The sequence below is a fragment of the Tachyglossus aculeatus genome, chromosome 20 (assembly GCF_015852505.1).
Source record: "Tachyglossus aculeatus isolate mTacAcu1 chromosome 20, mTacAcu1.pri, whole genome shotgun sequence".
Lineage (NCBI taxonomy): Eukaryota > Metazoa > Chordata > Mammalia > Monotremata > Tachyglossidae > Tachyglossus > Tachyglossus aculeatus.
Window position 1 is genome coordinate 22938388 of NC_052085.1, and position 71436 is coordinate 23009823.

The window sequence follows — 71436 nt, forward strand, 5'->3', positions numbered from 1 at the left end:
GAAAGGAAGTCCTTCATAAAAATTGTTCATTTCCCAGAGGAGAATAATTACCCAATGACATGCTCCTGGTAGTCAATACTTTATTCCTTTATATGGTTTGTTTATTCTCAATCTTTTTTGTTCTTCCTCTTTTCCTCATTCTCTCTAGTCTCTACCTACACCCTGCCTCGTGGCTGTAACATTGGAAAGCCACCTTTGGAAAGCAAGATGCTACTATTTAATAAGTTACTGTTCTCACGTAGTAAATGGCAGCTTAGAAACAAATCTGGGAATGAATGTAAGGCTGCAGACAAAACAATTATATAAACAAGAGATTAAACAAGATTGTAAACTCCCAAAGGGCAGGAGCAGTGACTTCTCTCTCTACTGCACCTAGAACAAAGCACTTAGTACATGGGAGGTACAGACCAAAAAGGCTGATAATGATGGTGAAATACTCTTTATGGTACTTGCTGAACATTTACTTTGTGCCAACTCTGTACTAAGTGCTAGGGTAGATAGATACAAGATAATCAAGTTGGACACAGACTCTGTCCCATATGGGACTAATGGTCTAAGAAGAAGGGAGTAGGAGTTAATCCCCATTTTAGAGATGAGGAAACTGAGGCACAGAGAAGTGAAGTGAATTAGCCAAGGCCATATAGCAGACGAGTGGTGGAGCCAGGATTAGAACTCAGAGCCTCTGACGCCCAGCCCTGTGGTCTATCCATTAGACCATCCTGATTCTAAAGGGACTGCTGAGAATTCATTTGGGTTGCCATCATGGGGAAGGCGTGCTTCGATTGTATATCGATGGAGGGGAGAAATCTACAGGGTTGATTTGCTTCTCTTTCTGCTAGCTGAAATGTGTTGAATTATCCATTCCTATTGTGCTCATTGACATGACTGTTCTGGCCATTCTACCTGCATTGATTTTAGGACTTTTCATCATCTTTAGCAGCTGCAGCACTTCTGAGCACCTACTATGGTAAGTAGCTTTGTGCCTTGAGCACCGAGTTTCCCAAAACCCCACTTTTGCAGAAAAAAGATGCAAAAACAAGAAATGATTTCGCTAACTAACCTGCAAAATCTGTTTTTGAGACAGGAGCAAAGGTTTGGGTAAATAATTACTGAAGTGTTAAAGGGTTACTATGCGATGGTGGTGATGTGGAAAGAAGGGAAATCCAAAGAACTTTCTGTAATATTAGGCAATTAACTTAACTTAATTAATTAACTTAATTAGGCTCTGAACTTGGCGAATAAATTTTTTTCATTATTGCAGATTTAGCAATTCACTATTCTCAAGTATTCTGGCAAAAACGCCTAATCAACTTATCATGTACCTAGACACAGAAGATTTAGGAATAGTTAGAGGTTGAAAGTACCGCTAACTGTTGGATCTGATGGATCAGGGAAGCAGCATGGGCCAGTGGAAAGAGCATAGGCTTGGGAAACAGAGAACCTGGGTTTTACTCCTGGCTCTGCTATTTGTCTACTGTGTCATGGTTTCCTCAGTGCCTCGGTTTCCTCAACTGCAAAATGGGAATTCATTTTGTGTTCTCTCACTTATTGGACTTTAAGCCAGGACAGGGACAGGGACTCTATCCAGCCTGATTAACTTTTATCTACCCAGATCTTAAAACAGTACTTGACACACAGAAAGTGTTTAACAAATATCATAAAAAGGTATACCAAAAATTCATTCATTCCATCATACTTATTGAGCATTTACTGCATGCAGAGCACTGTACTAAGTGCTTGGGAGGTACAGAGCAATAGAGTTCATTCATTTATTCAATCATATTTACGGAACACTTACTGTGAGCAGAACATTGTACAAAGCGCTTGGGAAAGTACAACAATAAACAGACACATTCCCTGACCATGATGACCTTAGAGTTGGTAGACAGGAGATGTGATTCCAGAGAGGCTTTGAATAATAATAACATTATTATTAGACTGTGAGCCCATTGTTGGGTAGGGACTGTCTCTATATGTTGCCAATTTGTACTTCCCAAGCGCTTAGTACAGTGCTCTGCACATAGTAAGCGCTCAATAAATACGATTGATGATGATGATGATAATAACAATAATAACGATAACAATGGTATTCGTTAAGCACTTACTATGTGCCAGACACAGTTCTAAGCTCTGAGGTAGATACAAGATCATCAGGTTGGACACAGTCCCTGTCCCACACTAGGCTCACATTCTGATCCCCATTTCACAGATGAGGCAGCTGAGGCACAGAGAAGTGAAGTGACTTACCCAAAGTCACACAACAGACAAGTCGCAGAGCCCTGATTAGAACCCAGATCCTTCCGACTCCCAGGCCCGTGTTCTATTCACTAGACCACACTGCTTCTCAAGATGAGGAGAGCAGAAGTCTGCTGGATTTAAAGGCGGAGAGCATCCCAGACAAAAGGGAGGGTTAGACCAAGAGATTGGTGGTGAGGGAGGCAAGAACAAAGCACAGTGTGTAGTTTGGCTTGACGGTGTTGCTAAATGTGCAAGCTAGGTTATATTAGGGGAGGCCGGAGGATAAGTAGGAGGGAGAGAACTATTTGAGTATCTTAAAGACAAAGGTGAGAAGTTTCTGCTTAATGTGGAGAGGAATGAGCAGAGAATTTTGAAGTGTGGGGAGAAAGAGAGAAATAATAAAGACCTCCAAATAACCTAAGAAAGCATCGGCAACTGTAAAAGCTAGAAGGCCCATCCCAACCCAACACTCCCACTAGGCATAGCATTAATAGTGTCCGAAATATTGTGCAGTGGGCATCAGCCCTTCTGGTCACAGCAGGCCCACCAAAGGGGGTAGAAAGGAGATAAGAACAGGATAGAATGTCACCCAAAAGGGAATAAAAATAAATGAAAGTGTCTGCCTTTCTTTCACCACTAATGAATGCCAGCAACCCAAATGGGTAGGCGGGAGGAATTGCAGTTAGGCATTAAGGTGGCATTTTGACATCACAGCATTAATTTACCAGACTATTTCCTAATTTAATGACAATTTAAACTAAGAAAGAAAGGCGATGGTGAGGTAAAAGATCAAATGCAGGCCACAAATGACTGTTTATTTCAGAAGTAAGCAGAATTTTAAGGGATATTTAATCTTTAGCTGGACAAAAATTCTATACTTCATGCCTTTCTATTCTTTGACCTTGAGGATTATAAAACCACACACAGTTCTGGTGAACCTGAATCTCAGAACCTCATTGGCTCCTTCTTGAAAGTTAAGCACTTTGGAAGTGCCAAGGACTTTTCAGGCCATTTGAGAAGGGGCAGGGAATGTGTCTACCAACTCTGTTATACTGTATTCTCCCAAGCGCTTAGTACAGTGCTGTGCACCCAGTAAACACTCAATAAATATGATTGATTGATTAGGCCACTAGTAAAAACTCTCTTTTCCACATAATAAATATGATCTCTGCTTTCTTCTTCCTATTTTACATGGACGCCTAATTGCTGTGTACATTACTGAACAGTTAAATCCTGGTTAATCCATTTATGAATGGATTTTCAATTCCTCTTGGAAATGCATGACACTTTTAGAGAGCATAATAATAATAATGGCATTTGTTAAGTGCTTACTATGTGCAAAGCACTGTTCTAAGTGCTGGGGGTGATACAAGGTGATCAGGTTGTCCCACATGGGGCTCACAGTCGTAATCCCCATTTTACAGATGAGGTAACTGAGGCTCAGAGAAGTGACTCCCTCAAGGTCACACAGCAGACATGTGGCGGAACCGGGATTCAAACCCATGACCTCTGACTTCAAAGCCCATGCTCTTTCCACTGAGCCACACTACTTCTGTATCAACACCATATGTAATAATAATAATAACAATGGAATTTTTTTAACCGTTTACTATTTGCAAAGCACTGTTTTAAGCTCTTGGGAGGATAAAAGGTGATCAGGTTGTCCCACGTGGGGCTCACAGTCTTAATCCCCATTTTCCAGATGGGGTAACTGAGGCACAGAGAAGTTAAGTGACTTGCCCAAAGTCACACAGTTGACAATTGGTGGAGCCGGGATTTGAACCCATGACCTCTGACTCCCAAGCCCGTAGTCTTTCCACTGGGCCACGCTACTTACATAAAGCCTGTAATGGTACTGTTGGCTTAGATATCCTAGTTTTGTCAAATTCTAGATGTTATCTTTGTTAACAGTGTGACAGCCTTAAAGAAATAACCCTTACTCATTTTCCATTTGCAAAGCTAAATCTAAAGTCTTTCATCGTTTGATAGACTGCAAGCTCACTGTGAGTAGGGAACAAGTCTACCAACTCTATGCTCAGTATAGTGCTTCACACTGTGCTTTGCACACAGTGAGTGCTCAATAAATAATGATTGATGTGGCAGAGAAGGAAATGCATCAAATAAGCATCAGTGGTGCGCCATAATTCCCGGGGGTATCTTATTCCTCCTGCCTGAGAAGATCCAAGCCACCAAGACCTGCCCTCTCAGAACGGAAGATGGGCAGAAGTCAACAGCTTCTCCTCCAAAGGGCTCTGGGTTGGGGGCATGGGAGAAAGAGGTACCCCTGAAATAAGGATCTCCTCCATCCACCCACTCTACAACTGTAAAATGATAGTACATGAACTCAAAAGTCAGAGTTCTATGAATGTCATCAGACTGATATGCTCTCTTTCCATCTGGGAAGACTTAAATAGTACCTGAGAGCAATTAGTGAAAATCATCAGCTTCTTGAGATATTAGGCCAGGAATAAGTGCACTACCAAACCCCTAGTTATGACAGGGATTTTTAAGCACCAGTCCTATAGCCTAGGGAACACATTCCCATTGGAAACCTACAGCGGATGCGTGGATCATTTTTAGCTTCGTTCTCAAAGCCACTTGAATATTTTTGTCTATAAAACCAGGCAGAATGAAAGATGTGAAATAGCAATCTTTGTGTTGGATACTCCTTTTGACATAATCACTACCATGGCAGGATGTTTTTCATTACAAAAAAAATAAACAAATCATTTATTGTGATTATTTTTGAAAATTTAGCATGGCAGTATTTTAGAAACCTAAAGTAAACAAGTTATTATTGTTATTACTGTCATTGTTATATTACTGCCAGCAAATAGTACTATAATAGCTTAACTTGCATGGGTAGACAAAAGTGTGAAATGGCTTTAGAGGAGGGCAGCCGGGATGGCAGCCTGAAGTCATGATGTCTTTAACCAGGCGTTATTGATCTCTGTGACTCTGTGTGAACCAGTAAAATGGAATATCATATAATGTTCTCTTTTTGTTTCCAGCTCCTGAGAACCGGAATCTAAACCCAGGACTACAGAAATCCTATTCCCTCCTACTTAGATTGTGCACCCCATCTGAGGCAGGGACTGTGTCCAACCTGATTGTCTTGTATCTACTGCTTAGCAAAACGTAAGTGTTTAATAAGTACCATTAAAAAAACAAACTAAAATTAAATCACCTAAGAATCCAAGGTTCCTGAAAAAAGTTTTTTAAAAAGTTAAGGACTTCTTGCCATGACCGTCATAATTTTTTGAAAATGACTGGTTGTAGTGAGATTATTTCTATTTCTGGAGCCTTCAAAACTTGCAGTGTTTTAGATTATTTAATTTCAAACCTGTTTTCATAGACAATTGACCTGTGTTAGTGGTTTGAAAGCATGGATTTCACAGTGGGTTTCTAAAGCATTGAGCATTATCAACATTGTCAGCAATTAAACATTAACCAGTTGGCACAGCAATGATTATCTTTTCAGTGGCTGATATATGATGATTTATTAGCTAATCCAAATCATTAGAACCAGTGGGCTATTCATTTTACATTCTTTCAATGTGGACAGGGAATGTGTCTGTTTTTGTATTGTACTCTTCCAAGTGCTTAGTACAGTGCTTGCACACAGTAAGTGCTCGATAAATACGACTGAATGAATGAATCTGATCTGAACCAAAAGGACATGGATGTTTCAAGGAGGATTTTCATTACAGCAAAAGCAAAACAAACAAAAACCAAATGCATAATTTCTTTTTTCCCAGTGTAAATACAACCAGTAGACTTGGAAACCCAAAGTCACTTTCACCTTCTACCTTTCAAGGGCATAAGAGACCAGTCAACTGCTGTTAGGGGAATATATCACTATATAACATCCCTGGCACAGACCAACTAGATGAGACATCTTAGCTTATAATAATAAAGCTCGGAATTGAAGCAAAGCCAAAGTTGTTCTGAGAATCTGCCGGTTTGAAGAGTCAACATTTGGCTGAGGGGAAAGGTAGTTTGGGGCTGAGGGAGAGACTGAGCCCAGGTTGATGTCCCAAAGCGTGAAGAGCAAAGCCACAAATTCAGTGGCGGCTGAGGACCAGTGAATAAGGTTGTCAGAGAAAGTGACGCTCAGGGTGGGAGTGATGAGAGTGAATCAGGGGTGAGATTGATGGGAAGGAAGGGTGAAGGCTGGGAGGAAGTGAAAGAAGGATTGTTCATGGTCAGGGGTTCAGGGGAAGAGGAGTTTGAGGAAATATACAGGAAAAAGCATGTGAATAGGCACAAAGCAAGAATGTGGGAAGGGGACACAGGGTGGTGCCACTCAAGGAAAGATGGTTTCCACTGTGGTAATGACTGGGTGCTTTTTCATGGCATTTGTTAAGCACTTACTATAATAATAATAATGATGATGGTATTGTTAAGCACTTACTATGTGCCAAGCACTCTTCTAAGCACTGGGGTAAATACAAGGTGATCAGGCTGTCCCATGTGGGGCTCACAGTCTTAATCCCCATTTTACAGATGAAGTAACTGAGGCTCAGAGAAGTTAAGTGACTTGCTCAAAATCACCCAACTGATAAGTGGTGGAGCCAGGATTAGAACCCACGAGCTCTGGCTCCTAAGCCCTTGCTCTTTCCACTAGGCCACACTGCTTCTAATAATAATAATAATTTTGGTATTTGTTAAATGCTTACTATGTGCAGAGCACTGTTCTAAGCACTGGAGAGGATACAAGGTGATCAGGTTGTCCCATGAGGTACTCACAATCTTAACCCCCATTTTACAGATGAAGTAACTGAGGCACAGAGAAGTTAAGTGACTTACCCAAAATCACACAGCTGACAAGTGGCAGAGCGGGGATTAGAACCCATGACCAATGACTCCCAAGCCTGTGCTCTTTCTGCTAAGCCATGCTGCTTCTCATAGCACTTGGCATAGTGCTTCAACCGAACACTATGCTAAGCACTGGGAAAGGTACGAGTTAATTAGGTTGGAAACAGGTTAAGAAGTATTACTGCACTTCTATGCCAAATAACAATTTTGCTTTCATGTATTTTTTTTTATTCTTCATAAATGTTTGAGAGAAAGCTAGGGAATTTGGTGCATATTTTTTTCCCGTCATCCCAGGAAGTTTATAGTACACAATCAATCAGTCATTTATTCTACTGTATTTATTGAAAGCTTACTGTGTGCAGAGCACTGTACATGCTTTACAAGTACCATGATTATTATTTTTATTATTATTGTATTAAGCACTTGGGAGAATTCAATACAGCAGAGCTGGTGGTCACTTTCCCTGCCCACACAGAGCTGACAGTCTAGAGGGGCAAGTTCACAGTTGTTGTGGGCAGGGAATGTGTCTGTTTATTGTTGCATTGTACTTTCCCAAGCACTCAGTACAGTGCTCTGCACAGAGTAAGCACTCAATAAATACAATTTAATGAATGAACAGTCATTTCATTTCCCGCTGTTGCTGAAGCTGTTTTTGTTTTACCCTCTCGTGTTCATGATCTTCCTCGAAGCCTCTCCTCACGTCTGAGGCTGCTCATAGCATCTTTCTGTTGCTGCCTCCCAACTGTCTGTTGCCAAAATGTGGTCTAGCATTGGTCCATTGTGTTTTTACGGCATTTCTTTTGTCCTCCTGTGCATGGTGCTTGCCCTTAAGAAGCTGTTTGGATATCCTGTTGTCACCCATTCTCCCCATATGTTTCACCCACGGAAGATACGATGGGGCCACGTAGCTTCAACGGGAATGGTCCGACTGCATTCTGAGAACTCAATATTTGTGATCCTGTTCTGCCTCTTGAGATTCAGTGCTTAGTACAGGTCCTGGTACATAGTAAGTGCTTCACAAATACCATAAAATAAAAGCACGGTGCCTAGGTGCTGGCGGGGGAATTGCTTCAAAACTCAAATGTGCCATCTGTGGTATCTCCTAGTCTCACAGCTATCAAGAGGGCCTTGTCTTATGCTGTTGAGTCATCTCTGACCCATAGCGACTTCACGAACACATCTCTCCCTGTACACCCCAGCTCCACCTGCAATCATTCTGGTAATGTATCCGTAGAGTTTTCTTGGTAAATATACGGAAGTGGTTTCCCATTGCCTTCTTCCATGCAGTAAACTTGAGTCTCCACCCTCGACTCTCTCCCATACTGCTGCTGCCCAGCACAGGAGAGTTTTGACTTGTAGCAGAGTGTCTTCCATTTGCTTGCCACTGGCCAAGCTAGGAATGGAATGGGGTAAGCCTCTGCTTGACTCTCCCTCCCTCAGCTGAGACTGGTAGAGTACTGGAAACTCTCCAGATGTGATCCTGAGAGGGTATTAACAGGGTAGGATACTACAATTGCCTTGTGTCCCTTCATTCACCAGGTTGTTGCCCCCCTCTGATTCTGAGTCTCCCAGAAGAATTCTGCAATTCTTGAGTTGATTTTCCATCTCCTTGTCTGCCCTTTCATCACTAGACAATGTGCTAATCTGATAAAAATAAGCCAGGGACAGCATTCAATTCTGTCACTGATGGAAAGCCTTAGTTTTCCAGATGTGGGCTGATAGATAATCTTTGTTTTCTTTAGACCATTTATTGGTCCATAAAGTGATCTGGAGTATGTGCTTCCAAAACGCAGGTATTTATCAGCAACCCTATAACAGCCCTTGAGGAGCTAATGGCATAGCAGCAGAGACAAGGTGACACAAATTCGCAGAAAGTCAGTATTTGACCCAGAAAGATTCTGGCCAGAGTCTTGTCAGAAACAGAGAGCAGTGAAATCCATGAAAGTTTCCTAAGACAACTTTCATTCTAATTTTTTTTTTTAGTAGTTATCATGAGGACATCATGAGCGTACAATGCACTAGTGGACAGAGCAAGCCTGAGAGACATAAGGACCTAACTCCCAGCTCTGCCACTTGTCTGCTGTGTAACCTTGGGAAAGTCACTTGACTTCTTCACTTAACTTCTTTGTGCCTCAGTTTTCTCATCTGTAAAATGGAGAATAAGACTGTGAGCCCCACAAGGAACATGGACTGTGTCCAACCTGATTAGCTTGAATCTACTTCAGCGCTTAGTACAGTGTCTGGCACTTAACATATACCTTTTAAAAAAAAAAAACTTACATGTGTGGATAAAACTGGCCATCAAAATCTGCTTGTCCTGATAGACTCCCCTTCCTTCCTAACTCCACAGTATTACTTCCTCCTCAGCACTTGGGTCTTTTTCTGTTTGCTTATTTGTTCTTGAATTATTGGCATGTTAATCTATTGTCTTAGTTATGGTACATTAATCAATTTAGGCCTATATTCTACCCCCACTTAGGATGTTTTAGTTCTTTTGAATGTGCCCTAAGCACCTAATATAGTAGGCCTACAAATACTGCTGATGCTATCATTCATTCATTCAATCGTATACATTGAGCGATTACTGTGTGCAGAGCACTGTACTAAGTGCTTGGAAAGTACAAGTTGGCAACATATAGAGACGGTCCCTACCCGACAACAGGCTCACAGTCTAGAAGGGGGAGACAGACAACAAAACGAAATATGTGGACAGGTGTCAAGTCATCAGAACAAATAGAATTAAAGCTAAATGCACATCATTAACAAAATAAATAGAATAGTAAATATGTACAAGTAAAATAAATAGAGTAATAGGTCTGTACAAACATCTATACAGGTGCTGTGGGGAGGGGAAGGAGGTAGGACGGGGGGATGGGGAGGAGGAGAGGAAAAAGGGGGCTCAGTCTGGGAAGGCCTCCTGGAGCAGGTGAGCTCTCAGTAGGGCTTTGAAGGGAGAAAGAGAGCTGGCTTGGCGGATGTGTGGCGGGAAGGCATTCCAGGCCAGGGGGAGGACGTGGGCTGGGGGTCGATGGCAGGACAGATGAGAACGAGGTACAGTGAGGAGGTTAGCGGTGGCAGAGGAGCGGAGAGTGCAGGCTGGGCTTCAGAAGGAGAGAAGGGAGGTGAGGTAGGAGGGGGTGAGGTGATGGAGAGCCTTGAAGCCGAGAGTGAGGAGTTTTTGCTTGATGCTTAGGTTGACAGGCAGCCACTGGAGATTTTTGAGGAGGGGAGTAAAATGCCCAGAACGTTTCTGCACAAAGATGATCTGGGCTGCAGCATATCCTCCTCAAACATGGCAAATCTATATACACCTTTTATTTATGCTCATAAATGAGTATGTCACTGCAAAAAAAAAAATTTGCCCTGAAGGACAATGCACTGTTAAAAAACTAAAAGGCAGTCTTAAGGAGCCCCATTATATGCACAGATTGATTCCTTGCACAGAATACCTCAACCCCAGATTGGACTTCCTAGGGAAACCAGCATAAGGCTTCCCCATTTGCATTAAGGCAAAAAATAACAGAGATTAATTGTGCTGTTGAAATAGAAAAGCACAATGAAAAATTGAAAATGAGTCACCTATTGCCACATTCAGCTCTGAGAATCTATATAAGCATCCCAATCTGGAGGAGTAGACACCAGAGCCAACTCTATGTTGGCAAAAACTTCTCCTAAGGCAGCGTCATGCAGTTTGTTGTGCTGTTCACTGTGGGTTTTCTGACCTCCGGCTTTTCTCTCCCAATGCCCCGTGAAGCAGGAGAAATAAGTGAGAAACAATGGAAGGAGGCCCAGGTAGGTAACTGCTAAGTTTTATCGGGTGCCCTCTGCTTAATGATAACAATAATAATGGGATTTGTTAAGCCCTTATTATGTGTCTAGTACTGTTCTAACTGCTGGGGAAGATACAAGCTAATCAGGTCAGACACAGTCCCCGTGCCACACAGAGCTCGCGATCTAAATAGGAAGGAGAACAGGTGTTTAATCCCCATTTTGCAAATGAGGTAACTGAAGCACAAAGAAGGTAAGTGACTTGCCCAAAGTCACACAGCAGGCACATGGCAGAGTCGGGTTTAGAACCCAGGTCCTCCAACACCCAAGCTGGTGCTTTTTCCACTAGGCCATGCTGCTCTACACTGCTTGACTCGCCAAAAGGCTAGGTTATGCTGTGACCCACTGGCTTCACTATCTAGTCTCCCAGGAATACTTCCTTTCCAAAAATCATTCTTTTTATTCAGTGAAATTTGAGGGTGTTTTTATTAGTATAAAATTGATACGCTGAAAGCTTATGAACCAAAAATGGATTATTGTATCATTTTAAATTAGAATGAAGCTTCAAGTCTAAACCAATGGGGTCTTGGAAACCAGTATGTGTGAAAGAAACATATATATTCATTCATCAGAGAAGCAGCATGGTTTACTGAAAAGAGCACAGACCTGGCAGTCAGAGGACCTGAGTTCTAATTCTGACTCCACCACTTGTCTGCTGTGTAACCTTGGACAAGTCACTTACCTTCTCTGTGACTCGGTTTCCTCATCTGTAAAATAGGGATTAAGACTGTGAGACACTTTGTGGGACAGAAATTGTGTCGAACCTGATTAACTAGTATTTAATACCAGCTTAGCACAGTGCCTGGCACAAAGTAAGTGCTTAACAAATACAATTGAAAAAAAAACAGGATCATGGGAATGGAAAAGGAAGACAGAAGGATACTGTGAAAGTGCTTACACTAAATAACAATATGCTAGCAGTCCAATTTCTGTGAAACTCTCGTGTTGGAAAAGTGACTGATCTGAGTCAATGAATGTTTCAGATGCTGGACTGTGATCCTTCTGGTCCCATTCAGAGGGCGAGCATGATTGAAATCTGAGGGTTTCATAGTTTCAGGATTTTTCTCTGGGAGTAAACAAATCTGGGGTTTCAGAAGGGCTGTATCTTCATGAGGAAAATGAACTCGATGATACTGTATTCTTAATCTCAAAATTTCTTTTTTCATCTCAGAAGCATTGAAACGGGGTTGGGCTTGTGTCTCACTGATTCCCCTAGTCTTGGTGTTCCCAGTGGCCCAGGGCTTTCGGCCCTAGGCTTAGAGTGGCCGCGGGGCCGGTCTCCCACGACTGGTGAGTGAGGAAGAGACTCTGTGGGGCACCACCACATAAAACAAGAGTGTTTGAAAGTAAGAATAATAATAATAATGGTGGGATTTGTTCAGCATTTACTATCTGCAGAATACAGTACTTTGAACGGTGCTCAGCACTTAAAACAGTGCTTGGCACATAGTAAGCGCTTAGCAAATATCTCTATTATTTATTACGGCATGGCCCGGTGGATAAAGCATGGGCCTGGGAGTAAGAAGGATCTGAGTTCTCCTCTCAGCTCTGCGATTTGTCTGCTGTATGACTTTGGGCAATTCGTTTCATTTCTCTGTGCTTCAGTTACCTCATCTGTAAAATGGGGATTAAGACTGTGAGACCCATATGGGACAGGGACTGTGTCCAACTTGATTAGCTTGTGTCTACCACAGTGTTTAGAACGGTTCTTGGCACACAGTAAGTATTTAACAAATACCCCATTATTATGATCAGAAACCTGAAAGAGTGACCTGAATCTGTGGCCCGGGCCCAGATTACCGGGTCCTTGAGTGCTGGCACCCTTCAGGATAGACTAGGCCTCTGGAGGCTTCAGGATCCCCCAGAGTAACTCCTTGCCAGCCCTGCCCCTTCTGAACCTATGTTGTTTACCCAAAACCTGCCAGGCCTGAATCCCACAGGAGGGGAGAACAGTGAGAAACCTCTGCTTCTCCTGCCTCTCTACAACTGGAGCAGTTTCATTCCACCCAAACAGTGCTATTTCCCTGCTCCTCTCAGCCTTAGCGTCATCATTCTAATCTACAGGATTTGGAATAAACCAAAAGAATTTGGAAATCTGCTCTCTTCCAAATCAGCCAGATCACTTCTCTTCTTTCAGGAAGAGATGTGGATTCAGAAGGGCTTTGATGATGGTTTAAAAGCCCTTCTGGACCCACATCTCTTCCAGGAAGACTTCCCTGATTCCCCACTCATCTCTCCACCTCATATTCCTCCCTGCTTGACCGCCACTTCTGTACTTCCACACTGCCAAAGCACTTGGGTCGTTACAGCTCCCCTTTTAATAGTCAGTCAAGTGAGTCAATCATATTTATTGGGTGCACTGCGTGCACAGCACTGTACTAAGCTCTGGGGGACTACAATATAAAAGACATGTTCTCTGCCCACAGTGAGTTTGCAGTCTAGAGGGGGAGACTTACTTACACAAATCGTTACACTCTCTTGCCTCCTCTGACCAGTAATTAATAACAGTATCGGCATCTCCCACCAGATTGTAAATCCTTGAGACCTGGAATCATATCTACTAATTCTATTGTACTCTCCTGAGAGCTCAGAACAGCGTTCTGCATGCAGAAGATGCTCAGTAGATATGACTGATTAATTCCTCTTCTTTGCATTTTTTTACGTTATAGAACTACCTCAACAATTTCTATGCAAGTGACACTGAGAAAGAGTTGAGCAATTTTGAGGACAAAATTAAGAAAATGCAAAGATTCTTTGGCCTCAGTATAACAGGGGTCATGAATCCAAACATCATGGAAATAATGAAGCAGCCGAGATGCGGGCTGCCCGATATCGCCCCTTCAGGATTCACGCTGTTTCCAGGACCACGGAAATGGACCTCCAAAATAGTGACCTACAGGTCAGTCAGGGTTCATCTGCTCTCTTTCGGATCATGAAAAAGACTGTAAGCTCGTCGTGGGCAGGGAACATGTCTACCAACTCTGTGGTATCATCCTCCCCTAAGCATTTAGTCCAGTGCTCTGCATATGGCAAGCACTTAATAAGCACCAGTGATTGACTGACCTTGGACTAAAGAAATGAAGCCCTCCTTTCTAAGTGACAGAAATGTGCTTGTCTGCTTCCCAGGATTGCGATTTATACGAATCAATTGCGACATTCAAGGGTGGATTCCATCGTATACAGGGCTTTTAATATGTGGAGCAGAGAGACTACTTTGTACTTCAAGAGGGTTCCTAGGGGTCCAGCTGATATTATCATCAGGTTTGCAAGAAGAGGTAAGTCGGCTACTTTTGGAGAGTGTTTGTAGAGTCATGTCTCTAGATGTCATCCTATGTCCATAATGATCAATTACAATAACAAACCTGGTAGACGTGTTCCCTGTCGACGATGAGCTTGCAGTCTAGAGGAGTTTAAGGTTTTGAGAATATCTGCAGGAAACGTGAAAAAACAGTGTTGCCTCATGGGAAGAGCCTGGAACTGGGAGTCAAGAGAACCAGGTTCTAATTCCAGCTCCTCCACTTACTTGCCTGCTGTGTGACCTTGGGCAAGTCGCTTAATCATTCTGGGCTTCAGTTTCCTCATCTGTAAATTAGAGATATGATACCTTAGACTCTGAGCCTGTTTGGGCCTGACTATGTCTAATCTGTACCTTGTATCTATCCCAATCCTTGGCACATTGTAAGCACTCAATAAGTATTATTTTATTAGAAAATAATATTGATTTGTGAAGCATTCAAAACTGCCTTAGAAGTTAGAGGAATTCTCTTGCCGGCTAAATAAATCAAGCCATCTTCGTTAATCTACAATACGTATTTATCCATGAAGCCTACTTGGCTAATATCTTCTAAATTCAGATCCAGGGCATTGCATGAGCCTGCAGAGTTATCAACACAGAAATCTGCTGTATTTTAGCATGTGATACTTTCAGTTTTCTACCAAAAAAAAAAAAGGTCTGGAAATGGTGACTTCTGAATTGAAACCTAGTTGTGAGGGATAGAGAAATGATGTGTGAGATTTGTCGACCACTTGAGCTTGTTTCTCCTCCAAGTATGGTTGCTTGGGTCCAGTAATGATGGAACCATCCATCGAACGTGACCGGTGAGTCTCAGTCTTGAGACTTTCATTCATTCATTTAATTGTATTTATTGAGTCCTTACTATGAGCAGGGCACAGTACTAAGCCCTTGGGAGAGTACTATACAACAATAAACAGACACATTCCCTGCCCACAACAAGCTTACGATATAGAGGGGGAGATAGACGCTGATATAAACAAATAAATTATGGATATGCACATATATGTACATAAGTGCTGTGGGACTGGGAGGGGAGATGAAGGAGCAAATCAGGGTGACACAGAAGGGAGAGGGAGAAGAAGAAAGGAAAGTTTAGTCAGGGAGGGTCTCTTGAAGGAGACTGCCTTCAGGACTGAGAATCTGAACAAAGGAATTGATTTAGTGGTTTGTGCAGTGCTGCTTCAACACTCTCTTCCTACCAATCGTGTTACCACTGGGATAGAATGCAAAGAGTTATTATTATTATCATTATCATTATTATTACCATTATTAATAAAGAAGCAGCGTGGCTCAGTGGAAGGCGCACGGGCTTGGGAGTCAGAGGTCAGGGGTTTTAATCCCGGCTCCGCCAATTGTCAGCTGTGTGACTTTGGGCAAGTCACTTCACTTCTCTGTGCCTCAGTGACCTCATCTGTAAAATGGGGATTAAGACTGTGAGCCCCCCATGGGACAATCTGATCACCTTGTAACCTCCCCAGCACTTAGAACAGTGCTTTGCACATAGTAAGCGCTTAACAAATACCATCATTATTATTTGGAATGCCTTCATGTTTGAGGCTGTGATGTTGGAAACTATTCGCCCACATTTTTCATTCTAAGATTAGACCCTCCTTCTCTTACCAAGCAGGAACTGGTTTAATTACCAAAGAATCTACTTTAAAGTGCTCAGCGATTGAGATGCCGACTTGTCACTGGGGGACACTGTCTGTGTTTGTCTTTCAGCTCATGGGGACAACTATCCTTTCGATGGTCCCGGAGGCACCCTTGCTCATGCGTTTACCCCGGGGCCAGACATAGGAGGAGATGCTCACTTTGATGATGATGAAAAGTGGACCGAAGGCTATAAATCAGGTAAGGTCCATCTCATGAAAAGTGACCAATGGTTATGAATCAGGTACAGTCCATTCCACAGGCTCTCCCTGCCTCTCAGTATCACACCTGGAGAGTCTCCAATACTCTACCAGTCTCAGTTACAGGAGAGAGAACCAAGCAGAGGCCTACCCATTCCATTGCTAGATTGGCCAGTGGCTAAAGAGTGGAAGGCAATATGCTACAAGTCAAAACGCCCCTACGCTGGGCAGCAGCAGCATGGGAAAGAGCCAAGGGCCAAGGCTCAAGTTTACTATACGGAAGAAGTCCACTTCCGTATATTTACCAAGAAGACTCTACGTATACACTCCAGAATGATTACAGATGGAGTTGGAACATTCTGGGAGGGATGTGTCCATGGAGTCGCTATGGGTCGGAGTTGACCGGACAGCATAAGACAAGACAAGACAGGCTCTCCCTTGACCCAGAAACTACCTTTAGAAAACCAAAAGGCCCCTACTTCCCTTGAAGTTATTCACCGTGCTCAAAAAGGAAAATTGCCTTGTATTGTAGGTGGGAAGAATCATGTATTGTATGTTATCACTGTTATCCTCAATGAGAATAACAAAATTGCCCTGCTCTGGCACACATTTCTTTGGGGAGCACTTAAGTATCTAGAAAGTTCTGGACGTATTTCATCAACATCATCAAAGCCCTACTGAGAGCTCAACTCCTCCAGGAGGCCTTTACAGACTGACCCCCCTTTTTCCTCTCCTCCTCCCCATCCCCCCCCCCACCCTAACTCCTTCCCCTCCCCATAGAACTTATATTTGTACAAATTTATTACTCTATTTATTTTACTTGTACATATTTACTATTCTATTTATTTTGTTAATGATGTGCATATAGCTTTAATTCTGTTTGTTCTGACGATTTTGACACCTGTCTACACGTTTTGTTTTGTTTTGTTGTCTGTCTTCCCCCTTCTAGACTGTGAGCCCATTGCTGGGTAGGGACCATCTCTATATGTTGCCGACTTGTACTTCCTAAGCGCTTAGTACAGTGCTCCGCACACAGTAAGTGCTCAATAAATACAATTGAATGAATGAATCAATCAATCAAGCAATCAATCATCGATGGCATTTATTGATCACTTATCATGTGCAGAGCGCTATACTAAGTGCTTGGGAAAGTGCAATATAACAGAGTTGGTAGAAACGTTTCCTGCCTACAGTGAGCTTATTTCCTGCCTACAACGAGCTTACAGTATAGAGCGGGAGACAAATGTTAATAGAAATAAATACATTACAGATAAGTATGAAAGTGCTGTGGGGCTGAGTGTGAGGTGACTATCAAACGCCCAAAGAGTCCAGAGCCAAATGCATAGATGACGCAGAAGGGAGAGGGATGGAGGGGGAAAGAGGTCTTGGTCAAGGAAGACCTCATGGAGGAGATGTAGCTTTAAATGTGCTCCACCCCTTTGCGTTGCAGGAATTAACTTGCCCTTCGTGGTCACTCACGAACTCGGCCATTCTTTGGGGCTGAGTCATTCTTCGAATCCTAATGCTGTGATGTACCCGACCTATAATAAAAATGACCCATGGGATTTCCAGCTGTCCCAGGATGATATCAGAAGGATTCAACAACTATATGGTAATTATAATAATAATGACTGTGGCCACTGCTGAGCACTTATTATATGCCATGTGATACTAAGCGCTGGGGTGGAAAAAAGATAAGCAGAGCATAAGAGGGAGGGAGAACATGTATTAAATTCCCATTTTACAGAGGAGGAAACTGGGGCCCAGAGAAGTGAAGTCCCTTGGCCAAGGTCAGACAGCAGGCAAGCGGTGGAGTTGGGACATAGAACCCAGGTCTCCTGACTCCCTGCCCTCTGCTTTTTCCATTTACAAGACCAGAGCAGGAGGATTTTCCTGAGATTTCAGATCTGATCACCTGCAGACATACATCAGGAGAAGGGTTTGGGAAATGGACATTGAGCTGGAATAAAAGCAGGGAATCTGAAGTCTACTGTCTATTTATTACTGTACCACGGACAAGTCATTGTGGCTTCCCCGCATTGTCCATTGCTTCTGACACCTTTCTTTGTGTGAACAGTGGAAAGAAATCACTGCAGGAATTAGTCAACCTCTGCACTTTTATCTCTGGAAGAGGTTATCTTTTTTTATGGTATTTGCTAAGTGCTTACTATGTACCAAGCACTGTTCTAAGCACTGGGGTAGATACAAGGTAATCAGGTTGTCCCCCATAGGGCTCACAATCTTTAATCCCCATTTTACAGATGAGGGAACTGAGGCACAGAGAAGTTAAATGACTTGCCTAAGCTCAGACAGCTGACATCTGACAGAGCTGGGATTAGAACCCACATCCTCTGACTCCCAAGCCCATGCTCTTTCCTCTAAGCCATCTGTGGATGTCTCCTGCCCAAACTCCAAACTCAGAGGCAGGTTTGGGACCAGAGGTTTTTTTTAAAAAAAAGCACTCATTAAGCTCTTACTATGTGCCAAGGACTGTACTAAATGCTGGGGTAGCTACAGGATAATCAGGTTGGACTCAATCTCTGTCCCATGTGGGGCTTCCAATCTTTATCCTCCCATTTTACAGATGAGGAAACTGAGGCCCAGAGAGGTTAAGTAACTTGCCCAAGAGCACACAGTAGAGCAGGGGTAGAGCTGCAACTCAAACCCAGATCTTCTGACATGCACTTTCCACTTGGCCATACTGCCTTCTTTGACCCTGCCCTAAAAGTTACAGTTTGCCAGAGTAAAAGCCACTTCTTGTATTACATTTCATATAACCCAGAGTATTCAGTCAGCCCCAAAATCATTAACCAGCAGACTGTTTGGCATTTCAAACTGTACGGTAACACTTTCTTCTGCATCTCTCAACAGGAAAGAAAAGAAATGTTTGGGATATATACTACCGAGAAGAAAATACTCCTTCATAAGGCTATGTTGCTACTTTCCCGAAACATTTCCAAATTAAAATGGAAATGGGAAAACAACAACTTAAGATGAAAATATATGGCAAATAAAATCAGTCTATGTAATGCAATGCTTCATTTCCAGGGCTCTACAGCTAGCTACACTCTGCCTGGCTCACTAAGGCTGTTAAGCAATTGCTATATGCCAAGCACTGTGCTAAGCACTGGGGTAGAAACACGATAATCAGAGGAGAACATGGGACTCACAGTATAAGAGGGAGAACAGGTATTTTATCCCCATTTTACAGATGAGGAAACTGTGGCCCAGAGAGGTTTAGTGACTTGCCCGAGGACACACAGCAGGCAAGTGGTGGAGCCAGGATTAGGATTGACTCCCTAATCCTAAACACTTCCCACTCAGTCATGGCTCCTCATTCTCATCCCTTTCCATCGCCTTGGCAGGAGTCTGAAGTGAACAGCCAGAAACCCTGCAGCAATCTGCGGCCGTTTCCTCCACCAGAATCCAGGAAGGATCCGATCCTCCTCTATTTTGTTTTACGGTATTTGTTAAGCGCCTATTATGATCCAGAAGCAGTACTAAGTGCCCGGGTACCTACTAGGTTGGACGCAGTCCGTGTCTCACATGGAGCTCAAAGTTTTAAACCCTATTTCACAGATGAGGTAACTGAGGCAAAGAGAAACTAAGTGACTTAGGTCACACAGCAGATGAGTGAACCCAGCTCCTCTGACTCTCAGGACTGTGCTCTTTCCACTAAAGGTAAGGTCCGAAGCCACTCTGGCCTCTTGCTGCCCTTTTCTCTGCTGCCTCCTATATTCCGTCAGCTGCTGGTTGCCTTTTGGAGGGCTTGGTCCTCAAAATAATAATAATAATCGTGGTATTTGTTAAGCGCTTATTGTGTGCCAGGCACTGTACTAACCACTGGGGTGGTTATGAGCAAGTCAAGTTGGACATAGTCCCTATCCATTCTGCAGATGAGGTAACTGAGGCCCAGAGAACTGCAGTCACTCATCCAAGGTAGCAGAGCAGACAAGTGGCAGAGCCAGGATTAGAACCTTCTGACTCCCGGGCCCATGCTCTGTAATAATAATGATGGCATTTGTTAAGCGCTTACTATGTGCAAAGCACTGTTCTAAGTGCTGAGAGGGATACAAGGTGATTGGGTTGTCCCACGTGGGGCTCACAGTCTTCATCCCCATTTTACAGATGAGGTAACTGAGGCTCAGAGAAGTGAAGTGACTTGCCCAAGGTCACACAGCAGACTTCTGACTCCCAAGGCCTGGGTTCTATCCACTAGGCCATGCTTGACAGTCCTGAGGTCTATGCACACACAGTGTGTGAGGACAGGAAGAGTTGTACATGTCTACTAATTCTATCACATGCTCCTGAGCATTTACTAAAGTGTTCTGTAAAGAGTAAGGGATCAATAAATACTCCTGATTGACTGAATACACTCAAACAGAGGCAGTGAATGCTGAGTGCTCCTGAAGAATCACAGGGAAAATCTTTCCCAACTTCTCCTAGTCAGATAATCCTCTTTAAGTCATACTTTGAAGAAAACTATTCAATTATGCAAAGGCGAAAATTCTCATTTTGACTTATCAGAAAATAGTAGTCTAAATGAGCTTAAAACATCCTTTTAAATGAAATAATACACTTTTCTCCATTTTAAAACCTCATCCATTGAGCAAATCCAAAAAGCCAGACAACCGAAATCTATTCACAAGAGTTCCCACAGCCTGTTTATAAGCTTGGGTCCATAGTTATATGTACGTCACATTGACATTTTTCCAAGCTCATCCCCTGGAAAAAACAAAAAGAAGAAAGAATGTCTTGGAAGATGACACGATGTCCTTACTTGAGAAGAGGAAACAGTGAGATTTAATGAGTTGCTACAGTGCTTGATTAAAGAAAGCCAACTTCCGTGCAGAATTTTGAAATCCAATCATAGAGCGCACTGTCTTCCGACACAAATTAAGGCACGAGAATAAGGGAATAACTCTTTCTTTTTTACTTTAAAAAACCCTCACAAACAAGTCACAGATGTACCATACAAACAGAAGAAAACTGCAGAGAAAAACTCGAAGAGAGATGCCTTTAGATCCATTCAGGAGTGAGAGGCTATCTATAAACATCACAGTCCTGGTCAGCAAACACGAAAACCATCATCTGTTAGGGAACAATGTGACTTGTGTTGTGTGCTATAGATTTCCTGTAATTCAACTTTGCTTTGTCAATATTCCAAGTTGCGGAAAGACTAACTTTAGATAGCCCTATTTACACATAGAGTTCCTTTAATGCAAAAAAAAGTCTAGAACACTTATGATGGCGGACAAAAATATAAAGCAGGAATTGTTTCTATCTCTCAGGAAGAGAGAATAAATATATGGTTGCATAGGGTATGACTATAGCTCTCTGCAAACATGGTAACAATGTTTACCAGTTCACACTAGGTAATATACCTGGGAAAGAGATTTGCAGTATACAATACCAACATTTCACAATGCTGTTTTGTCTTTTTTTGACAGAATTTTCTAAACAATGATTAATCCACTCAGAGCTCCTTGTGAAGAAAATTCAGACTGAAATATTAAGCATCATAAAGATTAAATCACTTTGCCCAGATTAAAGCAAGTCACAGTCAGCCCTGAAAGAGGAATGTTAGGTTTGCTTCTGTTTCTGCATTCTGGAAAAAAGATCATAGAAGAAACCCCAGACATGTAATTACACCTCATTTACCTGCCTGCCTAAACATCCCTAGTGGCTGGCTGGAAGAAACAAAGCGCATGAGAATACAACTACTTTTTCAAATGAATTCTAGAGCTCTGAATATCCTATTTTTGTACGTTTCTACACAATTAGGTTTCCCCGGGTCATTGACAACGGTCTTCTTCACTTTTCCCTGTATAGCCCTAGCCTAATACTAGGAATGAAACAGGTAAGCGTCATTTCTGTAATGGGCGAATTATTATTTTACATGATTAGAATAATACAAAAATGTCACACTCGAATGTTATACCTACTGACTTGATAGGAATGTAAGGGAAGTCAGCAAGAATTGAAATCATGGTGAATGATGACCTTTGGGATGAAAGTAGAAAATTGCTACTTTTGGCATGAATCCCTCGATGCTTACAATTTTGCTCAACGCAGACATTAGCCATTCTCGGTTGGCAACCAAATATACATTATTCCAGACAGAAGGTAACAGTGTTACCATAAGCTCCTCATGGGCAAGAAACAGTTCCACCAACTCTATTGTACTGTACTCTCCCAAGCGCTGCTCTTGCACATAGTAAGCGCTCAATAAATATTTTTTTTTTTGAAGTGCACTCTATGGTCTCTCTTGAAGGAAACCATCTCCACAAGTGGGAGTCTAATAGACACCCTAACAACATGGTCTCTTTAGGATTATACTAGAGATTACACTAGGCTAATAGGAAGGTATCTTACTATAAAGTCAGTTACACTAACCCCATAAAGATGAGAGCAACAGGAAGTTTACTTTAGGTGATTATGCTGACTAATCTTCTTTAAAACCATTGAGCCCTAATAGCCTTCTCCTAAGATGAAATGGCCAAATGCTGAGAGTAGATAGGAGATTCATTTCCTGTGTCCACTTTCCTACATTCTCCTTTTCGCCCAAGTTTATACCCAAAAGAGGAAATGTCGCTCCCCAGAGTAAGCTAAAAGACACTTTGTGAGCCCAGAGAAATAATACTTATGGTATTTATTAAGGTTTTGCTATGTGCTAAACCCAAAGTTATGGGACTGGACACAGTCCCTGTTCCACACAGGGTGTATGATCTATTTTGTTTCCGTTTTACAGAAGAGGAAAATGAGGCCCGTAGAGTTGAATTGACTTGGTCGAGGTCGGTGGCAGAGCTGGGACTCAAATTCAGGTCTTCTGACTCACCTATCCTACAGGTGGCCAGAGAAAGTGCTTGCTTGCTACTACACATCTCAGCAAAATGTTTTATAGGGAAGGAGCTGGTTTGAAATTTGGATTCCCATTCTAAAAATTAAGGTGTTGGAGCCAGAAGTGCTTACGCTTTACCCATCAGGAATGCCTGGCACAGTTTTTGGCTTGCTTGACATCCACCAATGATGATTTTCATGAGATATTTGAATGTCAAAGTCAATTTATTTCCCAGTCAAAAGACAAGTTTTAACTACTTTGACCTCTGGACAGTCATTCCTTCTCCTCCAATCTAGGAAATCCAGAAAATCACCTACTCATCTTTTAAATTCCTCCTCAAGACTCTCATCTTCCATACAGCCTTCCTAGAATTCCTAACTCAGCTGATGGCAATGACTGGCAGTGTTAATGATAATTTATCCATTATCACCTAATTATCTGTTAAGTATTGCCCTACCTTTCCTATTCCTATTCATTCCAAATTCCACAGGGCCAGAATCACATCTAATTCTAAACCAGAAATCAATCAGTGGTATTTATTGAATGCTTATTGTGTGTCAAGAACTGTTCTAAGCGCTTGTTCCAGGGCCTTGGCTCAAAAAACTAATAAAAATGCCATCTCCATCTTACAGATGAGAATATTGAGACAAGAAAGCACAATCTCATATGTTCTCTCTAGACTGTAAGCACATTATGAGCAGGGAACTCTCCCAAATGCTTGGTACAGTGTTCTACACATAGTAAGTGCTCAGTAAATAACAATGATTGATGATTTCCTAAAGGGTGAAAGGAAAGTTGCTGTCTGACCCTTATTTTGAAGTTCAGAAATATTCACTGTCTCTCTCAGGTCCTAATCCCTGGACCTCTTCTAGGTTTTTAGAATTTCTGGATTTTCCTTCAAAAAAAATTAAAAAAAAATCCTTCTGCAAAACCCAAGAGATCCACAGGTTCATTAAGGCAAAGATGTCATAGCAAAGGATTTCCATTCCAGGCCCATGAAGCCTTTTTCTTTCCTTTCTCCTCTGTTCCCTTGTCCAATATTTCCTTTTCTGATTTGTTTGCAGGGGGTACCAACTGAAATACTTCTTTATGTGCTCAAAATACACTTTTGCATAACAATATTTCTTCCATGAAGCTTTCTGTAATGTTAACCCTGAATTGCTTTTCTCCTATTTATTTATTGCACACATCTCAAGGATCTTGCCTGTTTATCATTGAGTATTTTTTAGCCCTCAAATTGTGTCTTCTAAGCCGGTTATGGGCAGGGGATGTGACTGCTATTCTGTTCCGTTGCACTGTCGCCTCCCAAGTGCTTAATACAGTGTTCTCTGCACATAGTAAGAGCTCATTAAATGTCACTGATGGACTGAAGTTTTGGAGTGTTTCCGAGATGTCCTGTTATCTTTGTGTTTGCCTCTAAAATTTGAATGTATTCTGCTTCCACCTAGTGGTATAACACTACATGGAACTGAATTTCTATTGCCTTAGTGATGATGATGATGGCATTTACTAAGCGCTTACTATGTGCAAAGCACTGTTCTAAGTGCTGGGGAGGTTACAAGGTGATCAGGTTGTCCCATGGGGGGGCTCACAGTCAATCCCCATTTTACAGATGAGGTAAATGAGGCCCAGAGAAGTGAAGTGACTTGCCCCAAGTCACACAGCTGACATTTGGTGGAGCCGGGATTTGAACCCCTGACCGCTGACTCCAAAGCCCATGCTCTTTCCACTGAGCCACGCTGCTTCTCTTAACCATATATGTGTTGTATAGGTCACTAGGACCTCTTCCATCCTTCTCAAGGGGAGTGCTAACCTTCTCCCCTTTCATACAACACATGGATGATGAATGGATGAACTATTTTAAGTGCTTGAATGAATGAATGCATGCATGCTGTCTGTCTTCCGGAGTCTAAACAGCTAATCCCAAATAGCTCATGTTCCAGCACTTGAATTTTGGAAACAAATCACACCGAATTGGGCTGATTTTAAAATGCATGTCATTCATCCCCTTTGGGAGAGCTAGCTCTTTGTATGGGTGCCTTCTAGGTCGAAGGCCTCCTGAGAGCTCACCTCCTCCAGGAGGCCCTCCCAGACTGAGACCCCTTTTTCCTCTCCTCCTCCCCATCCCCCCAGCCCTACCTCCTTCCCCTCCCCGCAGTATCTGTATATGTGTTTGTACAGATTTATTACTCTATTTTACTTGTACATATTTACTATTCTATTTATTTTCTTAATGATGTGCCTCTAGCTTTATTTCTATTTATTCCAATGACTTGACACCTGTCCACATGTTTTGTTTTGTTGTCTGTCTCCCCCTTCTAGACTGTGAGCCTGTTGTTGGGTAGGGGCCATCTCTGTGTGTTGCCAACTTGTACTTCCCACGTGCTTAGTACAGTGCTCTGCACACAGTAAGTGCTCAATAAATACGATTGAATGAATGAACGAACAAACGGACCAACGGATGAACGAATGAATGAGTGAATGAATGCATGCATGCATTCCCTTCAAGGCCCTACTGAGAGCTCACCTCCTCCAGGAGGCCTTCCCAGACTGAGCCCCCTCCTTCCTCTCCCCCTTGTCCCCTTCTCCATCCCCCCGTCTTACCTCCTTCCCTTCCCCACAGCACCTGTATATATGTATATATGTTTGTACATATTTATTACTCTATTTATTTATTTATTTATTTATTTCACTTGTACATATCTATTCTATTTATTTTATTTTCCTAACATGTTTGGTTTTGTTCTCTGTCTCCCCCTTCTAAACTGTGAGCCCGTTGTTGGGTAGGGACCGTCTCTATATGCTGCCAACTTGTACTTCCCAAACACTTAGTACAGTGCTCTGCACACAGTAAGCACTCAATAAATACGATTGATTGGTTGATTGATTGAACGAACGAACGAACGGACGGACGAACGAACGAATGAATGAATGAATGGGTGAATGAACGAACGGGCGGACGAACGAATGAGTGAATGAATGAATGCATGCATGCATGCATGAACGAACGAACGAATGAATGAATGAACGAGTGCATGTATCACTGAACGAACGAACGAATGAGTGAATGAATGAATGCATGCATGAATGAATGAATGAACGAACGAACGAATGAATGAACGAATGCATGTGTGAATGAACGAAGGAACGAACGAATGAATGAATGAACGAATGAACGAACGAATGAATGAACGAATGCATGCATGAATGAATGAAGGAACGAACGAATGAACGAACGAAGGAACGAACGAATGAATGAATGAACGAACGAATGAATGAGTGAATGAATGAATGAATGCATGAATGAAAGAACGAATGAATGAATGAACGAGTGCGTGCATGAATGAACGAACGAACAAATGAGTGAATGAATGCATGCATGCAAGCGTGCATGCATGAACGAACGAATGAATGAACGAATGAATGAACAATGCATGCACGAATGAACGAACGAACGAAGGAACGAACGAATGAATGAATGAATGAACGAATGAACGAACGAACGAATGAATGAGTGAATGAATGCATGCATGCATGAACGAACGAACGAACGAATGAATGAATGAACGAGTGCATGCATGAACGAACGAACGAATGAATGGGTGAATGCATGCATGCATGAATGAACGAACGAACGAACGAATGAATGAACAATGCATGCATGAATGAACGAACGAATGAACGAACGAAAGAATGAATGAATGAACGAATGAACGAACGAACGAATGAATGAATGAACGAACGAAGGAAGGGACGAACGAATGAATGAACGAAGGAACGAACGAACGAATGAAGGAGTGAATGAATGAATGAATGCATGCATGAATGAACGAACGAACGAACGAATGAATGAACAATGCATGCATGAATGAACTCTATTTATTCATTTACTTATTTATTTTACTGGTACCTATCTATTCTATTTATTTTATTGTGTTAGTATGTTTGGTTTTGTTCTCTGTCTCCCCCTTTTAGACTGTGAGCCCACCGTTGGGTAGGGACTGTCTCTAGATGTTGCCACCTTGGACTTCCCAAGCGCTTAGTCCAGTGCTCTGCACACAGTAAGCGCTCAATAAGTACGATTGATGATGAACGAACGAACGAACGAACGAACGAACGAACGAACGAACGAACGAACGAACGAACGAACGAACGAACGAACGAACGAACGAACGAACGAACGAACGAACGAACGAACGAACGAACGAACGAACGAACGAACGAACGAACGAACGAACGAACGAAAGGGGGCGCGCGCGCTCCGCCACGAGGAGGTGGCAGTTGGCCCCGCCCCCTCGGCGGGAGAGGGTTGGCGCAGGCGCGCTCGGCCGCGAGGAGGTGGCAGTTGGCCCCGCCCCTTCGGCGGGAGAGGGTTGGCGCAGGCGCGTTCGGCCGCGAGGAGGCGGCAGTTGGCCCCGCCCCCCAGGGGGGGTCGAGGACGCGGATTGGCGCGGGCGCGCGCTCGGGCCCCGGTGGGCGGGGCGGGAGCGCGCGTGCGCGTTCTGGAGGCGGCGGCGTGCCTGCAGGCTAGGAGCGGCGGGCAGTCGGACCATGAGGTCGGCGGGGCCGGCGCTGCACGTGTTGCAGACGGTGCAGGCGCTGCACGTGTTGCAGGCGCTGCTGCTGCTGCTGCTGCTCCTGCTGCAGGCCGCGCGCGGACAAGCTCCGGCCGGTGAGTAGCGTAGCCGCCCCCCCCAGCCCGGCGCCGGGCCGAGCGAGCCACAGCGGGGCTTCCCGCCACCGGCCCCCCCCCAACGCTTAGTTCACTGCTCCGCACCCCCGTGAGCGCTCACTACACCCCAGCGCTTTGTCCGCTACTTAATTTTACACCCCGTGAGCGCTCACTACCTCCCATCTTTTAGACTGTGAGCCCACTGTTGGGTAGGGACCGTCTCCCTGTGTTGCCAACTTGGACTTCCCAAGCGCTTAGTGCAGTGCTCTGCACACAGTAAGCGCTCAGTAAATACGATTGATTGATTGATCGATGGCCCTATCCCTAGCGCGTAGTACGGTAATAATGATGGCATTTATTAAGCGCTTACTGTGTGCAAAGCACCGTTCTAAGCGCCGGGGAGGTTACAGGGTGATCAGGTTGTCCCACGGGGGGCTCGCAGTCTTCATCCCCATTGTACAGATGAGGTCACTGAGGCCCAGAGAAGTGACCTGCCCAAAGTCACACAGCTGACAGTTGGTGGAGCCGGGATTGGAACCCATGAACTGTGACTCCAAAGCCTGTGGTCTTTCCATTGAGCCACGCTGCTTCCCAGTACAGTACTTGCTTTACACCCCGTGGGCGCTCAATAAATGCCATCGATTGCACTCTCCCCAGCGCTTTGTCCAGTACTTGCTCAGCACTCCTAAGCGATCACTAAATGCCATCGATGTCACTCTCCCCAGCGCTTAGTACAGTACTTGGTCTGCACCCCGTGGGCGCTCAATAAATGCCATCGATGGCACTCTCCCCGGCGCTTAGTATAGTACTTGTTTTACACCCCGTGGGCGCTCAGTAAATGCCATCGATGCCACTCTCCCCAGCGCTTAGTACAGTGATTGGTCTGCACCCCTAAGCGCTCACTAAATGCCATCGATCTCAGCCTCCCCAGCGCTTAGTACAGTTTTTATTATGCACCCCCTAAGCACTCACTAAATGCCATGGATTGCACTCTCCCCAGGGCTTAGTACAGTACTTGCTTTGCACCCCGTGAGCGCTCAATTAACGCCATCGAAAGTGCTCTGCACCCCGTAATCACTCAACAGATGTCCTTGATTGTGCTTTCCCAAGCGCTTAGTACAGTACTTGGCATGCTTTAAGCGCCCAACAAATACCATCGATTGTACTCTCCCAAGCGCTTAGTACAGTGCTTCCTATGCCGTAAGCGCTCCAGTAATACCATCAGTAGTGGTCTGCACCCAGTAAGCGCTCAATAAATACCATCGATCGCCCTCTCCCAACTGTATAGTATAGTGCTCTGCACCCTGTAAGCGCCCAATAAATACCATTGATTGATTGAGCTATGGTGGCTCTGTCTTCTCCCTTTGCTCCCCCAGGCTCAAGTAATTTTCCTGCAAAGCTTCCACGGACACTGCAGGTTCCCAGCTGATTTTTTTTAGGGTGCTTAGTTAAGTGTTTACTATGTGTTAGACACTGTACTGAAAATGCTGGGGTAGATCCAGTATAATCAGGTTGGACACAGTCCCTGCCCCTCCATGGGGCTCCCAGTCTAAGGAGGAGAAAGTAGGATTTGACCCCCATGTTAGGGATGAGGAAACTGAGGCCCAGAGCAGTTGAGGGACTTGCCCATGGTCACATAGCAGACAAGTGGCAGGAAGAGAACCCAGGCTTCCTGACTCCCCCAGCCCTGGGCTTTTACCACTGGTTAACCACGGTGCTTTAGCCCACAGAGAAGGGAACTTTTGTAACTTTGGATTATGGTCGATAATAATGATGGTTTTTATTAAGCATTTACCATGTGTGAGGCACTATTCTAAGTGCCGGGGGGATACAAGGTGGTCAGGTTGTCCCACGTGGGGCTCACAGTCTTAGTCCCCATTTTACAGATGAGGTAACTGAGGCACAGAGAAGTTAAGTGGCTTGCCCAAGGTCACACAGCTGACAAGTGGCAGTCAGGATTCGAATCCATGACCTCTGGCTCCCAAGCCCGTGCTCATTCCACTGAGCCACCCCGATGCAAAGAAGGGGTTCGGTTTTCCTGAGAGAGAGACGGAATTGGTCAAATTGAAGAGGTTCCTGGCCTTGCCCTTGTGGGATGCGTGGAGGGCGAAGCCCTTGACATTTTTGTCTTTTCAGTGCCCACGGGCCGCACAGTCTTAAAGTTTCCCGTATTTACCAAGATGGTGAAGCACTTGGAGAAGGAGTTTGAAGTGAACTGCTGTTCTCTGAGCTATAGGCCAAGTTTCAGTTTCTTGTGCTCTCAAATGCACCGTCTTAGCCCTGACTCCCTTTCTTACAGTGAAGATCTTACCTCATCTTGGAAATGATGTCTGTTGTTCACTCTTCTGTCTCAAAGTCAAGACCCTGAGGCTTTAGACAGGCCCAAAGATGCTGAAGAATTGACTTCCAATTGTCGGGTTTTTTTTCGTTGTTTTGTCTTTTGTGTTTCTGACCTATTTTAAGCCATGGCACATTTTGGCATTATAGGCAAATTTTGTACACTTCTAGAACATTGCCCATTCCTGGAGGGGTTACAGTCACTAGGCAGTGGGGTCACAGTGGAAATTTTAGTGACTGGCCTGGGGAAACACAGAAAGCTAGTTGAGATTAGGGTGAGCACAACTGCTTCTCTGTTCTAAGTCTCACCCCCTCACACCTGCCTTTAATACTGTGAAGGATGTGTACGATTAGGCTAGGTCACTCTGACAGAGTCAGGAATAGACATAATTATCTGGATAATTCAGGCAGATCACCCGCTTTGGTTCCAGCCATTTCAGGTGACTCAGACAAAAGTGTGATTTAGCAATCGAAGCTCATGTCAGAAACACCAGAAGATCCAGCTGGTATCCGTCTGTAACATTTATTGAGCGCCTCTCATGTCTATGTGCAGAGCACTGTACTGAGCACTTGGGAGAGTACAGTACAACAGCATTAGCTGACACGTTCCGTGCCCGTAACAAGCTTACAGTCTTGAGAGGGAGAGGTAGACTTTACTACAATGGCAGGGATCGTGCCTACCCACCCTGTGGCATACTCCCAAGTGCTTAGCACAGTGCCCTGCACTCAGTGAGCACTCAGTAAGTACCAGTGATTGGTTGATCCTGACCTCGGGTTTATGCATTCTGGATGATTGAATTTTATCATAGTCAGTGATTGTACATTTTTTATACGTCAATCAAAGGTAGTATTGGGCCCATAATCTTTGCAGAGCACTATACTGAGCACTTGGGAGAGTCCAATAGAGTTAGGTGACACAATCCCTACCCTCAAAGAGCTTACCACCTGCCCACAGGACTATCTAGTTTGCAATCAGAACTTTGCACAAGCATGCCGTTAACCAGAATGAGTCTATCCTTTTTTTCTTTTTTTTTTTTGCCAACGTGGTATATCTTAAGATCATAACCTCTTTTCCCTCTACATCAGGCTAAATATTTCAGAAATTTCAACTATTTCAAAGCTTGGAAAGTCACCAAATGCTCTCTCAAGTGCTTAGTACAGTGCTCTGTACATAGTAAGCACTCAATAATTACCACTGTTTTGATTGATTGATGTAGTCACTGACACTTTGTATTAATTCTCCCTGCCAAACATTAGGGAATAGCCCTGAAGCTCCCAATGCCAGAGGAGTTAAGCCTTCACTGGCAATCATTCAGGAATTCTACAGAAATCATAATTTTAAGGGGAGAGGATGGGGTCTATATCCAGAAGATATGTCAGAGTTCTTTCTGCCTACCTGGAAACCAGTCTCTACACGTATGGAATTGACCAGAGGTTCTCAAATAAATATTTTGGTGTGGCCACAGTGGGGGTCATCCCAGCTAAAGTGATTATAGTAATATTAACAAATGGTTTTAGGTTAAAGGCAAGTAACTTAACAAAATGTACAAAAAAATGATACTTTCAATGAAAGCCTTTATTGAGAAGCAGTGTGACATTGTGGATAGAGCATGCACCTGGGAGCCAGAGAACCTGAGTTCTAATCCCAGCTCCAATTTGTCTGCTGTGAGATCTTGGGCAAGTAATTTAACTTCTCTGTGCTTGTTACTTCATCTGTAAAATGGAGATTAAGACAGCCCTAGGTGGGACAGGGATTGTGTCCAACCTGATTAGCTTCTATCTACTCCAGCACTTAGTACAGTGCCTGGCACATAGTAAATTATTATTGTTACTATTGTAACAATTATTATTATATAGTGGTGGAACTTGGACTAGAACCCAGGTCCTCTAACTCCCAGACCTGTGCTCTTTCCATAATACATAGATGATACTAAAAAGGTGGAATTGTGGTAAATATTCTTCTCCTGTTACCCTGCGGTGGACTGTAACCATTTTAACTTGCAGTCTTGCCAAATGTACAGAGATAATGTGCTTTGCTTACTTTACCACCCATTTGTAGAAAAGTAAATTGGGTAACTGTGTATGTTGGCATAACTGCAAGCAGCATAGCAACTCATGTTTAGGAAAACCTATTCGTGCCAGTACTAGATGAAATTAGGACAATCCAAGCAGTTGTGTGTTCATACAAAGAAATACTCATTTTAGGTGTAGAATTTTTTTTTTTTTTTTTTTGCTAGGGGCAATGCTAAAATAGGTTTGGGGAGTTGGTTTCCTCGCTTCTCTTTGTTGATAGCGCATATCACTTCCTGTACGTTATTAGTATTTCTCATTGAAAATAGACCTGACATTAAAATGTTTTCATATGATAATGATATATTTGCAAATTGATTACTTGGCCACAAAATTTTTTGAGTTTTTTATTATTATTTTTATTCCAGATCTCCTCACATATTCATCCTTTGGCTAGTTTAAAAAGCAGTAACTTTTTAAACCAACCCCTCAAGTATCCCCAGAAAAGAAACTCAGAAAAGGAACTATTTCTTGTTGCTACTTGAGAAACTTTAATATTCTCCAAATTGGACTTAATTGCAGTCTTTTGAGAGAACAGGAAGATTTGTCATTGTTGTGGGAATTTGTAAACTACATTTTTAAGGGGGAAACGTCAAAAGTCAAATACCTTTCTTGAAAATAAGTATCTAGTGTTCAGCAATAGATTAGGGAAAATATCAAACTCCAGTTAGTCATTTGATCTCAAGAAAAACGATGAACTGTATTTAAAAAAAAACAGTTGATTTGCTGCCTCCTAACTCTCTTGGGACGGATATCACATAACTGGAGGGTCAGCATGGATCTTTCGGGTCCCAAAATTGTTGTTTTCCAATTGTTTGGAGAGTCTGTCCACAACTTATTAACCAGTTGCACAAGTCCACACATCAGTGGGGCCTAGTAGACCCTGCCGGACTAAAGAACATTTTGGTCCTAGGGAATGGAGGACCTCAGTCCCAAAGCCACTGCAAGATAAAGACCCCCTAAAGAGCCCCAGAGATAGTATGGAAACACAGTACATTTCAGACTAAGCTCGGAAAGTGTTGTGTTGTACTGTCCCAAATGCTTAGTACAGTGCTCTGCACACAATGAGCACTCGATTGAGTGGTGCTGCCGCGAAGGGAAAAAAGAGAAATATTTTTAGCTAGCAACTTTTCAACCAAATCACTCTGCCGGTTTAGAATGGTGCCAGCAGGGTCATCGGCCAAGAAATGTTTCCTAAGAAGCCGGTGTTTGCATTCCACTGGGAGAGTAGAAGATTCCGTTGCTGGGCTAGGAGCCCCCTGCTCAGAGGAGCCGGCTGCCCATGTAGCCCAGGGCCAACTTGGCAGGCAAGAAGGATCAAGTAGCCATCAAAAATCTGACATTTATCTAGGTTTGATAAAAATGGCCTGCCTCCAGCTTGCCCTCCAAAGATGCACCCTGAGTCCGTGATTCTCAGTCGTAGGAGGGAGACTGAGTCACCGTTAGTATAAAAGTGGCCAGGGCAGAGCTTCCCATTCTTTTTCAGGTGGGGTGCCAGCTTGAATTGCAGCCTGAGTGGGTTCACTTCTGGGCCTAAGACTCAGGCATCTGAAATGAATTGCAAGGTGGCAGCCCCAGATCCATGGAGCTGAGCGTTGTCATCTTAGATTTCACGAAGATGTGATGAAATCAGTCAGCGGTATTATTGAACACCGGCTGTGGGCAGAGCACTGTTCTAAACGCTTGGGAAGGTACGGAACAGTAGGATCAGTAGACGCATTCCCTTCCCGCAGAGAGATGAAAATCAAGCTGGTGGTGTGGTGAAACTTCCCAGGTTCACTGGGGGTGTCACGGCACAGTAGTTTAGAAGCTTCGATCCAGTGTGTTGGCAAGCAGCAAGTCTTTATTGAAGATCAACTGCCTTCTTTCTTAAAATATTTTCAGCTCCTTTCTCATTCTGTTGCGAACTTACCTGGTTTAGAAAATAGTCAGTTTTGCCAGTTGTTCTAGGTTTTGGGGTGTTCTTTTAGCAATACCGAAGCCCCCAGCTTTCCAAACCCTGAACTTACCCAGCATTCCTTTAATGCAGTTTAATAGCTGGAGATGGTAACAGGAGTGGTATTTGACCTTTCTCTCAAGAAGTTGTATTTCCTTTTATATAAACAGGACATTGTTTAGAGTGGTACAGTAACCTGTCCGACACTGCAGACTTCTTGAATATCATTTAGGCTCTTCTACAATTCTCATTAACCTCTCGGCTCTCAGAATGGGACAGACATTATGTCCAACCTGATTAGCTTGTATCTACCCCAGTGCTTTGTACAGTGCCGGCACAGTGCCCAGCACTTAGTACAGTGCCTAGCACCTAGTAAGCACTTAACAAAATACATAGAGCTCACAGAGGCACAGAGAAGTTAAAAGACTTGCCCAAGGTCACACAGCAGACAGGTGGTGGAGTAGTGGGATCAGAACCCAGGTCCTTGTGGCTCCCAGGACGACGCTCTGTCGGGCCACTCTGCTTCACACTTAGGATCTGGAAGGCAGGAGTCAGAGGGCCTGAGTTCAAATTCTGGTCTTGCACTTGCCTCCTGTGAAACCGTGGACAAGTCACTGTACTCCTGTGCCTCAGGTACCTCAGCTGTAAAATGGGGCTAAAGTACCTGTTCTCCCTCCATCATAGACTGTTAGTCCCATGTGCCCAATCTGCTTTTATCATTTACCCCAGCACTTAGAACAGTGCCTGGCACAGAGTAAGCATTTGACATATTCCATTATCATTATTGTCATGATTATTAGCAGCTCATATTCCAGCCAGTGACAGTCCTAAACCTGGGATCAGCAAGTCTTTTCAGACTCTGCTTAGTGAAGGTCCCCAGCCTCTCACCAAAAACCAGCAGCCCCAAACCGTGCCTGCCATAAGTCAAGGCCCCTTCATTTGGGGGCCCTGTTTTCCTGGAAATTTATTGGGGTTTACCCAAGTGGATAAAAAAATGTCAATAGAAGAATTAGGAAATATATTTGGGGGTAAAATATTCACCTGATTGTATCTCAGTGTTTGGAAAAACAGGATGGAGGTGGGTATCTGCATCTTCTCTGTTTCTGGACCTTTCTGGGCTTCTTTCTAAGCCAGGCAGCATGCGAAATACTCAGATACCCTAACATTTTGGGCACCATCATCATCATCAATCGTATTTATTGAGCGCTTACTATGTGCAGAGCACTGTACTAAGCGCTTGGGAAGTACAAATTGGCAACATATAGAGACAGTCCCTACCCAACAGTGGGCTCACAGTCTAAAAGGGGGAGACAGAGAACAAAAACAAACATACTAACAAAATAAAATAAATAGAATAGATATGTACAAATAAAATAAATAAATAAATAGAGGAAAAAATATGTACAAACATATATACATATATACAGGTGCAGTGCGGAAGGAAAGGAGGTAAGATGGGGGGGATTTAGAGGGGGACGAGGGGGAGAGGAAGGAAGGGGCCAGAGAGTGTACTTGTGCTCACCTCAATGGGATAAAATTTCTAAGTAAAGTTGTTATGTAAATAAAGTTAGGAGAAGATAGAAATGAATGATCATTTTGCATAAAAATGTCTGAGCCCCTCAAAGGCCAAGAACTTTGTTTAAACCCTCACCTGTGTATTCTTTACGTGCACTTAGTACAGGGCTTTGCCACTTAGTAGGTGTTTAATAAATGATACCACCACCAGTATTATGTTGGGAAGAGACAAATGTGTGTCAGTTACACATCACCACTATTTTCTGGTTCATTACTCCTTCCCTCTCCCTCAGAATCAATAGAAGAGAATCAAGCTCACTGTAGAGTAGTAGTCAGTCATATTTATTGAGTGTTTACAGTGTGCAGAGCACTGTACTAAGCACTTAGAAGGATGTATTACAACCAGGTAGAAGGGTTGGCGATGGTAGAACTCCTGGATTTCTGAAGAAAAAATTACAGGTTGGAGGGGGAGGAACTGGAGGTGAAAACAAGATAACCAAATGGGTGGGGTGGGAGTGGGGGAGACAGCAAGGGAGAAAAAAGTCAGATAAGGTTTGGGGAGCCAGAGAAATTAGTAATATTTTTTTTTTAAGAGAAGCCTATAATCATAAAACAGGAAGGCACTTCTTGTTGTCATTGGTTTCCATCCCTTGCCTCCAGGCTGTTGTATAGCTAAAGCAAGCAGAACAGCCCACTCTCTATTCAGCAGGTAATAGTTCCTTGCAGTTTTAGCCAGAGCAGAGGAGGGAAAACAAAAACAGATTAAGCACTAGGAGAATGCTGATCCTGAGAGGGGATTAGGCACCACCAGGAAATGCTGCTAGAAATCAGGCTTTAGGGCTGGCCACAGCAAGATCTTCCCCTTCCTGCCCTGCCCCCTGCTAAGCAGTTTTAGTATAATTATAATTATGGTACCTGTGAAGTGCTTACTATGTGCCAAGCACTGTTCTAAGCACTGGAGTAAAGATAAAGAATCAGGTTGGACAAAGTCCCTGTCGCACATGAGGCTCATACTCTGAGTCCCATTTTACGTGAGGTAACTGAGGCCCGGTGAAGTGACTCACCCGAGGGCACCCCGCAGATAAGTGGAGGAGCCGGGATCAGAATAGTAATTCTGGTGGCATTTGTTAAGTGCTTACTATGTGCAAATCACTGTTCTAAGCACTGGGGTGGTTACGAGGTGAGCATGTTGTCCCACGGGGGGCTCACAGTCTTAATCCCCATTTTACAGATGAGGTAACTGAGGTCCAGAGAAGTGAAGTGACTTGCCCAAAGTCACACAGCTGACAACTGGCAGAGCAGGGGTTTGAACCCACGACTTCTGACTCCAAAGCCCATGCTCTGTCCATTGAGCCACACTGCTTCTCTACCCAGGTCCCTACCCAGGTTCTCTACCCAAGAACCCAGGTCCTTTTGATTCCCGGGCCAGTGCTTTGGCCACTGAAATCTGCTTCTCCTAACCTGGTCTAAAATGAACCCTGCACTGCCATTCCATGCTCAACAATAACAGTAACGATTGTGATATTTGTGTAGCGCTTCCCTTGAGGTTGCTGGTGATTGTGGCCAAAAGATGTGAAAATGTGGCAGATAATTGGAGAAGTTAATTCTGCAGTTAAATGGTCTAGTGGCCTGGAACAGTAGCTGACGCTCTTGTTCTATGTAGGTTGTTCCTCTTGGTATGGAATTGACTTTCATATTTTATGTTTCCTTTAAGTTGCTTAAGCAGTGTGTCCTAGGGGAGAGAGCACGGACTTGGAAGTCACAGGTTGTGGGTTCTAATATCAGCTCTGCCACTTGTCTACTGTGGGATTTTGGTCAAGTCACTTAACTTCTAGGCCTCAGTTTCCTCATCAGCAAAATGGACTTTTTATAGGTGGCATAGTGGACTTTTTACAGAAGCAGAATAGCATAGTGGAGAGAGCCCGGGCCTGGTCGTGGATACAATCCCGGCTCCACCACTTGTGTGCTGTGTGACCTTGGAGAAGTCTCTTCTCTGGGCCTCAGTTACCTTATCTGTAAAATGGGGTTTGAGACTTGTGAGCCCCATGTGGGACCAGGACTGCCTCCAACCTGATTTGCTTGTATCCACCCCAGTGCTTAATCCAGTGTCTCACACATAGTAAGCGCATAACAGATATCATCATTTATTATTTAAACCCTACTCTCTTCTACTTAGACTGTGAGCCCCCAAGTGGGACAAGGGAACGTGCCCAACTGAGTTCTCTTATATCCACCCCAGCTCTTAATACAGTGAATGCTTAGTAAATGATAAGCTATTAAGTACCATAATTATTAGTAGCAGACCAGGCGCTGGCTCTAGACCATGAACTTGTTGTGGGCAGGGAATGTGTCTATTTGGGGCACTTAGCTTTTAGGCTGCAGTCCAGGCATAGAAAACCTCTGTGGGTTTTTATGGTGGTGTTTTTGTTTGAGTTAGTGTAAAGTTATTTACTCTAGTCATGATGCCTGCTGAGATCTGTCAATATCAGTGCTGCATTTTGTTTTATGTTTGGGGTAGTGTAAAGCTGCTTATGTTAGTCATTATGCCTGCTGAGATCTGTCTATCAATGCTGCATTTTGTTGTTTTCTTTGGATTAGGGTAATGTTGTGTACACTAGTCATAATGACTGTTAATGTCTGTCTTATCAGTACTCCCTTAGCTGCCAGACTACCTGGCCCTTGGGGGAAAAATTATTTGAGTCAGGTTTACACTCCTTTCAACCCATATGCTGAGAGTTGTAGAACCTTACACTCCCCAGGACCATGAGTTGGCTGTGTCAGGTCACCAGCTTGGGCCGCACATTGAGTGACAGAACCAGCTGCAGAAAGCGGTGTCCCTCGTTTCACTGGAACTTGGGAAGAGGTTTTCTGGAGCCAGCTCAGCTCTCCCCCGATAGACTCAAAATGAAGGAAAATTGGTCCAATACAAGTAGAAAGGTTGCCTGGGGGCTGATTTGCCCTCATCTGCCAGGGATCTATTCCACCAAAGCGGCTGTGTGCTATTTCAGCATGTCATCAGGCTCCCACTGAAAGGTGGTGGAATTTGTGTAGCCAGGTTGGAAGGCTGATTCTGGCAATCAAATAAAGCTCCCATCATCAAAGGCTGCATCTTGATCCATAAAAGCAAGAAGTTGCTTTTTGCAGCAGGCGCCTGGAGTTTGATCAGGTCTGTGGCTCCATAATACTCCCTGCATAAAAATGAAGAGCTGAGGTCTGCTCTTGAGATTCCAATTTTCATTAGGTGGTTGACTTAGATGTTATTTTGAATATAAGGACTATAGAACTTGGGCTCATTCAAGACTTATATTGAACTACAGTGTTAGATGAAGACAAAATGGATTTGGCCAAGAAAAGAGGTCTTTGGTCAAGAGAAAATCGGCTGTGGCTCTGAGTAATGCTACAGTGTTATCCAGGTCATAATTCTTAAAGATTAGGTTCATATGCAAAGTTCTAACCTGTCAGGACTTTCTAACTTTCTAGCTGCTCTGTGTTGAGTTTAATTGTTAGTCAAATTGATCGTTGATATTTTAGTACGTACTGTTCTGGCAAGCCCAACCATGTGCCGAAACAATGATCCCTGCAGTGGATTTAGCTGGGCAGCAGATGTCAATCATGTAGGTGTAGCATTCATTCATTCAATCAGCAGGAGCAAGAACAGGGCAATCGCACAGCCAGTTTACAGATTAGAAGGTCCATGGGTCATTCATTCATTCAATCGTATTTATTGAGTGCTTACTGTGTGCAGAGCACTGTACTAAGGGTTATAATGCACCAGAAGCGGCGTGGTCTAGTGGAAAGAGGCCAGGTTTAGGAGTCAGAGGATGTGGGTTCTAATCCCGGCTCAGCCATGTGTCTGCTGTGTGACCTTGGGCAAGTCACTTTCCCTTCTGTTCTTCAGTGACCTCTTTTGTAAAATGGGGATTGAGACTGTGAGCCCAATGTGGGACAGGGATTGTGTCCAATCTTGTATCAACCCCAGCGTTTAGAACAGTGCTTGGTACATAGGAAGTGCTTAACAAGTACCATTATTATAATTATTATTATTATCTGCTCATGAACTGGGACTAGTGAAAAAGCTGCTCTCAAAAATAACAGTATCTGTTTGGTCTCGATGCTTGACACTTCCAGCGTAAACTTCCTTTTCCTTTCCAAAGTCTCAAGTCCACTGGGATTCTGTTTTTTTGGCACAAAGTCAACAGTCCTAATCATATTGCCTCAGTTGCCAGCGCTAACAGCTCATATTCGATAGGGGGGCTAAGAAGAGGTAACTTACACTTCTTAAATCTGTTCTATGGCCTAGATCAAACAATGGTATTTATCGATGATGTACTTGGTGAAGAGCAATGTACTTCCCATTCTAGAAGCACTGAACTGCTCACATTTGGAGCACTGTATTTCCCAGTCTGGGAAAGCCCATGCTCCAATGGAAGAATAGGACTATCCCATCTCCACAACCTCAAACTAATATTACCCAAGTAAATCTTGCAAAATTCTGAAGAAATATATTGTTTTCCAAGATGTCTTTATCTTGACAAAAGGGCAATCAGTTAACCTCTTGCAGATACTTTTTTTTTAAATGGTATTTAAGAGTTTTCTACATGCCAGGCACTGTGTTAAGCGCTGGGGTAGATACAAGCTAATGAGGTTGGACACAGTCCCTGTCCCTTATGGGGCTCACAATCTTAATCCTCATTTTACAGATCAGGTAATTGAGGCACAGAGAAGTAAAGTGACTTACCCAAGGTCACACAGGAAACAAGTGGCAGAACCAGGATTAGAACCCAGGTTCTCTGACTCCCAGACTCTGCCCTTACCACTGGGCCACACCACTTTTCCGGGTAAGAAGAGTCTTAGATTTTTTTCACGAGGCATCGGCCAGCCCAGCCCTGGAGGTTTGCCAACAAGGCACAGAAGTGAGCATTTTAAATGAAGTCGACTTTTAATGCAAATGGCTTTCTGGTATAAGTTGAGTGAGATTTCCCCGGGTGGAAAGCTCCAATGAGAGAAACTGCAGAGATGATGTGGGGGATAAGGAGAAACAAGAAGCAGCAAGAAAAGGCGCACAGCCTCTTAATGGAAGAAAAAACATCTTCAGCTAAAAGTGGGCCACCTTGTTTCTCCTTTCTGGATTAAAAGTAGGTGTCATCAACGGGAGAGGGAGGAGTAGGAGTCATGGAAGACCAACCACATACACTTCTTCAGCTCTGCTCCTTGTCTCCAGGCCTGTGACTCTGTAGTCTAAACCACCTTGATAACAGATGAGGTGGCCAGATAAAGCAGCCCTTTAGCGGTCAGCTTGTCAGCTGACAAAATGGCACCAATTCATCATGGAATCATCGGTGGGCCTTAGGGTCAGACTGCCCCAATAGGAGCCCGAGAAAAACCTCGGGAATCTGGCAGCCCACCCACAGTATGATCGCTTGCCAAGGGACTTAACTTCCCGTTCCCCCGACACCACTTTGGCCCTGTCCTCCTCCTTGGAGTCATCTTTCTCTGGAGAGATTTTTACTTATTTACTTTTATGTAGGAAGATTTGCCTTTCATTTTTAAGATGAAGGTGTAATCGTTTATTTCCATCTGTGCATTGTTCTCCCCCCTGAAATACTGCCCAGACGTGCAGAACATTTTCCAACCGTCCAACTTAAGCAAGCAGGAAGTGTACATTGAGATACTGCTTATTTAAAATTCGTTTCCCTGTATATGTTCTGCAAGAATGTTGGTGGATAGCCAAAATGTGGCTGTGTGCAGAGCCAATTTCACATGAGAATCACCAAAGGCTTATTCTATGCAAATGTATTTTATTCATTGTTTCATTGCACAAAATGTAAAAATAATTTCAGCAGTACGATATTCAGTGTTGTAATGGAAAGATAATAAAGTTCCACTGCCTAAGAGGAAGAGAAACAAACTTAGTTTCTGTGGCAATTCTTGCGTAAGGCAGAGCAGCAAGAGGCAATCTTTATAAGCACAATATGTGGATTGGACTTTTGGTTCTCTGAAGATCTTTTCTGTGGTTTTGGCTTATTCCATGGATAAGGAGCCCTCCATTAGTAACCCCATCAATCTATCAGTCCAGTCAGTGGTATTTATTGAGTGCTTACTGTTTGCAGAGCACTATACTGAGGTTACTGAAATAAACTCTAACATTTAGGTTTTATTTTTGTCCTGTGGCATGGTAGTAGCAGAACCTTGGGTTATAAAACTTATCCATAGAGGAATACTTTGGATGGCAAGAAATAATAAGAGGAAAAAAAAACAGTACTGGAATTTTTTGGAGGGGGCGGGGAGGTCCTAATTAATATAGCCAGGAATCTTGGAACATCTAACTGCCGCTATTGGGAAACTTTTTGGAATGACGAACCTCTAGAAAACTGTAACTAGCTGTACAAAGTCAAAAGCGGATAGGTAGGATGCAACCCAGTTGTGGCCTTGGTGGTTATGGTGAATTTTCTGCAAGAAGAAAGTTGCTGTTTCACAACCCCTTTCTCCCATTTTCTGGGCATTGGGCAGGACCCAGCTGCTTTTGCTGATACTGGGAGCAGCCGAATAAGCAGGTGGTAGAAAATGGAATTGTTTGATGGGAAATTAAGACTGAATCATGTGCACAAACCCTCAGCTAATACCATTGATGATGATGATGATAATGATCCGCACATGCCTTAGTGTGGAAATTTGGCAGTTTTCTCATTAATTTGCTGAATATAGTCAACCTTTATTGCATCAACTGGATAAATGACAAATCTCTTTTCAGTGTTCCCAGGTCCAGTGCCATAAGGCGGTAAATGATCAGTCAAATCAACTGCATTTATTGAGCGCTTAGTTTGTGCAGAGCCCTGTACTGTTTGGGAAAGTACAATATAACTGAGTTGGTAGTCACGTTTCCTGCCCACTAGAGAACAGCCTTTCTAAGGAGAAAGTTGAGAGAAATGCGAGTGCTTTCAATCATTACTGGGGTTCAGCAGGGGAGTTCAAAGTCAGCGAGCCCTCTCGGGGGGTGTTGCCGAGCGGGTCAGTGGGCTGAGGGAGTCCTATCCGCTTGCAAAGATTTGGGGACTGAGTACGTGTGGCATGGAACTGAAGAAAGTGCTTGTGGTGTGCGTGGGGTCTCCCGGTCGCTTGACCAACCAGTCACGTGTCTGCAAATGGGAGGGCAAACCAGACCCAATCGTTGGCCAGACGAAGCCCATATGTGGCCCAGATGCCCACAGCAGAGTGCCAATGCCAAACCACACCACTCTCCCCCCCTGTTTTCATGATGCTCGACGAGCCTGTCACCCTGCAAGATACCCTGCCATTCATTCATTCATTCAGTTGTATTTATTGAGCACTTGGCGCAAAGCAGTGTACTAGGCGCTTGGGAAAGTACAGTACAACAGTAAAGAGTGACAGTTCCTGCTCACAACGAGCTCACAGTCTAGAGGAGAACCTTCCAGGCAGTTCTTGGATCAGAAATCTTCACCAAGATGGCCTCACCCCAGCAGGCATTCCCCAGGATTCTTATTTTGGTCTTTATCAGAGAAAGAATCCTGGGCTGGGTGGGCCATGGGTGAAATAAGAATTGTGGTATTTGTTTAGCATTTACATGTGCCAGGCACTGTACTAAACGCTGGGGTGGATACAGACAGGTTTAGATACAAGATCATGGGACTCACAGTGTCAGTAGGAGGGAGAACAGATATTGAATCCCCAGTTGCAGATAAGGGAACTGAGGCCTAGAGATGTTAAGTGACTTGCCTGTGGTCACAGAGAAGAGCCGGGATTAGAATTTAAGTCCTCTGATTCCCAGGCCCCTTCTCTTTCCACTAGACCGGACTGCTTCTCCATGAGAACTAGTATTTTCTCCTGAATTCCCATCTCCAGCATCAGTCTGCCGTTCAGTCTACTTTTCCAATCACGAGCTCTGTTTTCACCTTGATTTTTGGTTAAAATGTATGGTTGTGTTGTCTTCATTTAAATCTGACCTACAGAAAAGGTTTTATTCGATGTCTTAAAGAGCAGATAAGTGAATTTTCCCAAGCTACCCATTTCTTCCATTTTTTACTGAGTTGCCAGACTGTCCTGGTTTGGTGAAGCAGTCCAAAAGGCAAAAGAAAGTACGTTAGAAGAAATCAATCTCTATTTCACCCAATGCATGCCTTAAATCAGTTCAGTTTTTATTTATTGAGCGCTTACTATGTGCAGAGCATTGTATTAAGTGCTTGGAAGAGTACAATGTAGCAATTACAGGCACATTCCTTGCCCACAACTAGCCTATTTGACTTTGAGCTGCATTTATACAGCTGAAAGAAGGCTGTTTTGCCTCTCTCATCTGTTTGCAAAATCAATTAGCCGTTTTAGACTGTGAGCCCACTGTTGGGTAGGGACTGTGTTGCCAACTTGTACTTCCCAAGCGCTTAGTACAGTGCTCTGCACACAGTGAGCGCTCAATAAATAAATACAATTGATGATGGTTTGAATAGTCTTTTTGCTCTTGAATACCTACTGCTGTGCGTTTTGCTTATTGTATTGCACTCTAGTTTCATCCCTGTTGCTCAGAGTAGTGTATCAGAAGGAACTTTTTGGCTCCTGGAGGTGGAGTGGACAGAAGAGTTCTGAGTGCTGAAAAGCCCCGTTATGCTCTTTGTTTTAATCTTCCTAGGTTGCTGATGTGGCAGAAACAACTGTTTCCACATCACCCTAGAATTGATTCAGTAGAGAAAATATGTCCAAAATTCTTGAGCTCCTCACTTGTTTATTGTTTCGGGAATGAACACAATGTTATTGCTGTGCCAAGCTCTTTAAAGTTGCCCTAGGCTCTCCTCAATAGGAACATTTCAAAATGTTTAAGTACAGTGTTTTAAAGGACAGTAGATGGATGGGGGAAAAAATAACAGTACTGCCCAGCAGTGGAAACTGCAGTAGGGATTTAAATAGAGGGTGAAATCAACCAATGGTATGTATTAAGTGCTCTACTTTGTGCAGAGCAACTTGCTGAGCGCTTGGAAAAGTTGGAGAACAGTTGGTTGACCTGATCCCTGCCCTCATGCCTACCAGCCAGTGTTTTTCAGATTAAAAATGAAGGCATAGACGGTGGATCCATTTTCTAGCCTGGACTAGTTCCTTTGTTTCAGACATCTTAGTCCAGAGGTTTGGAGTTGATTTCACAGGAACTCTTCTCCCAAGTATTCAGTTGCCATGAATTCAAGCTAAGTACTGAGGAAAACACACTGCCTCTTCAGCCTTGGGTTGCATCTCACCCGTTGAAGGGGAATAGAGGCCCTGCTTGGCCCAGAGGAGCTGGCCTTTCCTGGCCCTTTGTGGTCCTTCCTAACCCATGGCTCTCTTGGTGCTTCTGGGTGGCAGCAGTGGACAGGACTGCGTGGCAGAGGAACCCAGTGAATGCTACCTCTTTGGCCCTCTTCCTTTTTCTCCTGCTTGCCCATCCCTCTCCTTTCTCTTCTTCCCTCTTTGTCCTTCCTCCACTCTCTTGTCTCTCTCCTCCCTTTTGTCCTTTCCTGTAGTCGCCCCTCCCCCCCCCAATCCTCTTTGTCTCCCACTCTTTCCCCTTTTCCAAATCTCTTTGTCCCTCCCTCTCTCTGGAGCATCAGTCAGTCAATCGGTGGTATTTGTTGAGTGTTTTCTGGATGCAGAGCACTGTACTAAACCCTGGGGAGAGTACAGTTCAATCAGTAGACACAATCCCTGCCATCAAGGAGCTCACAGTTACCTGCTTTAGGTTTTTCTGGTCATCTTAAATCCGCAGTTCAAAACAGAAGTGACTTACAGAAATAGTTTTCATGTGATTTTCAGGCAGTCATTGAGAAGGAGAATTTTCTAATAAGAATGATGTTGGAGCTGGTTTGGGTGAGGTCAAATGCCAGCAATTCTGTTTAGTGTAAATGGTAACAGGAACACTGATTTTGAGTGTTCAGTTTTGGGATGTATATGGAGCCTTTTTTTTTCATGATTCGTTGACCATCTACTATGTGCCAAGCATGGGGTTAGATACCAGTTAATCAGATTGGACACCACCCCTATCTCACATTGGGCTTCCAGTCTAAATAAGAGGGAATAGGATTTAATCCCCACTGTACAGATGAGGAAACTGAGGCCCAGAGAAGGGAAGTCTAAGAGAAGCAGAATAAAAGAAGCAGCATGGCTTAGTGGAAAGAGCACGGGCTTGGGAGTCAGAGGATGTGAGTTCTAATCACGGCTCTGCCACTTGTCTGCTGTGTGACCTTGGGCAAGCCACTTCACTTCACTGGGCCTCAGTTCCCTCATCTGTAAAATGGGGATGAAGACTGTGAGCCCCACATGGGACAATCTGATTACCTTGACTGTACCCCAGGGCACAGCTGTTCCATAGAAAGAGGGTTCACATGAATGAGGCCTCTTCTCCCTCAGACTTTCAGGCTCATTCCAGTGTCATTTCTGGGTCTTCTGGGGGGAGAGGAGGGGGAGATTGAGATTTCAGGGGAAAAGAAAAATACATTTAATAACCATTGTGATAACAGAAAATTCTTTACTTTCACTCAAACGGGAATGAAAACCTTCAGTTGTGTAAATAGTAAGAATAGTTGAAAGATGTGTGATTTGAAAGATTTTGAGTATTAGCCCGGAAATGTTTGCTTTTCTTGTATCTTCCTTATTCAGAAAGGGGATTTTTTTTCTCCACAAAGAGGCAAATGAATAAGACATAGTGATGTTCATTCAATCATATTTATTGAATTCTTACTGTGTGTAGAGCACTGTACTAAGCACTTGAGATGTGACCAAAGAAGAAAGTTGCTTCAAATGTTTACCCAGTCTTTAACACAATGCACGTCAGCCTCTCAACCATTGAGCAGTGATATTTATTAAGTGCTTACTCTGTTCAGAGCACTGTACTAAGGTCTTGGGAGAGTACAGCACAACAGAATTAGCAGAAATGTTCCCTGTCAATCAATCAATCAATCAGTTGTATTTATTGAGTGCTTACTGTGTGCAGAGCACTGTACTAAGTGCTTGGGAAGTACAAGTTGGCAACATATAGAGACAGTCCCTACCCAACAGTGGGCTCACAGTCTAAAAGGGGGAGACAGAGAACAAAACCAAACATGCTAACAAAATAAAATAAATAGAATAGATATGTACAAGTAAAATAAATAGAGTAATAAATATGTACAAACATAGCTTGCGATCTAGAAGGGGAGACAGGCATTAATATGAATAGATAAGTAATTTATAATATATAATTTTAAAGATATGTCCATGAGGGCTGTGGGGTGGGTGTCAATTGTCCATAGGTCCCAGATCCAAACGCAACTCAACTAAAGTTGACTTAGCTCTCACATTGCCTAGATCTGACCATTATATTTTTCTTTTCTGATGTTTGGAGATATTTCGGAAAAGAGAAATTGTCATGCCCATACCTAGGGTTCGACCATTCAAACAACTGCCAAAGTCCTATCTCCACACACACCCACCCACCCACCCATAATAGGAAGCCAGTTTGGGGATTTTGAACTCATCTGATGTCAAAAGGTAGTTTTCACTTAAAACCATTCTGAAATCCCCAAGTGGCTAGATACTACAATTATTTCAGTTCCTAGCATGTTGATTACCAGGAAGTGGCTGCGACCTATAAAAAGAACTTTTTGAAATACGCCCATTCACACATCCTGCCAATTCACTTGTCAGAACCAAACCATCCCTCTTCCCTGCATTTTCAGTGAGGTGAAATATGGCACAAAGGTTATTTAGTGAACTGTTTTGTTTAGAAAGTTGGCTGGAAATAGTATCAGTTGGAGACTTATCTCAGACACTACGGTTAGAAATATAAATATTGCCTGCAGAGTCTTTCAGCACAAGTACTCTGCCGATCAGTACCCTGACTAATGTTAAGGAAATAGTTTTTAACTTTTCTTCACATAGAAAAATGGATGTATATAGTTTGAATAGCATTAGGAGAGGTTTGTATAAACTTGCTTTCCTAAGCTGTTTTTTACAGAAATTTTTGGGATAAACGACATTTTCATCCCCACGCCAAGTTCTGCCTATGTCGAAAACAGTCACAAAAGAATAGAATAGCACTTCTCTCTAACTGGAACCTTTTACCTACTTTTCTGTTGAGGGTGATGGGAGGTACATCTGTAGGAAAGAGAGACAGACAGACACACACACACAGGACAGATACATTTTTATCCAACTCCTGCTTTTCCTTTTTTGTTTGAATGTGTTTTGAATGTATTTTGTTAGGAGACAGTCCTCTGTCATTTCATGGTTTAATCAGCAGGGCCTCAAAGCAAAGTCTAAAGTTGTCAGATATTTTTACTGACGTCTAGCCCCTCCCCCCTCCACCTTTTTATGTGGTTATTTGTTAAGCACTTACAATGTGTCAGACACTCTTCTGAACACCAGGGTAGGTACATAGTTAATCAGTCCGGCTACAATCCCTGTCCCACATGGGGCTCAAGGGCTGTGGAGGACAGAGAACAGTAAGCCCGTGTGGGCAGGGAGCATATCTGCCAACTCTGTTATATTGGACTCTCCCAAGCGCTTAGTATATTACTCTGCACACAGGAAGTGCTCAGTAAATATGATTGATTGATAATCCCTGCCCTCAAGAAGCACAGTTGAGCCCATGGTAAGCAAGCTTCCCTTTAGAGGACCTTACTTTCTTTCAGACAATCTCCCACTGGCTTCTTAAGTAGTAGTAACAATAATAATAATAATGGTATTTGTTGAATGCTTACTACGTACCAGACACTGTACTAAGCACTGGGGTGGATACAAGCAAATCAGATTGGACACAGTCCTGTCCCACGTGGGACTCACAGTCTTAATCCCCATTTTCCAGATGAGGTAACTGAGGCACCGAGAATTGAAGTGACTTAGCCAAGGTCACACAGCAAAGTGGTGGAACTGGGATTAGAATCCATGACCTCTGACTCCCAGGCCCATTCTCTATCCACTAGGCCACACTCCTATTGTGCTTTTTTTTTTCCAAAAGATTTCCAATATTAACATTACTTTTTTTCTTCTAAACATAAAGCTCCAGTTTCACCTGCCAGCAATCATACCAGTGCTACATCAGAACTTCTGGCCAACTCGACAACTATCGACTCCAACACCACATCCAATTCTACCAGACCTAAGTTATCTCCAGTTCCTCCCACCTCCAACACCACAGTTGGTACTTTAAAACCTGCAGCATCCAGTACCTCGAAACCAAATGCCACAACAACGCAGCCTTCCAGTACCTCAAAATCTCCAACGGTGTCGATGACGACGACAACAACAAGCATCGCTCAAAACACATCCCACATCTCCAAAACCTCTGCAGTGACAGTGCTCAACAACACAGGCATGGCGGCTTCTGCCTCATCAAGCGGTAAGATCTATCAACAGCTCTTAGTTCCAAGACTAAAGAGAGCTTGTAAATGCTGTAGTTCAGCACATATAGGAGATTGGCAACATGAACCTTGTTGAGGAACTTGGGAACAGGGAAAAACCACTTTAACAGGTTCTCCTTTACATTTACAGGAAATTTCTCGTAGAAAGCTGCCCAAAGCATGGGATTTTAATATTTACTCATAATTCTGGAGGGTCTAATTGTGCAAGTAACACCTAACCAAGGATCTAGTGTTTGCACATGTACAGAATTCCTCGTATTCTGGAGATAGCCAGCATTATTAATAATAACAAGACTGATGGTAAACGGTGATATTTAAGCACTTACTATGGGCCAGGCTATACTAAGCACTGGGGTAGTTACAAGATAATCAGGTTAAATACAGGCCCTAGCCCACATGAGGCCTGTAGTTTAACAGGCGGGGAGAACAGGTACTGAATTCCCATTTTACAGATGAGGACAGTGAGGCACTGAGAAGTGAAGTGACTTGCCCTAGGTCACAGAGCAAGAGAGTGGTGGAGTCTAGACTGTGAGCTCATTGTGGGCAGGGACTGGCACTCTTTATTGCTGTATTGTACTTTCCCAAGCGCTTAGCATAGTGCTCTGCACACAGTAAGCGCTCAATAAGTATGACTGAATGAATGAATAATGAGTTGGTATTAGAATCCAGGTTTTCCGAGTCCCAAGCTCATGCTTTGTGCACTAGGGCCACACTCCTATCAAAAACATAAGGACAGGTCTTAGAACTATTGGAGATTTGTTTTCCTTGGGGTTTTTTGTGATCATTTGAAGTGAAACTTAGTAAGTCATGGCAAGAAGCGTGGGTTTTGGGTTTGGGGTTTTTTTTTAACCACCTTAGTAAATATCTAGGCATTTTAAGTTGGAGTCAACTGCAGTGTTATACTCAGTAATAGAATTCATGATTCCCAAACTTCACCGAGAAAGAAACCTTTTGAAAAGTAGTTCAGGACGAGGAATTAGAAGCAGAACTTCGGGTTGTATCCAGGTTTTCAGTTTGAACACTGTTCTTAAAGCATGTCTCTTACTGTTAACCTGTAAGAAGAACTACATTAAATTCATCTCAAAATCACGAATATACTGTGTATAAAATCCAAGTCCACGGTTGCTCCAGGTAGTCCTAATTCCTTAATGTGTTTTCCCCCCAACCTCTCACTCATTGACAGTTAGCCAGCTAACAGCTGGATTTGCTATCTCAGACCTCTTGTCCCGGTTCAAGGGCAGATATTTAGAGGAGCTTATGCACACTAGTATTTTTGCTATGAGATTGTTTTGCATCGACAAGCCAGTGGATAAACTTGTTTGGCAGGTCCTGGTGGTTCTGTTGTCTTGGCTTCACCCTGGCAAACTGCCCTGCTGACATCCAAGATGGCAGCGGCATGACGGGTTAGTGGAAAAACCAGTCAGGTGGTTGTGCTAATGCCAGAACCTGTGGGACTCAGAAATACCAGAAACCATTGTGAGTTTTTTTTTTTGTTGACTTCATGACCCAAAAACTGACCAGTGTTCAGTTGATGCTGAAAAGGTTTGCCCTCTGTGGATTTAGAATCCAATTTTTTTGCTACTGAAAATTGATCTCTGCGCCCTGGTCAGGTGCATTTGAAGTATCTATCTAGTTCCTGAACAAGTCTGCCTATTCCTGTTATAGTCCTATTACAGTGTACTCTCCCAAGCTCTTAGCACAGTGTTCTGCACATGGTAAATGATTGATTGTAAGCTATCGAAGGCCCTGAACTTTGCTCTGTCTTCTTTGGTAAAAGGAATGTCAAGACCTCATCCTGGTTCTGAAAGGGTCTAGAGGAGCAAAGCGTTTGGGGATAGGAGGGTGTTGGGGCAGTAGATAAGGTCAGGAGAGAGCTAGGTAGCCGCAATCAGTGCTTGTGTGTGCAGGGCACCATAGTAAGCAGTTGGGAAAGTACAACAGACTTGGTAGACATGTTCCCTGACCACAACAAGCGTACAGTCTAGAGGGGAGGCAGGCACTTACAAAAACAAATAAAATATGGCTATGGACATAAGTTGTGGGGCAGAGGAAAAAAAAAAAAACTACTTGCCCAGTTCTTCTTCTTCTAGCCAGTCATTGTGCAGCCTCCCTAAGGAAATCCCTTAGAGCCTATTACTACATTAATTTGGTTTATGTCTTTTTCTTACAGTGGCAACAAATATTGATGCCAAATTAAGCAGAGGATCAAAATTTGATATTGGAAGTTTTATAGGTGGCATCGTATTAACCCTTGGACTCTTATCTGTTCTGTACATTGGATGCAAAACCTACCATTCCAGAAGAGGTATTCGCTACAGAACTATGTAAGTGGTGGGGGCCGGGGCTACTTTTGTTCCTGTTATGGTATCAACCAATCAGTGGTGTTTCCTGAGCATTTACTATGTGCAGAGCACTATACCAAGCTCTTGAGAGAGTCCTATTATAACAAGAGTTGATAGAAACATTCCCTGCCCGCAACGAGCTCAGCCTTTAGACTGTAAGCTCATGGTGGGCAGAGAACGTGTCTACCAACTCTGTTATATCGGGACTCTCCCAAGCGCTTGGTATAGTACTCTGCACACGGCAAGTGCTCAAATACCATCGATGACGATCAAACCCTGAAGCAATCCCCGTGATCATCTAGGCTTATGTTCTCAACCTGTAAGGGACTATTTGTTCCAATAAACTGAGCAGTAAGCTGTAGAGTGTTGATATAAAATAGCCCAGGAACCTAACAACATTCCAGATGTTAACAAAGATTTCCTTAAAAATTTCAGTTATGCCTATATATTGAGAGCTTGGGGCAGAGCAGTGAAAGTTAGTGGTTTTTTGGGTTGTCTTTTTAATGGTATTTGTCAAGGGCTTCCTATGTGGCAAGCCCTATACTAAGCACTGGGATAAATACAACCTAAACAGGTTGGACACGGTCCTGCATGGGACTCAATCTTAATTCCCATGTAACTGAGATAGAGAAGTGACTTACCCAGGGTCACCCAGCAGAACAAGTGGCAGAGCAATGATTAGAACCCCAGTCCTCTGAGTCCCAGGCCTGTGCGCCTTCCATTAAGCCACACTGCTTCTCAGTTGTTGCAGATGTTACTGCAGAAAACCTTCGTAAAGAAAACTTGCAGAGCGCGCTTCTCTCTTGGACCCCAGAGTGTTAACTATAGAAAGCCTAAAATGAATCTCTTGTGTCTTTCAGCGACGAACACGATGCCATCATTTAAAGAAAATCCTTCCAGGGGATGGCAGAAGGAAAGAAGCACGTGCCACCCCTCCTGGCTTTGTGCTGTTCTTTCTTTTGAAAACTGCTCCCTTCCTGAAAGCAATATAAAAGGACAGAACTTGCAAAGTACAGCATATTCTTTCTACGAGTGATGGGCAAAAATTATTTCATTATTTACAGGTAACAGTTTTCTTTTTTTTTAAAGGCACTTCAGAGTAGGGAGGTCACAGGTGTAATTTTTTCCACGCATACCCACTTGAAGTCAAATCCGTCTTGGCCAGGGATAAAGGAACTATTTTGGCCAGTGAAACAGGATGTCTGTGGTCCAGGCAGTAGCCAAGAGCGGGGCCAAGGGAAAAGGGTTGAACTCTTGAGAGGCAGCCTCGGCGGCCCATTGTAGCTCTTTCCCTCCCCTGTTCCTGGCCTCAGGATAACTGTGGGCCGGGAGGTTACCACTGCCCCCCGGCACCGGAACGGAACAGGGCAGGGACCGCCGTGGGTGCCACAGGCTACATTTTGTCCATCACCAGTTTGGGGATAGTGATGGACAGTCAGCATAGGCCACAGAGAGGCAATAATGGGAAAGCAGCAGCCCCCAGGCTTCCCTGCCCTCAGAGCTGTCCGAAAGCCAAGCCCGCAGCCATTCTCCCACCAATCCCACAGTCCAGGTGCTCCACTCTGGAAGCAACACCTTCCCATCTCAGGCAGCTAGCCCCTCAGCCTCTAACTACTGAGGAGACGCTCTAGGCATAAGCTCCTTGCGTTTCATGGAAGCTGTAACCACCCTCCCTCCGTCTTTAAAACGAACATCTAGCATCCTGACTGCCTCTCTGGTTTAAACCCATTTTCAACCCTTTCTTTGTACTAAGCCTGAGACTAGAATGACATCTCCCACACAGAGAAGTTCATCTGAGTGGACTCTTTAGAGGTTTTGATTCAAGCCATTAATGGCAGGAAAAATGCAGATTCTTTTTTTTTTCCTTTAGCTTGGCTTCATTCAACCCAGTAAGCAACATTACAGTTTGAGGGAACTTTAGCTGGTCAGTAACTTTAGCTGGCCCCTATGACTTTCCAGAGGCAAGTTCTATGTTTTGGGTAAAGAACAGTGAGCTCCTCGGTGGGGAGTATAGTCATGAATCCCAAGAGAGACATCTCAGGGATGGAGCCCTGCGCTGACTGAAAAATCAGGGCCCCCAGCTACGTGCCAGTGGAATTGAAGGTGGTAAGGCGCGGACGTGCCGGCTTGGCTTGAGGTGGAGCTGGCAAAGTGCATCCGTGGGCTGCTAGGGCCTTGAGGAGCCTGAAACCAGGGGGAAAGCAGCAGTAAGGGAGAGAGGGCGTGGGTTACCGTTTCAAGAGGAGATTGGGATTTCATCTCCAGGACCTTCTGCTCCAGCAGGAAAAATTCCAGAAAAATCAGGTCAGTCTCAACAGTCTTGCCAGAACTGAGTCTCGGTGGCTGTAATAAACCAGCAGAAAATGAAAACACATATCAGGCTGAATCCAAACACACTGTCCAGCTAATTCAGGCCCCCAGAATACATTTGGACCTCAAATATTTTGATGTTTAATGAGGAAGATAGGATTTTGATGGGTGGGCATCTACAGTAACTGGATGATTAAAGGTAAAGTAAATTTCAATCATCCCTTCATTGACATGTTTTAGACACCAAGCCTAGATAGTACGAGCAAAAGAATATTTGTTTCTGTTCAGTCTTGAAGTGAGAGAGTCTGTCAGCCACACATCGTAGTCATCTGGTTTGTGGAACAAAGAGTTCAAGCAGATAGTTAATCACAATGCCTCACAAGTCTAGAGAACAGCCACCCACTAGCAATGCTGAAGCAATCCTCTTTGTGGTACCACAGAAATACAGGTTTGAAGGTTACTGGAAGCTGAAGTGCAGGGTAAATTTCAAACTGGCTTCTTTTAGGGCTTTGAGCAAAGCATTCAAGCCATGATTTTGGTTTGTTCCTTTTGAAAATGAGGTGGCTCATATCTTCTTCACAGGTATTTTATAGGGCTTAGTTAAGGATCCCTGCCTCTCTGCAGCTAGTATTTCCAGTCAAAGAACTTTTGAATAATGGAGCCAACCAGGATTCCTTTGTTTAATATTTGTATAGCACTTTGAAGATGAAAAGCTCGGGTTCAATAGTCAGCACCACTATTCGCTTTGAAATGTTTAACTTTGTTTTGATAGAATATGGGCCTTTTCCTCTTTTATACAAAATACTTTGTAAAAATAGAATTCAAGCATATAGTCTATACACAATTTAATTTTGCTTTTTCAGCAACACTTTTAAAGCAAAAACCTATTTTATTATCTAAGCATTGATTTTGGTATTTTCTTGTATTGTGCAACTGAGATACACTGACTTATTTTCAGATAATAAAATAAAAATTTGCACTCAGTGACCAGAAAAACAGTTTCAATGTGTTCTTCTTTACTTGATTAAACACTAGGGCAGTCACCAAAATCACCCACACCTCTTCCCCAAAAACAAACCCCAGGTCAGTAAGATGCCAGGCTGACAAAGGGGTGTACTTTACCCAGAATTTCTCCTTTTTCCTAGTGTGGAGGTTAGGAGAATGATCACACTGTCACCTGGCCTTTTCAGAACACTTACAGACTATGCCTAAATAGCCCAAGTAAAATGAAGTATTGACTGACCATTCAGGCCAAAAAAACAGCTGAGGGCTTGAATCATCCCTGTGAGTTGTCAACAGTTTGTATCAACTTGATAACTGCCCAATTCTCCAATTCAGTGGACTCTGCAGATGTGGTCAGTGAGTTGTTAGTCTTCTAGTTTATAGCTTTAATATTTTCCTGGCAAAGAGAGATCTGAGCACTGTTTTTCACCATTGAGAAAAGACCCTCCACATTTTTTTCTAGAACTTTCTGGTAGTGTGCATTACCAAAGTCCCATGTGAGTGGATTTAAAAGGAAGGTTCTTACCCTGGATGAAAAGTTATACTCTTCTGAAAGTCCAGTCCAGATCTACTGGGGTGATCAGTCTACAGGTATTAATGAAAAAATATGAGATGGTTGTTAAAGATTTGTAGGCCTAGCCCCCCATGCTTTTTATAGGAGTAAGCTTTTTCTGACAGAGCCTTGAACTAGTATTCATTCAAACCCTCCCAGTCCCCTCTACTAATATCATCTTGATTTTTGTCTGGCCTAACCTGAAAGCAAAAAAGCTGTCTTTTGCTTTTCAGAGTGGTAGCACAAGACAATCAATGCTACAACTTTCACCAACACCAAGCCCACGGCAAACAGTTTTCCCTAACAGACTCATCATGCCCACAGTGAACAAAATAGTTGTTAGCATTATGACTCTTCCAAGGGGTTACTAGCTTTCTTCCCCACTCTACCTCAGGTCACACTCTCCCTTCCTCCCAAATTAACGGTCCTGTGCCTCGTTCTCACTTTGCTTACCTCTAAGCCCCTCCTCCTGCTTGGAATTCCCCCTTTCAAATTTACCATACCTCCCCTCAGCTCTCCCCATCTTCAAAGCTCTTCTGAAAACCCACCTCCAAATTTGGACAAAATTTGGTTTCACAAATGCAAACAATTTTCATTAAAATTACTGTAATGATAGTAATAACATTAATGACAAATAACAGAGCAAAACTTTTCATTCTGTCCCTTGGCAATTCTTCAATAACACTGAAAAGTATGACACCAAAAGAACTGATCCTACTCAGTACTGAACTATCTGTGACACCAGGTTTTAGCTTGCAAAGGTAAACCCAGAAATGTAAATATTAACTTCCTATTAAGCACAGCAGCCTAAGTTTATAACTATTGTTTTCTGATTTCCCTTGCCAAAGGGGGATTTGACATTTGAAAAGATGTTAGAGGATTTGAAATTCTCAACTCACCCTGGTCTTCAGGAATCTAAGAGTGCAGATTTCTTCACCATATTGCTTCAGTGAGCAGGGACATCATGGCTTCACACAAAAGTCGTACGCCAAACTGAAGTCTTGATTAGACGTGCAGCGTGGAAAGGGGACACAGCAGCAATGGGCAGCGGGATGCATGTGAAGAAACACTAGTGAAAAGGGGAGGAAAATGTCAAGAAATCTTGGTTGGGACGAGAAAATTTCAGAGGAGGTGAGACTAGTTCTGCTTTTCCTCTTTAAGGCTGGTGGCGTGGCAGTGTCCAGTAGCCCAGTTGGATGTTGGGTTACAAGGACAAGATGATTACATTCGGTAACTGAAGCCAGGGCCCTCAAAAGAAAAGATGTGGAATGTGTCAAGAAACTTCCATTGCCATTGGGAAATACGGAACTTTCACCAAAGGAAACACTAGAATGAATAGTTGGAAAGAGCACAGGCCTTGCAAGTCAGAGAACCTGGGTTCTTATCCCAACTCTACTGCTTGCCTGTTGTGGGACCTTGAGCAAGTCACTTAACTTTGGTGCCTCAGGTACTTCATTTATAAAATGGGGATAAACACCTGTTCTCCCTCCCTGAACCCATGTGTCCCATGTCTTATGCTAGTATGTGTACAATGTAAATATTCTTGTGCTCTAGTATTTCCCCTACCCCTAATCTGTTTTGTTTGTCTCCCCCTGTAGACTGTAAGCTCCTAAATACCAACCCTGTTGTATTGAGTTTTTCTAAGTGCTTAATACAGTGCTCTGCACACAATAAGCACCATTGATCAGTAGGGAGCATCAGATCTAATCGTATTGTATCTACCCCAGTGCTTGGCATATAGCAAATGCTTACCCACCACCAGTATTATTATTATTATTATGAGAAGCAGCGTGGCTCACTGGAAAGAGCCCGCCAATTGTCAGCTGTGTGACTTTGGGCAAGTCATTTAACTTCTCTGTGCCTCAGTTCCCGCATCTGTAAAATGGGGATGAAGACTGAGCCCCACATAAGAAAACCTGATCACCTTGTATCCTCCCCAGTTCTGAGAACAGTGCTTTGCACATAGTAAAAGCTTAACAAATGCCATCATTACTATTATTATCAGAGAGTTCCACATCAACTGGAGTGGGATGTGAGACGCTTCCTCTAAAAGTGTTTTGAAGAACGGGTCTCCACTTAGGTAAATTTTCCAGGGAGACCCCCACTTCCCACCTCCTCTTCTCTTATCCAGCCGATCCCTCACTCCCTCTGGTCTGGGCTGCTTTTATAGCTTTCCTGACTTCCCTTCCAACTTTTGACCTTCCCCATGACTCCCCTGGTTCCTTTTTAAAAAGTTTTCCTGCAGCTCCAACACTGCCACCCCTTTCAAGGCTCCTTCCACAGCATCCGTCACCACCTGGGACCAAAAAGCCAGACCTGGGAGGGAGGGAAGGGGCAGCTGAGGAGGAGGAGGAAGTGGGGAGGGAAGTGAGACCTAAACCTTCTCCCTATTTTCCCACAGCCTGCTCTTCCCCATCTGGCCCCAGTCCCCAGATTATCGGGATGGCGAAATTTCATTTTGTCATATTTATTGAGCATTTATTGTGTGCAAAGCACTGCTCTTGGGCAATAAATGTTCAAACAAGATATGGACTAGAGGGGAAGTGTATGATGTGGGTGAGTTTAAGGTGTGCTCAGGAAAGAGTGAGGAAGGAAGCCATGAAGCTCACTTCTGAGACTCCCTGAACAGCAGAATTCACTGCATCCTTGCTTTCAAAAGTAGCCACATGACACACCAATTAAGCTCCTTCTGGGCAGGAAACGGGTCTACCAACTTGCTTCTAACGTTTAGGACAGTGTTCTGCACACAGTAAGTGCTCAATTAATACCATTGATCGATTGATCCCAACAGGAGACAAGACAACTGATGGTTCTTTCAACTTGTAGGGAAGAACAGGTGAGGTTGAGTGCTAAAGGAATCAAGGTGCAGGGTACCTACCTGGAATACTTTAAAATGGTGATCATGATGATGGAGTCTGCCTTCCAGAACGGTGGGTGAGCCTCTCTCCTGAGACCTCTGGAATAAGAACATGCACAAGGAGTTGATAATAATAATAATGATAATGGTATTTGTTAAGCACTTACTATTGTTCTAAGTACTGGGGTAGATACAAAGTAATCAGGTTGTCCCACGTGGGGTTCACAGTCTTAGTCCCCATTTTACAGATTAAGTAACTGAAGCACAGAGAAGTTAAATGGCTTACCCAAGGTCACACAGCAGACAAGTGGTGGAGCTGAGATTAGAACCCACATCCTCTGACTCCCAAGCCCATGCTCTTTTGCAGCTTATCCCAGTGGATGGGCCTGGGAGATGGAAGGACCTGGGTATTAATCCCGGCTCCGCCACTTGTCTGCCTGTGACCTTGTTCAAACCACTTAACTTTTCTGTGCCTCAGTTATCTCATCTGTAAAATGGGGGGGAATAATCAGAGTTGACACCATTAACCATGAATTAAACTATAAAACTGAAAAGGCGATGCAATGCAGGCAGTGGTGAGCTAGTGGATAAGCGGACCTGGGAGTCAGAACAACATAATCCTGGCTCCACCACTTGTCTGCTCTGTGACCTCGGGCAAACTACTTGACTTTTCTGTGCCTGTTACCTCATCTGTAAAGTGGGGTTTAACATTGCAAGCCCTATGTGGGATAGGAGACTGTGTCCAACCTGATTAGCTTGAATGTACCCCAGTGTTTAGCCCCAAGCGTGGCATATAATAAGCACTTAACAAATAGTATAAAAAAGACCAACAGTTACTATCCCACTGGGCAAGCCCAGGGTACAGCCCTGGTGGGACTGGCATGTTTCTATTACAAGAACCTTAAAGAAAGACTGCAGTTTAAAATGACAGGTTTATTTCCTGTGTCATTTGGGCTTCCCACCACTCCACTATGTATTTCAGTGGAAAGAGCATGGATATGAAGTCAGGAGACCTGGATTCCAGTGCCGGCTCTGCCACTGGCAGGCGGTGTGACCTTGGGAAAGTCACTTACCCTCTCTGGACCTCTGTTTTCTCTTGCTGCCTCTCCTTAAGATCATGAGTCCTACGGGACAGACCATTTGATTTGATTATCTTGTAGCTAACTCAGGGTTTAGCCCAGTGTTTAGAGCATGATCTGCACTTAATTCCAGAATTACATTCAAGAGCTGGTCGAAAATAAATCCTGTACTGTAAATCCTCAAGTTTACAGTATTTTCATGCAACTTTTTTCAACAAAATACATGAATTTTTTTTTTACTGGATTATCTGGCATGAGAAGGTTTATACTTTTCGATCTTTACCTGTAGTCTGTAAGCTCGTTGTCGGCAGGGAACCAAGTTTGTTTTCTCGTACTCTCCCAAGCATCAAGTACAGCGCTCTGCAAACTGTAAGCACTCAGTAAACACAATCAATTACCTCCTAATGCTACCAGGGCAGCAGTCATTTTAGAGGAAATAGCAAACATGATTTTCCCACTGGGTGGCAGTGTGATAAGCACAGAGGCTCCAGTACTCTAGTTTTGTGGGGGGTTTTACAAAGTACAAAGTCAGGAATAGGACATTCACCAGTTTGCAAACCGAGTGACTGCTTTCACATTCATCAGGAACCAGTTTTGAGGAACTTAGATGTCATCGGAGATGTGAATAAAGGTCAGAGATACGCGGAAAAAAATGTAATGCGGTTACATGCGTCAATTGAAATGTGTGTTTTACAGAAAAGGAAGTTCTAAGGGTGTAGAGATATGCCCAAGAAGTTTCCCTAGTATGTTTTTAGAACTGCATTCATGCTTACCCCAAAAATACTATAAATAAAATCCAATTCACATACAGCACCTTCACTAAAAGTTAAGTTAAACCCCCAAACCACCAATTTACAAAAGGTATTGTCCCTTGCGGCTCTTAGTTCAAGGCTGGGGAGGAGTCAAAGCAGTGAGTCTTTCTGGAAATTTCTCTGCTTCGAGCTCCTCACAGTTTGCGTCTAGGAACACGTCCTCCCCTTACCCGATTTTGGTTGCTGGGAGAAGAGGCGTTACAAAAGGCTGAAAACAAAAGTCTCAAAGTTTTTGATTTTGGATTCCTTTCATTGCATTTGGAAACTAATCACCAGGAAGCAGCACATTAGAAGCTCTATGTATTTATCAAGGTGGGAAAAGGGGAGCGCTTTAAGGTATTTAGCCGCTAAAACAGCACAATGCAGTGCTTTAGAAGGCTTACAAATAAGTATTTGTTAAGGGCTTACTATGTGCCAAGCACTGGGGTGGGTAAATTAATCGGGTTGGACAGTCCCTGCCCACATGGGGTTTACAGTGTAAGTAGGAGGGAGAACAGGAATTTTCATCCCCGTTTTACAGATGAGGCAAGTGAGGCACAGAGAAGTTAAGTGACTCGCCGAAGGTCACACAACAGGCAGGTGGTTGAGTAAGGATTAAAACCCAGGCCCTCTGACACGCAGGCCCGTGCTTTTGTTACCAAATTATGGAGAAGTAAAAATCCTAATCTGAGAAGTGTCAACTGCAATCTGTATGCGGGGAGGAGGAGTGGTGGGGTGGGGAAAGAGCATGACCTAATGGAAAAAACCCAGGCCTGGGAGTCAGAGGATGTGGGTTTTAATCCCAGCTCTACCACATGTGCTGTGTGTCTTTAGGCAAGTCACTTCCCTGTGCCCCAGTTTCCTCCTGTGTAAAATGGCGGAATCAATACCTAATAATAATAATTACAGTATTTAGTGCTTACTGACAAGCACCATTCTAAGCACTGGGGTAGATACAAAGTAATCAGGTTGCCCCATGTGAGGTTTGCAGTCTTAATCCCCATGTTACAGATGAGGTAACTGAGGCATAGAGAAGTTAAGTGGCTTCCCAAAGGTCATACAGCAGACAAGTGGCGGAGTAGGGATTAGAACCCATGTCCTCTGACTCCCAAACCCATGTTCTTTCCACTAAGCCAAGCTGCTTCTCTACTCTCCCTCCTGTTTAGAGTGAGTGCCACAAATGGGGCAGGGACTGTGTCCAACTTGATTATTTGCAATCTACTCCAACACTTAGTACAGTGCTTGGCACATAGAAATACTAATTGTAGTATTATCATCATCCAAGGGTTTCAGAGGTTCCCCAGCAACAACCAGCCTCTCCGGGCTCCTCCCTCCCCACCTGACCTCCATGGAACCCCCAGCATGCCTCAAATCCCTGCTCTGCCACTTGTCAGTTGTGTGACTTTGGGCCAGTCACTTAACTTCCCTATGCCTCAGTTACCTCATCTGTAAAATGGGGATGAAGACTGTGAGCCCCATGTGGGACAACCTGATCACACTGTAACCTCCCCAGCGCTTAGAACAGTGTTTTGCACATAGTAAGTGCTTAATAAATGCCATTATTATTATTATTATTATTAGGGCTAGGAGGGTCTCCATCCCAAATCCTTTCCTTCCCCCAACTTTCCCATCACTGTAGAAGGCACCACCATCCTTCCTGTAGCAAAAGTCCATAATCTTGGCATTATCCTTGACACCTCTCTCTCTCTCTCTCTTTCTCTCTCTCTCTCATTTAACCCACATATTCAATCCATCACCAAATCCTGTCTGTCCCACCTTCATAACCGCTAAAATCCGCCCTTTTCTGGCCATCCATACTGCTTCCACTTTAATACAATCACTCATCTTATCCCACCTGGATTACTGCATCAGCCTCCTTGCTGACCTCTCAGCCTCCTGTCTTTCTCCACTCTAGTCCATACTTCCACTCTGCTGCCCGGATCATTTTCCTACAAAAACATTTTGGACACATCACCCCGCTCCTCAGAAAACTCCAGTGGTTGCCCATCCACCTCTGCATCAAACAAAACTCCTCACCATTAGTTTTAAAGCCCTCCAACACCTTGCCCCCCACCATGCCCCCCAATCTCATCTCACTTCTCTCCAACCCAGCCTGCACACTTTGCTCCTCTAGTGCTAACCTTGTTACTCTCACCTGTCTCACCACCAACACCTGGCCCAAATCCTGCCTCTGGCCTGGAATGCCCTCCCCTCCTCTAATCCAACAGACAACTGCTCTCCCCCACTTCATAGCCTTATTGAAGGCACATCTCCTCCAAGAGGCCTTCCCAGACTAAGCCCCACTTTTCCCCATCTTTCACTCGCTTCTGCATCTCCCTGACTTTCTCCCTTTGCTCTTCCCCACTTCCCAGCACCAAAGCACTTTTGTACATATCTGTAATTTTATCCATTCAATCGTATTTATTGAGCACTTACTGTGTGCAGAGCACTGTACTAAGCCCTTGGGAAGTACAAATCCGCAACAGAAAGAGACAGTCCCTACCCAACAACGGGCTCACAGACTAGAAAGGGAGACAGTCTAGAAGGGGAAGAAGGGTCAGAGCCAAAGGAATCCATTATTAATAATGATGGCATTTCTTAAGCACTTACTATGTGCCAAGCACTGTTCTATGTGCTGGGGTAGATACAAGGTAATGAAATTGTCCCATTTTATTTTATATATTTTATCATCTATTTTATCTATTTGTAATGATGTGTCTATTTTATCTATTTACCCATTTTATCTATTTGTAATGAAGTGTCTTCCCCAATCTAGACTGTGAGCAGGGAATGTCACTGTTTATTCTTGTATTGTGCTTTCCCAAGCGCTTAGTACAGTGCTCTGCACACAATAAGTGCTCTATGAATGATCGAATGAACCAGCTCCAAACGTTATTTTTTTTTAAATGAAGCTCAACTCTGCTGTACCTCCTATTCAATCATGTTTATTCAATCGTATTTACTGAGAGCTTATTGCATGCAGACCACTGTACTAAGCGCTTGGGAGAGTACAATATAACAATAAAGACACATTCCCTGCTCACAATGAACTACAATCCTTTCCTGGCTTGTGGGGCTTAGTCAGAGCAGGCCACCCCTGCCCCCAAAATTCCAGGGACAAAGCCATAAGGGCAAGTGAGGAGTCCCTGATTGGGAGGGATTTCCCCAGGATTCCCCCACCCCCAAATCACCCGGGGTAGGGAGATTCCCCAGAGAATTCAACCAGAGTTAGGGTGGGTTGGTGGTGGCTATGGGCTCATTTGTGTATTTTATCTATTTACCCATTTTATCTATTTGTAATGAAGTGTCTTCCCCAATCTAGACTGTGGGCAGGGATTGTCGCTATTTATTGTTGTATTGTTTTTTCCCCAAGCGCTTAGTACAGTGCTCTGCACATAGTACCTGCTTAATAAATACGATCGAATGAATTAAACTGGTCCCGGAGTTTCAGTATTATTTAGCCCCGGAACCGCTCTGATGGTCAACTTCTAAAGCCTGAAAACCCTGGAGTTGACCCTGAAATTCCCTCCAAACCCCAAGGGCCTGTCGGGTGGGGAGAAAAGAATGCCATCCAAAAGGAACCGCTAAAGGCAATGGGAAATCCCTTTTTTCTGCACCTCACCTGAAGGCAGCAACAGATCCAGAGAATGGGGAAGTCCCTCCTGAGTAGCCGGAAATCCTTCGACGAGATAGGATACTGGTTGTATCTGTTCCCTAATTCACGTTATAGCAAAATTCCATGTATTGAGCTGTCAGAGAGAGAAATGGCTTTACTTGAGAGATATAATCCACCTTCTTACTGTGCACAGAGCAATATACTAAGTGCTTGGGAGACTGCAATAGTCCCTTGACTGAAAGCTCATTATGAGCAGGGAATGTATTTGTTGTTGTTACAGTGCAGTCTCCCAAGTGCTTAGTTCAGTGCTCTGCACACAGTAAGCACTCAATACGATTTAATAAATGGAGTTGGTCAACACGATACCTGCCCACTATGAATTTACAGTCTAGAGGGGGAGACAGACATCTCCCCCTGTAAGCTCGTTGTGGGCGGGGAATGTGTCTGGTTATTGGTATATTGTACTCTCCCAAGCATTTAAGTACAGTGCTCTGCACACAGAATGCATTCAATAAATCCCCTAGCTGAATGAATGGAAAATAAATAACAGCTAGGGGAAATGTCAGAGTGACAAGTTACATACCTTGATGTGGTCGGGTGAATACCAAGTGCTTATAGGTAGAGGCCCAGGTGCAAAAGTGACACAGAAGGGAAGACAAATATGGGGAATGAGGACTTAGGGAATGAACAGGGACTTAGGTAAAGTAAAGAAAGGACTAAAAGGTACAGAAAAAGAGCTCCTTTACCAGGGAATGGAAGATTGGGTCCACCCAAAAGGGGGCTGTGTAGTGAGAAAGCCTCAAAAGGAGCTGGCAAAAATGTCAATTCCTATTGTTTAATAATAATAATAATAATAATAATAATAATGATAGCATTTATTAAGTGCTATGTGCAAAGCACTGTTCTAAGCACTAGGGAGGTTACAAGGTGATCAGGTTGTCCCACGGGGTCTCACAGTCTTCATCCCCATTTTACAGATGAGGTAACTGAGGCCCAGAGAAGTGAAGTGACTTGCCCAAAGTCACACAGCTGACAAGTGGTGGGGCCGGGATTTGAACACATGACCTCTGACTCCAAAGCCCAGGCCCTTTCCACTGAGCCACGCTGCTTCTCTTCCATCCATCCATCCATCCATCCATTCATCCATTCACTTGTTTCCTGCTGTGACTGCAATGAAGGGGCTTGGAAAGATCAAGTTCAGCTCAAAAGATAAACATACATTTATGGCCCACTGTGATACCAGGATGAGCAGCAAAAAACATCAGAAAACAAGGGGCAGAAAGCAGAGAGGAAGGAACAGGCCTGGCTGGGGAAGATTTAAAAGTGTGACTAGATCGCCAGCAGGAAATCATGTGAGCCATCGTTGGGAGTTTCTAGCCTTGGGTCTCCCGGGCTGTGCCGGATGCGTGGAATAAGCGCAGCTCAAATGTCCATCGCTCACATTCGACCTGCCGGACGGTAGCTTGTGAAGCCCCAGATACTATCAACCACTGTTGCTCAAACCATTATCCCACCCTCCCTGTCTGCTCCACTGCTGGGACCTCCCATCCAAGGTCCTTTTCCCTCTTCTCCTCCTCCAACTCTTCCCTTCCTCCACCTCCCCTGCCACGTAGATGCCCTCAGCCCCAAGTCCCACCACGGACGCTAAACCCGCTACCCACCCAGCGGCCCCTCTCCTGCAGTTGGATGGACTCACTAGCCGCCACGCTAAAAACGGGCCATGAGGAACGACTAAAGTCGAAGGTGAAAGAACTTCAGGGCGAAACCGCCTGAACCACACACATATTCTCCATAGAAATAAAGATACGTTTCTGGTCGACTTTTGTTTTGAGCATTTATTATTTCACATAAACTTCTATATTATCACCATAGTTTCAGAAAGAGAGGATAGTTACCTGAATTATTTAAGGCACTGACAGGAAATAGGCGCCATGACAATAATCGATTCTAAAGTTCCAGGTTTCCAGTCCTGGACAAACTATCTCTAGAGCACTCAGGAGCTTTCATAAATACTAACTCAACAAAAACTGTGACTTTAATGAACATACAAATATATTAACTTTAAAAGTTATGCACAACTCAAATGCTTCCACGTTCCACAACTGTTCACTTTCATACCCACATGCAAGCTTTCCACTTTCCCTGTTCTACAAAGCTGGATGGCTAGTTAGTGAGAGAAAGACGACCTGCTAATGATCAAAGAGCTAGAAAGGCCTTTTCTTTTCTCTCTAGAAAAGCAAGTTTAAACACTTTTCAGTAGTCCAGGCAAGCAGATAGATTCCATTCAAGAAAGAAACGTCCGCACTGTACCCTTGATGGTGCCCCTACAGATAGGGCACTTTCTTAAAGAAGGAGCACACTCTTTGCATACCACTAAATGGCCGCAAGGAATAAATACAATAGAAACCTCTTTGTCCATGCAAACTTTACAAGTTCTTTCTTCCTGTAACCTCCTCAATTGTTCTTCCATTGGCAGGCCTAGAGAGACAAAAGGAGAGTTTTCCTAAATAAAATGTGCTTACCCTTCTAGTTCAAAGAAAGAACAAACCACAAACCTGGACTCCAGAAAATAACTATGAAACTTAAGGTTTAATAAAGCCTGAAAATGTAAAATCGCTCTAGCTTTTCAGTGTTAATAGGCACTTTTTTTTTTTTTTTTACCTGAAACATCTTCGGTTGGAATATACTTCATGTTTTTTTCCACTGGAAAAAGAAATAAAGAAAATGTTACCTCACCAGATACAGGTTTTAGAAGAAATTATAACCAGCCCTAACACTGTAAATTCACTTCATTCTATTTAGCTGTATCACCCAGATAAGTAGTTCTCTAGGCTGCAGCAAAGGTGAAACCTGACTGCATTTTTTTTCCATTATTGAAATTAATTACGACCATAAAGTACAAAATTCATAAAGTTTCGATCTTAATCCCAGCCCATAAACTCACCAAACAAATTCTTGTACAAGACGCAATCATTTTCTTTCAAACAGTTCTTGAATATGTTGGCGGCAGCATTTCCTTTGACTAAAATTGTATCAATCAGTTCTCTTGCTTGCAGAGATGTCTGAGTCTTTTGCTTAATGACATCCCGTTCCTGCTCACTTATCACACTGGCCGATAGCAGACTATCCAGGATAGGAAGCACGCTGGTCAAATGTTGAAAGAGAGCCATTCTATTCTTCCGGATTAACGACAAGTCATCTTGGTTGAAGAGGAGGGAAAAATGGATTTAAAATGTTATGTTCCTTTCCCAAAAACCCAACCAGCTAAATGTACACACATAAAATAAAAACCCTCTAAAGAGGGATTTTGTTTCATTATAATTTTCACCTTACACTATTATTACTAGCAATAATAATAGTACTTAAACAATGTAATAATAATAATGATATTTGTTAAGCACTATGTGCAAAGCACTGTTCTAAGCACTGGGGAGGTTACAAGGTGATCAGGTTGTCCCACGGGGCTCACAGTTTTAATCCCCATTTCACAGATAAAGTAACTGAGGCACAGAGAAGTTAAGTGACTTGCCCAGAGTCACACAGCTGACAGTTGGCGGAGCCAGGATTGGAATCCATGACCTCTGACTCCAAAGCCTATGCTCTTTCCACTTAGCCACGCTGTACTAAGCGCTGAAGTGATACCAAATAATCAGATGGGACAAGTTCCTGTCCCACACTGGGACTACAGTCTGAGAGGGATGGAGAACAGATATTTAATCTCCATTTTGCAGGTGAAGAAACTGAGGCAGAGAGGTTAAGTGACTTGCCCAAGGTCACACAGCAGGCAAATGGCAGAGCCAGGACTAAAAGCCAGGTCTCTGCCTTCCAAGCCTGGGCTCTTTCCACTCAGACCACTCTGTCTTTCACAGTAGAACTGTGTGTACCCGAAGGCTACGAGTGAAAAGAACGCAAAAGGCGGTAGGAAGAGGGGAGTTTCACTCCTCTAACTTCTGGTATTTTTCAAGTGAAGAAGAGCCCAGAAAACTGTGGTTACGATGGCAGGCTTCCATCGTGGTCGGGACGGCCTCCCCCGCACCAATCCTGCAATGGAACCCCTCTGTGGTGTAAGACAAGAGGATCCTTGGGCTGAGGCGGGAAGAGAAGGACGGGCCACAGCCCTCCACTTCTCAATCTATCAATCAATCGTATTTATTGAGCGCTTACTGTGTGCACAGCACTGTACTAAGCACTTGGGAAGTACAAGTTGGCAACATATAGAGACGGCCCCAACCCAACAGTGGGCTCACAGTCTAGAAGGGGGAGACATAGAACAAAACAAAACAGATTAACAAAATAAAATAAATAGAATAGATATGTACAAGTAAAATAAATAGAGTAATAAATACATACAAACATATATACATATATACAGGTGCTGTGAGGAAGGGAAAGAGGTAAGGCGGCGGGGGATGGAGGGGGGAGAAGGAGGCCTCCTCCCACCTACATCACCTCCTCCGGTTACGGGGCACTGAGGGGAACGATGGGGAGAGGGTGGGGCAATATTCAGTGCAGCTCCGGACCTGACCTGGTTGCCCCCACAGACTGGTCATGGGGATCTGGGCACTGGCACCCATTTGGATATGGCATTAGGCAAGTTAACAGGCATGGCACCGCTGACCTGGGTTCCCATCCTAGCTTCAGCAACCAAGCCTCCCGAAACAGGCGAACCCACAGCCGTGTACAGAGGGTAGCCCGCCGAACATACCTGATGCCATTTCCTCGTTCTGTCTCTCCTTTTCCTCTTCCCTTGTTTCATCTTCTGCATTAAGTAGGTCTGACACAAGGTCATTGACTGTCTTGTAATTTTCTCCCGTGGTTAGGATTTTACTCTGAACGGTCTGTTTCACGAGTCTTCTACTGAAGCCCATTTCCAAAGCGGCTTTAACTACAGGGTTGCTCATCATGATGGCATCTTCAGAAGGATTTTCTCCAGGACCAAAATGAATAACTATTTGAAAGCAAGGAAAAGAAAAATAAAATAATGTTTAAGTAACTTAGGAAAACTCGACAGTGATTTCAATGAGCAAAGATGCTTTCAGTATTTGCACCACACAAGCCAAGCTAGATCACATGATACATAGGAACATGAAATAGGCCCAATTTTAAATAGGGTTTAGATGAGGTTTTAACTAAGGAAGAACAGATGGAAAAAATCTTTACCGCCATATCCCCAAAGTATGTGCAGCTAAACAGTTTACGTGAATGCAAGGCAAGGGCAAGATTTCAGATTACCGTCCCTAGACTGTAGTAAACTCGTTGTGGGCAGGGAATGTGTCTGTTTATTGTTGTATTGTACTCTTCCCAGAGCTTAGTACAGTGCTCCGCACACATTAAGCGCTCAATAAATAGGACCGACTGACCGATTTCAGTCCTTGCACTAGTGCCCTTTATTACTCTTCTGGACCTAATAGGCTCTGTATATTTTTGCAGCGATCCGAGCAACCCATTTAATTGCATGCTTTGCATTCTTCGAACATCGATCATACATACTTGGTGGATTGGCGCTTTCATCCACAGGGGTATCTGAAGTTGACAACAGCTGGGGAACGAAAAGATCACAAGGTTAACAGCAATGCTCGATTCAGTCTGGAAAGAGCGACACTTTTACACTTATACGGTCATCTCAGTGAACACCCTTTGGCCAAATTCTCATCATTTAGAAAGATTCAAATCTCATTTCTAGCCACTCCTCCTACTCTCAGCCTATGAGTCTGTGCCCTTTTCCCTAGTTTCTGGAAGGCAAGGAAAAGTTGGAAACTTCCCAGGCAAAATTGCGTTTACAGAAGCCATAGTGTCCCCAAACACAAGTCATTCTCCCCGAAGGAAAACTGCACATAGCAATTTAAGTGAGTTAGACGTCCTGGAAGGCGTAGCCACAAACCTCTACATTCGGCCTTGCTACAAACCTACTGGGCCACTTATTTAGTTGCTTTTCCAGGAAGGATGTGGTAGGAGGTAATGACAATCCTTGGGAAACCCTACCACGAGTATGCAGTCTGCTTTCTCTCCTCTCCACTGCCCCCATCATCCCCAAAACCCCTCCAAACTTTAAGAACTTGATTTGGAGAATTCATATGCAATGGGGCACAAGTACAAGTTTAAAAAAAATATATCTTCCAGTTACCCCTAACGTGAATCATAAGAAGCGAAGCATGATTCTGTTGCGAGTCTTTTCTTTGAGAACTATGTTCTTACAGAACTAAAGTTTGGCTAAATTACCTGGACTTTTAAAATGGAGAGCAAATCAATGTTGATGACTATCCATTGGCAAATAGTAGTGACTGGCTGTACAGCATTAGAATAAGTGCTTGGGGTGGGAACAATTGAGGAAGACACAATCCCTGATTTTTGAGAAGTTTGGGAAGTTTAGAGAAGCAGTGTGGACTACTGGAAAGAGTCAAGAGGACCTGAGTTCTAACCCCATCTCTGCCACTTACTTGCTCTGTGACCTTGGCCAAGTCACTGAACTTCTCTATGCCTCAGTTTTCTCATCTGAAAAATGTAGATTCAACATCTGTTCTCTTTCCTACTAAGACTGTGAGTCCTGTGTGGGACCCAATTTTCTTATATCTACCCCACCGCTTAGTACGGTGTTTGACACACAGTAAGCGCTTAACAAATACAGTTATTATTATTTACCTGTTCAAGAAGATGAGGGTATCTAGCCTGTATCTGATTAACAAACTCCTGTCCTTTCATGCGGATCATGTATTCACACCTAAACAAACAGAAAAAAAAGTTTTAAATCAGATATTTCACAGAATATTTCTCTTCCTATGGATTGTTCTACATATTTTCACACACAAACCTAGCGGTCTTAGTCACAGTGACATATGGATCTTCTAAGTCCAATTTAAATGAGTAAATGGAACAATAAGGAGAATGAAAAAGCCAGGCAACATTGAAGTGGTCAGGAAAAAAGTGGGAGAGGATCAAGGGGAGAAAAGGCTGGGTAGCAAGATGTCTTGTCCCTCCCCCTTCATATAACTCTTTATCTCTCTCTCTGTCTCTCCCCCTGCCCACTGCCCTCCCTCCCCCTTCTCCCTTTTCACTTTGATTTCTTCCTGAAAAAAAACTTAGAAAGCAAATGTGAACTCCACAGTGCAAAGACCAGAGAACTCAACTTCCTTAAAAATCAATCAATGATATTTACTGAGCACTATGTGCAGAGTTCTATACTAAGCACTTGGGAGAGTACAATAAAACAGAGTTGGTAAACACACTCCCTGGCCACAATGAACTTACAGTCTACAGTCTAATAATAACATCTGCGGTATTTGTTAAGTGCTTACTATGGGCCAAGCACTGTACTGAGCACTTGGGTAGATGCAAGATAATCAGGTCCCAGTCAAAGTAGGAAGGAGAAAAAAGTATTGAATCCTATGTTACAGCTGAGGAAACTGAGGCACAGAGAAGTAAAGTGGTCACACAGCATACAAGTGGTGGAGTTGGGATTGAACCCAGGTCCTCTGACTCCAAAGCCCACGCAATATCCACTACAGCACACTGCTTCTCCCTTATACTTAGTGGTCTGTCCAGGTAACCGGCTTGGCCAATCCCCTCATCCCAAGTGAATTTCTACCTGACTGGATTTGCTAATCAAACCAGGAGAGTTCATGCCAGAAAGCAATGGAGGGGTAGCCTAGCTTTGAAACCCACAGATGGTCCAAAGCCCTCACTTAGTAACTACCTCTTTACCTGTCCACTGTGAACCTCCTACTAAAGGCGCTAACAAGTAGCATAAATGAGTTTCACCTCCTTTCATCTCCTCTTTTCTGGCCCTAGTAAGCATCAAAATGAGCAAAACGTCCCAGGGAGGAGGAGCAGATTAGGCCAATGGTTGGAGTCAGTCAGTTCCTAAAGACTGGAAGTTGTCAGGGATGGCCAGTAGACCGGAGGTCTAGAACTAAGGGGAACATACTCCCAAAGTGATATAGTGCTCTGCTTTGGTAACTACTCTGCTCTGGGCTGGGTTACAGTTTTCTAGACTGTCAGCTCGCTGTGGTTAGGGAACAACTCTACCAACTCTCTTGTACTGGACTCTCCCAAGTGCCTTAGTACAGTGCTCCGGACACAGTAAGCGCTCAATAAATACCATTGACCGATTGATTGG

General features: G+C 43.6%; 3 protein-coding genes and 2 non-coding genes across 6 annotated transcripts in view; 2 read left to right on the plus strand and 3 right to left on the minus strand.

Moving 5' to 3' along the window:
- Positions 1–8407: 8407 nt before the first annotated feature.
- LOC119941711 lies at positions 8408–8546 on the minus strand. Its single transcript, XR_005455294.1, has one exon. It is a non-coding gene; the product is annotated as a small nucleolar RNA SNORA7 (small nucleolar RNA).
- A 2164-nt stretch (positions 8547–10710) lies between these two features.
- MMP7 (matrix metallopeptidase 7) lies at positions 10711–19069 on the plus strand. Its single transcript, XM_038761956.1, has 6 exons — positions 10711–10848; positions 13554–13783; positions 14011–14159; positions 15902–16030; positions 17480–17641; positions 18901–19069. Exons 1-6 carry the CDS (start codon positions 10741–10743, stop codon positions 18954–18956), a joined length of 834 nt encoding a protein of 277 aa, XP_038617884.1. The 5' UTR covers positions 10711–10740; the 3' UTR covers positions 18957–19069.
- A 5509-nt stretch (positions 19070–24578) lies between these two features.
- On the minus strand, positions 24579–24705 carry LOC119941685. The gene has a single exon (XR_005455272.1). It is a non-coding gene; the product is annotated as a U6atac minor spliceosomal RNA (small nuclear RNA).
- A 2701-nt stretch (positions 24706–27406) lies between these two features.
- Positions 27407–54421, plus strand: TMEM123 (transmembrane protein 123). Its single transcript, XM_038761820.1, has 4 exons — positions 27407–27542; positions 48413–48751; positions 50944–51097; positions 51976–54421. The coding sequence occupies exons 1-4, from the start codon at positions 27422–27424 to the stop codon at positions 51998–52000; spliced, it is 639 nt and encodes a 212-aa protein (XP_038617748.1). The 5' UTR covers positions 27407–27421; the 3' UTR covers positions 52001–54421.
- Positions 54422–65138: 10717 nt separating this feature from the next.
- The window catches only part of LOC119941365 (baculoviral IAP repeat-containing protein 2-like), a 13215-nt gene continuing 6917 nt past the window's right edge, over positions 65139–71436 (minus strand). For both annotated transcript variants that reach the window (XM_038761772.1, XM_038761771.1), the window contains exons 5-10: positions 69963–70041; positions 68814–68862; positions 68029–68271; positions 66268–66522; positions 65985–66026; positions 65139–65801 (exon numbers count right to left, since the gene is read on the minus strand). In XM_038761772.1, coding sequence (XP_038617700.1) covers positions 65608–65801; positions 65985–66026; positions 66268–66522; positions 68029–68271; positions 68814–68862; positions 69963–70041 — 862 coding nt within the window. In that variant the 3' untranslated portion in view covers positions 65139–65607. The remainder of the gene's footprint in view (positions 65802–65984; positions 66027–66267; positions 66523–68028; positions 68272–68813; positions 68863–69962; positions 70042–71436) is intronic.

Excerpts from the sequence above, each read along its gene's own strand:
- MMP7 (XM_038761956.1), top strand. The coding sequence starts at position 10,741 with ATGCAGTTTGTTGTGCTGTTCACTGTGGGTTTTCTGACCTCCGGCTTT. Across the intron at positions 14,160-15,901 it reads CATCAGGTTTGCAAGAAGAG|CTCATGGGGACAACTATCCT; the intron begins GTAAGTCGGCTA and ends TTTGTCTTTCAG. Across the intron at positions 16,031-17,479 it reads GACCGAAGGCTATAAATCAG|GAATTAACTTGCCCTTCGTG; the intron begins GTAAGGTCCATC and ends TTTGCGTTGCAG.
- TMEM123 (XM_038761820.1), top strand. The coding sequence starts at position 27,422 with ATGAGGTCGGCGGGGCCGGCGCTGCACGTGTTGCAGACGGTGCAGGCG. Across the intron at positions 27,543-48,412 it reads GCGCGGACAAGCTCCGGCCG|CTCCAGTTTCACCTGCCAGC; the intron begins GTGAGTAGCGTA and ends CTAAACATAAAG. Across the intron at positions 48,752-50,943 it reads GGCTTCTGCCTCATCAAGCG|TGGCAACAAATATTGATGCC; the intron begins GTAAGATCTATC and ends TTTTTCTTACAG.